General features: G+C 38.7%; 2 protein-coding genes across 3 annotated transcripts; one reads left to right on the forward strand and one right to left on the reverse strand.

Annotated features, from left to right (window-relative positions):
* The first annotated feature begins 50,145 nt into the window (after window positions 1–50,145).
* On the forward strand, window positions 50,146–56,914 carry LOC146004383 (uncharacterized). Of its 2 annotated transcripts, none has more exons than XM_083143187.1 (2): window positions 50,146–50,359; window positions 55,772–56,914. In XM_083143187.1, the coding sequence occupies exons 1-2, from the start codon at window positions 50,161–50,163 to the stop codon at window positions 55,864–55,866; spliced, it is 294 nt and encodes a 97-aa protein (XP_082999313.1). In that variant the 5' UTR covers window positions 50,146–50,160; the 3' UTR covers window positions 55,867–56,914. The 2 variants fall into 2 exon arrangements, with proteins under 2 accessions (XP_082999313.1, XP_082999312.1); XM_083143186.1 differs by lacking the exon at window positions 50,146–50,359 and adding an exon at window positions 53,402–53,638.
* Window positions 56,915–61,243: 4,329 nt separating this feature from the next.
* Window positions 61,244–61,609, reverse strand: LOC146004115 (uncharacterized). Its single transcript, XM_083142779.1, has one exon. It carries the CDS (start codon window positions 61,607–61,609, stop codon window positions 61,244–61,246), a length of 366 nt encoding a protein of 121 aa, XP_082998905.1.
* Window positions 61,610–72,089: the final 10,480 nt, after the last annotated feature.

Genomic DNA, 72,089 nt, shown 5'->3' on the forward strand with positions numbered 1-72,089 from the left:
TTGCACAATAAGAAATTTTCTGCACTAGCACAATCAGTTACAATGGCACAATACGAATTTCACTAGTTCAGATTAGTTACAATGTCTTTTTGCACTATAGCACGAGACAATCAGAAAATTTGCACAAAAAAAATTTGTTGTTGTTTTTTACACGTGAAAATTAACAATAAAATTTCTTTTTTTATCATTTCAGATGCTGTCGAAACGTCAAAAACACATACACACACACTAGAAAAAAGCATGCAACTTTATTTGTAACACGCACACATACATTCTCCATCTTCATCAAGAAAATATTATAATAAACATAATTATTTTTATCTATATCTCACAATAAAACTCTATATCCAAAAATATCACAACATCAAATAACACTAAAGTCGTTAGTACACGTTGCATGCATTACGGAGGTCCTCTGTAGGGTTTCATGGAAGTTTGGGGGAAAAAAAAAAAAAACACGTGAAACTCTACAGAGGTGCGGTAATCTATAACCGCAGCCATTAGAAAACTTTTACATTTTTGGTTGGGCACCACGCACCCTGGCGAGGTTATAGGGGCCAGGCATCCTAAAAAAACAACAATTATTATTTGTTTGTTTGTTTGTGTTACAATACATAAGCGCGCGCACGTATGTGTGTGGCACATCGTTCCCTCCCCGAGAGAGAGGTTTACGTAGGTCGCAATATATAAACATTTGGTCCCGGACTTGGAAAATTACGATAAAATACACTCATCTTTCAAAAATAAGAGGATGAGAGGAGAGGTTTACGAAGGTCACGATATATATAAACATTTGGCTCCGGACTTGGAAAATTACGATAAGGTGCACTCATTTTTCAAAAATGAGAAGATGAGAAGATGAGAGGAGAGGTTTACGTAGGTCGCAATATATAAACATTTGGTCCCGGACTTGGAAAATTACGATAAAATACACTCATCTTTCAAAAATAAGAGAATAAGAGAATAAGAAAATGAGGAGATGAGAGCGCGCGCGTGTGTATATGCCACATCGTTCCCCCGAGAGAGAGGTTTACGAAGATCACGATATATAAACATTTGGCCCCGTTGATTCCAGCACTCCAACTTCATCTCTAATGTTGACGACAATATTCTAAAGGTAGAGAGAATGAGAGAATGAGAGAATGAGAGATTGAGAGATTGAGAGATTGAGAGATTGAGAGAATAAGAGGATGAGAGAAGAGGTTTACGTAGGTCACAATATATAAACATTTGGTCCCGGACTTGGAAAATTACGATAAAATGCACTCATCCTTCAAAAATAAGAGAATGAGAGAATGAGAGAATGAGAGGAGAGGTTTACGTAGGTCACGATATATAAACATTTGGTCCCAGACTTGGAAAATTACGATAAGGTGCACTCATCTTTCAAAAAATAAGAAAATAAGAAAATAAAAAAATGAGAGAATAAAAAAAAAATGAGATGATGAGAGGAGAATAAAAAGAGAATGAGAGAACAATGAGAAAGATGAGAAAGATGAGAAGGATGAGGAGATGAGAGCTCATCTTTCACTCATCACTGCCTTTTTGCCCCCGTGAAACATCGTCAGCGCAATAAATGAGGCGCGGAGCGGGGAGAGAAAGTGAGTTTTTCAACTTTTTGTGGTCGTTTGGTCAAGAAATCAAAGTTGGCCTGGGAGTCACAAAAATACTCTACTAGCATATGTATTACTTAATGAAAATTCTCATTTATACTGTAACTCGATCCGACAATCCTTTAGTCTGAACACCTCAATCACGTCGTCGTAGAATCGTGAGTTTCTGGTCAGTCTTTGGCAGCTCCTTTTCAATGGATATCAGTCCCAAGTCAGATTTCCTTGCCTAAGTCTTGTGCTGCGTTGAAATGTATGAATCCTCTTCAGTGCAGAAAACGACCTTTCCACCGACGAGCTTGAGGCAGGAACAGTGAGGAACAATTCTGTTAGTTTGTACACTTGTTCAACAGCTTCATTCAAATGGGTAGTATGCAAGTACTCATGAAGTTCAAACACATTCTTTACTCGATATTCGGCTTCAGAATAAATTACCTGTAGCTCAACTTTCAACTGGTAGCAATTGACTAATTTTGCATACAGCTTAGTTAAGGACACAAACTCTTCTTCTGGAAAGGTCATGTCATATTTTTTTCTTTTTCTTTCACTAAAAGAGACATTTGTGGGAAATGCGTAGAATACAATTTGCAAATGCAAGCAAATGCATTCGAGAATATTACTTATTATCATGGTTACGATATTTGCGCAAATTTTGAAAAGCATATCGAGCAACTTAGTGAAAGGAAAAGGTAAAAAAAAAAAAACTGTAAATCATAAAGCTAAGTATTACGCGCATGCTTTAACATTACGGGCAACTGGGATGCACGCGCCAAACTTTGCGGGCGCTGCCTGATCTAGGATTGCCAGACATTCCTCCTTTATCGTTAACTTCGCTGCTTCTAATGGAGGTAATATCCAACATTAAACCATCTCGTTTGTGAACTTAATAGTTAGTTTACACATTAAAAATGACAACCGTTTTGTTACACCTCCCGTCAAGCATTGTTGAAACAACACGGGAGTCGTATTTCTTTGTTCTCTTCCGACCGTGGCAAGCATATGAGTCATACGCAGCGGCAACCATGCCAGCATAAGGTTCGCCTGCCTGGGGACAGAAATTCTCACCAGTTAGCACCCACTCGTAATGCGCCTTACATCTGTTCCAGAATCGGGGTGCCCTGTCATTGGTTGAGAAGATACTACGTAAGCAAACACACCCGCCATGGGCGAGTCCAAATCATTTCTTCCATTCACCCACACGTAAGTCCTCTCAAGAAGCCTTACAGAGAAACAACTCGAATCAAAACAAGTCCTCAATTGTTTCGTTAAAAGTTCTACTTGAAGTCTGATATTTCTGTGTGTTCAAGCGATAAATACGGGAATAAATTACGTTTTCTTCAATAATTTCAACTTGTAAGGTGGACTTACAAGCCTTACGTGGGCACTACGCCGCTGAACATCAGGGTTTCATTAGCAAAATGTGGCAGAAAGCGACGCTAAGTAATAAAAAATTAATCAAAGGTTGAGTTGTTGCACTTGGAAGTTGGAACAGACTTGATGTTGTGACGAATCTCCGGCTGTGTAACTTCGAGATTTGATAGAGACATACACAGTTCTGTCGTTATTATAGCTTTTAGTTGCTCTTTTTTAAACTAATTGCGAACATGGGTAAAAATACTGATTTGAGCAAAATTATGAAGAGACTCACACAAAGAAATGCCCTTCAGAACCAGGATTCGAACCCAAAACGTCGGTGGCGTGATCGTGAGCTGATCACTGAACGCGCTCTGCCACGCAAATAAAACACCCTAAAACGCGTTCTTTCCCTCCTCACCCTTAGAAACAAAAAATTCGAAGATAGGTTCGAATGTTCATCCCCTTTTGACACGCTCTTGTTTCAAAGTGTAATCGTGAAAAATATTCCATGCTTTGTTGTATTTAATAACTAGGGTGCGGGTTTATAGGCAGTCAAATAGGCACAAAAAATGATTGAAATAGGCACTTAAAAGGCACCCTAAATTTAAGAAAATGTATTAGAAGAGACATTGAACATGAACTTATTTCAATTTTCTTCTTGCAAGTCACAGTTATACTGTATTAACATTATATAAAAGTGCGCTAACGATTCACTATTTACTAATATTATTTTGATTGAAATTTACATTTGCGGGGAATAATCAGTAACTCTCACAAAAAGAACTTGTGCTCACGTCTGTTGAACGTGTTGAATAAAAAATTGCACCATCAAAAGAAAATATATATTTTGAAGGATGATCTAAGTAACATTTCTCTGAAGAAATAAAATTGTGTTACCATTGTACTAATTGCACAATAGTTTGAATCAAATTCTCATTTGCAGGAATGCTAGGATAACACAACCTGGTTAATTTAGATCACTTTTGCCTTGTAATCAAGTGGTTCCGAGTTCGAGACCCACTGGAGGCACATGGAACAGTGGTTCGGATCCCACTATAAACTTTAGGTCCAGTCCCGATTAGCCTTCTTTGTATAAACAGTTTAAACCACTTGCATATGTTTTTTCACGAGTACATAAGGTGTTTATCTGTTTATGCACATGAAAGTTTAGAATAAATAACATCCTTTGACTTAGTGTCAGTACTCAAAGTGAGGGGTGTAATGATCTTCAATTAGGCAAAACGTTAACGAACAAAACAACATTTATTTAACTTATAACTTCATGTTATAAAAAACTACATGAAAAACATTCAACAAAGACAAAAGACAATCTCTCTCCAACTCGAGTTGTTCACAGTATCTCTTCTACAATATTTTATCTTTTTCTTAACTTCTATCAATTCTCCCCCTCTAACAAAAAAAAAATAATTCATAGGTCTTGTTACCAAAGGTAAGTTGTAGTCTATCCGGCTCCTTCTTGGATCTAGAAGATCTTCGAAATTCTCTGTTTTATATGTTCCTCGCTTCTGTAGGTATAGCTGCCTCTGGTTCCCCATGTCCTGGTGCTGCCTCTGTATATCTTGGAAACGTCCAAAAATCATCCAACTCCTCTTCTTTCTTCTCAACCTTCAATCTCAGACCTTTATAGCTGTTCTTAAGCTTTCCAACTTGATGTCTGTGCACTCTTTTTGTAAATCCATTTCTAAGTTTCACTTCTAAAAGCCTTGCTCCTACTCTCTTAATCACCTGAGCTTTTATAAACTTAGGCACTAAGGATGGAAATTTTTTTACCCAAACTATCTCTCCTGATCTTGGCATCCAAGATTCTGCCTCATATTTATTATTTTCTACCTTTTCATCTATTTGGCAATTTGGTAAGTTGAATATACTTCTCGGCTGATAACTCATAATTCTTTCTGCTGGAGACATTCCTAATCGTTGCCACTTCGAAAATCTTAGATAGTATAAAATACTATCTATTCTTTTTGTCCAGTCAATTCTACGTCCCTCATTTCTACTTTGAAAATATTTCTTTCTTAATAAGCCTTTAACAGTCTGCACCCACCTTTCCGCTAAACCATTACTTTCCGGATTCCAAGGCGGTGAATGTACTAATCTTATTCCATGCTTTTCACAAAATTTCTCAAATTGATTACTCCTGAAAGGCGGTCCATTATCTGACACAATAACAGAAGGATAACCAAATATCTGGAAATTTCTGTTTAAACATTCTATAGTTTCTTCTCCATTTGTCGATCGCACCTGCCATATTTCTGTCCATCTAGAGCAACTATCAATGAATAGCAAAAATTTCCTTCCTCCGTATTCAAAAAAATCAACATGTATTCTTTCAAAAGGAATATCTGTTTGTTTCCATCCGACATATTTGTTTTTGGATGTACTTCCTTGAAAACTATTGCATTCTACACATTGATTTCCCAATCTGTCAAGATCCTCGTCTATTAAAGGCCACCAGTAGAATTCTCTAGCCATCATCTTCATTTTAGGTGTACCTACATGTTCTGCATGTAACAGCTTCAACACTGTTTCCCTGCATTCTTTAGGAATTATTATACGTCTTCCCCATATAAGGCATCCTTTGTTCATGGCTATTTCATTCTTCCTTCTATAATAATGTAAGATCACAGTATTTTGAAACTCTTTTGGAAGTGAATTAGGCCACCCAACATCAACCCATTGTACAACTTTTTGTAAAAGGTCATCTTCTTTCGTCTTCTTTACTATGTTATCTAACAATAGAGGTTCAATTTCAAAGGTGTCAATATAATTTAAAGATTCCTCAGCATCCCCTGTGTCTTCCTCTATTGGCAATCTAGATAAAAAATCTGCTACATCTACACGTTTTGTGTAAACAATTGTGTATGAGTATTGTGATAATAACAAGGCCCATCTCTGCAAACGTGAACATGCTAACGATGGAATTGCTGCTGCCTCTCCAAAAATATATTTTACAGGTAAAGAATCACTATAAACTATGAAATGTTTTCCATAAAGATATTTATGAAATTTCTTTATGCCCGTCACTAAAGCTAACGCTTCCCTTTCAAATTGGCTGTAATTTCTCTCTGAAGGCGCCAGTGTCGCCGAAGTGCAGGCAATTGTTTTCAATTCACTCTCAATCTTATTACACAACTGAGCCCCAACACCTACACCACTTCCATCTACAATCAATACAATATCTTGATCTGGATTGTATGGAGTTAATATCTCAGCTTTTCGCAATGCTTCTTTAGATTCAAGAAATTCCGCTTTATGTCGATCTGTCCACGACCACACTGCTCCTTTCTTTAGCAATTCATAAAGATGTGTTTTCTTCATAGCGAACTTTGGCATGCTCCTATGATAAAATGAAATCATTCCTAAATATGACTTCAATTCTTTAACGTTTGTTGGCTCTGGACAATTCAATATTGCTGTCTTATTCTTGATTAAAGGTTGAAAACCGTTACTATATATCCTGTAACCTAAATAGTCTACCTTAACCTAAATAGTCTACCTTTTTTTTTTTTTTTTTTTTTTTGAAGAACTGACATTTATCGAGATTAACTTTTATATTGTAATATGTCAATCTATCCAAAACTAGTTTTGTGTTATTGAAACATTCTTCTTCTCCACGGCCTGTTATAATTAAATCATCCAGGTAGCATTTGGCAAATGTATAATCTAACAGTACTTGATCCATTGTTCTTTGGAAAATCTGTGCACTGTAGCTTAAACCCATTGGTAATCTGTTATAAGTGAACAATCCCCATTTAGTATTGAGAACCAATAACTTTTTAGCACTCTCGTCGAGTAATAATTGAAGATATGCTTTAGTCAGGTCCAACACTACATATGTGTCTGCATTCACTAAAGAATTAAGTAAATCATCCACTCGTGGCGAAGGATAAGTTACTTTTTCTACCACTTTATTGACGGTTACCTTAAAATCAGAACACAACCGTAGATCACCATTATTTTTCTTTACCACCACTAAAGGTGTACCCCAATCAGAATACTGAATAGGTGACAAAACTCCCAATTGAACTAAATTATCCAATTCAGCCTTTACTTTCGGTTGTAAACTGTATGGAACCTCGTATGCTTTTTTGAATATCGGAACTGCTCCCTCCTTGATTGGTATTGTAGCTTTAAATTGCTTAATAGGTTCACAAATATTACCAGAAAAAACTTCTTTGTACCTATTTATTAAGTATTCAACTTTTTGATTAGTAAAAGTTGGTTGCTTAGATACTGTTAACAAACAACTGTCCCTAGAAATCGTTAACTGAAACCAAGATTTCCAATCTGGCCATAATTCATCCAACCAGGTCCTTCCTAAAATAGGTGTTTTCAATTTATTTCGGGAAATGTGCAAGGGCATTTTCAATCCTCCATTTTCTAACTTCACATCCAGCATAACTCTCCCTAGTATTGGTAGTGGTCTCCCATCTGCATTCCGTAAAGTGAGAACACTCTTTATAACTGGAATGTTCCTAAAATTCGTTGTATGGAATTCCTCATCCCAAACAGATACTGCTGCACCACTTCGAATTGGACCTGTTTGCCATTGCACATCAACCTAACTAAACAATTATCAGCTTCACTTCCAGAGCTGCTCATTTCAACATCCGATTTTTGTACATATAATTGATTCTTATGTACATTATTCTCATGTGAAGGGTCACTGGAATTATCATTAAGACTCATTAAATCTAACCTACTTTTCTGATTAATGTACTCTGGTTGATCAGCTTCCACATTTACAACGTTCAATAATAAACCTTTCATAGATGTATCAACATCTGATTTAACCCTAGTTGCAGATTCATTTCTAATAACGTTGCTATTTTTATTCTTACAGCACTGCTGAAAATGACCTTTTAATCCACATTTAAAACAACGTACATTCCAAGCCGGACATTTGTACTTTTCGTGTACATTATTACACCTTGAACATTTAAAAGCACCTTTCTTACTTTGCTGACTAACTGTTCTGTTTTTTTTGTACATGATGTACATTACTGAATACCATTTTATCTTTTTGATAAAACAACCTCACATCTTGCTCTACCATTTCCATGGTTGATGATAAAGATACAGCTTTTTCAAAATCAAGCTCTGGTTCAGATAATAATTTCTTTCTTGTTACTTCACTACGTATGCCAAAAACTAATTGATCTCTCATCATTTCATTAAGAAACGTACCAAATGAACAATCAGATGCTTGATGCTTCAAACATATTACAAATTCAGATAACGTTTGCCCTTCCTCTTGTCTCAACAAATGAAACTTATACCTTTCAGCTATGACATTTCTTTTAGGCTTAAAATGAGTTAGTAACAAAGTACATAATTCCAAAGTACATAATTCTTCATATGTCTTGTGTGGAACTTTTGCTGGTGCTACTAAATCACTTAGTATATCGTACACTCTTCCGCCAGCTACGGAAATTAATGTACAAACTCTTTTATCTGCTGCAATATTATTTGCCAAACAGAATTGGTCAAATCTTTCAATGTATGTTTGAATATTGCCACGTTCCACATCGAATTGTTCAAAAAACTGTACATGATTACTACCCTCCATTATTCATAGCTTCTTATTCATAATAAGACTAATCTTCTTATACACATTATTCTTGTTACCTTCGTTCCAAATCCCATCCTCGTCGCCAATTGTAATGATCTTCAATTAGGCAAAACGTTAACGAACAAAACAACATTTATTTAACTTATAACTTCATGTTATAAAAAACTACATGAAAAACATTCAACAAAGACAAAAGACAATCTCTCTCCAACTCGAGTTGTTCACAGTATCTCTTCTACAATATTTTATCTTTTTCTTAACTTCTATCAAGGGGGATGCTGGAGGATGTCATCTCCGTAGCTCTCTCATTGTCACTATGTTAAACCAGCTAACCCGAAGTCTCGACTAAACATCTCTCCAGCTAACGTATTCCACTTCCAATTGCCCCCCCTTCCCCCAAACATGGATGCCCGCAGATTTTTCTCCAAGGAAGGACAAGCAAGATATTTTTTCATGGGGCATATTACCTCGATAATAGTGTTGCCCCCTCAAAAAGCACTACCTGAATTTGAAAGTATCGCATTCCTGTATCCCGATTACAATAATTAATGTAAATTACTATGACTGAAATAAAATTATACGTGTGAAATATATACTTTTAGGTTGACATTCGTTTTCTAAGGGGGCGGGTTTGGCTATCCTTCCCGCCCCCCTTTCAGACGCCCATGCTCCTATATTATTATACTTTCACTTAGAAATTTAATGTCATATCACCGTTAGTATTTTCAAGCCGATAAAAGTTCAGAGCAACTACGGGGGAAAGGAGTGCAGTGGCGCGACCACAGAGTTTTACATTGCCCCCGCCCCCAAACCCTGGACGGAAATTAATTCCAGGGGGGAGCATTGGGGCAAACATTGAAGTAAAAGAAAGCAAGACTAGCAGGAAAAAAGAATACTCGAGATGGTATTAGTTTTCACGTCTTTCTTGCATTATTTCTTCCTGATGGTCAAGAGCACCTGCAGGGGGCACAGAGGAGCAATTGCCCCCTCGATTTCAAATTTTATCGGGAGTTGGCCCTGGCGCCGAACGATCTAAATGGAAAAAGAATGTAAAAGAGAATGACACCCCATGATTTTTTTTTTTTTTTTTTGCGCCCTATTATGGAGTTAGGTGGTAGAATAGTCACAGTCTGAACCTCGCCCTTTAATAAAGGAAAAATAGAAATTGAAATCAATATTGTTTTCAGTTTGCAAAAATTTGGATCTAAAAATTGTCTTGCTCGTCTCGCTCGCAATTTCATTGTTATCTATAATGCATTCAGGGAGAGGAGTAGGAAAAAGGAGGGCTCACATTTCAAATACAATTTATATAATTTTTGCTGTTGGTTTCTTATAACAATACTAATAATAATAATAACCTGTGGCTCTACAGCCCGTAAGGGCCTTGTCCTATCTCCCGACTGCCAGTCTCCCTCCCACAATCCTACGTAGAGGTGTGGAGATCTTCGTATGGTCAGCACGTCGAACCCCCAGCCGCTATAGGAGATATCGTAGCTCACCAATTTCGTCACGATGGTGGGTCGCCACCGGTCTTGTTCACAGGCAGAGAACCCAGAGACTGAATCCAGCCGGACTCAAACCCACGGCGTCCCGCAGTCGGAGCCCAAAGCACAGCGCCTTAGGCACAGCCACTGAGAGCCGATGAATTGATTATGTAATTTATTTAAATAATATGTATAAATATATATATATATATATATATATATATATATATATATATATATATATATATATATATAAATGCAATGCAATAAATCTAAAACAGTGAGATAAAATAAGGTTCTTCTTTCCCGACTAGATTTTCATCTGGGGTTTTGCCCCCTCCCTAATTAGAGGGGCTGCGCACGCCAATGATCCAGGGGGTCCGGATCTCCCGAAAGACTTACAGAGTTCTAAAATTAAATATGGAAAATTTATTTAGCATTTGTTGTATAATCGATAGTTATCACTTTATCACAAGTTTTTTTTTGTAGGGGTATTTGTTGCTATGTCGTTATTCTTTACACAGACTTTTTACCTATTCCTGTAATATTAACAATATTAGTTAATTTTTATATTTTAATTAGTATTTTTTAGTTTAATATAATTGTAATATAATTATTTTAATTAAAGAGTTTTTATTATTATTATTATTCCTGAGACAATTGGTTTGGACCCCTCCCGGTAGATACGTGCCTGCGCCAGAGGGAAGCCAGAAATTACTGTAAGTGCACTTTATACACAGAAAGGGTAACCGGGACTGGACCTACGGTTTAAAGTGGAATCCGAACCACTATGTGCCTCCACCGGTTATCGAACGAGTCGGAAATTACGTCAGCAGCTGAGAGTTTCGAAGAAGGCGATTATGTAAAACTGCTTCACGGAAAATTACTGATCTGTAAGTGCGACCAACCTCCGTGGCGGAGTGGTTAATACAGCATTCCTACGATGCCAGGAAGTAGCAGCGATGTGCTGAGGAAATTGGGAGGGTAGACAGAGCTTAGCGTTAAGAGGCCATAATGCGGGGGGCAAAAGTGGCAAAAAGTGGGAGCAACTGCCCCCTACGCCCCCCAAACGCCGCCGCTGATGCCCGGGATTCCGGGTTCGAAACCCGACCTTGGCATTGGTGTTCTTTGTAAGTGTAACCTTCATCAATTTCATCATCACTCATTTTCTTCGTTGCGATTAGCCAAACGTGGAGAAAAGCGACGTTGAATAACAAAAATAAAATTTCCCGTCAGTGGTAAAACAAGCTTCTGCATGAATCCATTATTTAATTGATGTACTTCTATTCGCCTTGTGTTTTGGGATTTTGAATCATCTCCACACCTACTTCCTTTCACACACACAATAAAGCTAATTAGTACTGATTGACTCCTACAAGCTTTCAGGTGGGTAAAAACGGGGGGGGGGGGGGGCTGTAGTGTTTTGTCTGAGTATGAGTCACCAACCTGTTCTCCAGTTTGCTTATCCTGATTCAACGACATTTGGTATTTCCAAAGATCTGACATCCCTTGAGACCCTCAAATCTTGGGAATAGCAGATTTCAGTCAGTTCATCATAAATAAAGGCTTACCTTCTCAATGTAGGGAAAGAAAAAGGCTCGTTTAAGAAACTGAAGTAAGCAAAAATGGCAGAATAGGTATTTTAGGCACGATTACGCAAAACAGACCCACAAACCCGCAAAATAGGCATTTATAGTCTGCATAAAAATGCGTTTTTGGACCAGAAACACCATGAAGCGAACTTTAAACATTGAAGCCTACGTTTTACTGAAAAGGAATTAAAGCGGAAAAAATCTGCACCCCTCGAAATTTGCAAAAGCAAATACCTCTGCTGATATTAGAATGTGTGATTGCTCATTAATGCCGTATTGGCCTGGCGAATGGCTTGACCTGCGAAACGGAAATATGCAGCCTGCCATATGCCTCCCTCCACTTCCATCTTTCGAAAGTTTGGAAATGTTGCCAGATCTCAGCTGGTCGATAGCCCCAGAGAATCTTTTCATCAGCGGCCGTTCAGGCATCTTCTGGCCATGTCCGAAAGGTGCAAGACCGTACTTGAAGCGAGCATCCTCCGAGTATGGTCTTGGAGTGCGGTCTTCAAGTCGGGGACTGGAAGTGTTGTCTTTCGAATTGCACTTTGACTGCAGTGCCAAATACGATCAGGAGATAAAACTGAGTACTCGTTGTTTTCCTCGCCATTTAAACATTTGTTTTTCACAATAGAAATCACATAGCATTTTCAAATGCTCGTACACATACATTTCTACACATTGGAAGAACTATAACCAAATGTAAACATAAACATTAGTGAGGTCTTGCCCGGTCCCCCCGGAACTTCCTGTTTAGGCCAGTCCCCGTTGTTGCCAATGCAGATTCACCGGTATACGAAGTAAGATATGGGCGCTTGTTTTCATCAGTTGTGCGACGATAGCAGGCGCGGCTCGTGCATTATTTACCCGGGGGTTCACTGAAGTGATGTGACATATATTCACTTTCCGCAAAATATACTTCCTTCGCCCAACAAAAGGATGGGGGAGGGTTTAAAAGCTTTGTCAGGAATTCTTTTTATCTGGGAGTATAAGGTTTTGTTGTAGGGGTGTGCGAATAAATTTAGGGCTGAAACTACAATAAATTGTGCCTTTATGAAAAAAGTTGAGTTTTGTTGGAATATCATGGACATCCTCAAGTAGGGGCAAGTAATATATTTTTTCCCCACGAGGAGCAAAAAACACTCCTTCAGTCTAAAGTTACTGCAACGCTTTTATAATAATTACCAAAAATTACTGTGACTGAAATTAAATTATATGCGTGTAATATATAATTTTTGGTTTACATTCAATTTCCATGGGTGGGCGGCCCCCTTTTCCCCTTCCGGACGTCCATGCTGACTAATCAGAACTGGTCCTACATTTGTTAAAGGGAAATGGCAACTAATGGCATGCGCATACTAGAAATCGAACCTGAGACCCTTTCATTTATACGCGACAGGTTTGTTCAAATTTGGGGCTGGTCGACCAGCACACGCTTTTTTTCAGTGGACAAGGAAGTTTGTTTACGTTAATTATGTGCATTTCTATCGGTCATTTCTTACCTGCGTGGACAGCAACGCCTACACTGCATCAAATGACATAACCTAGGTAAAGTCCATCCCTCGTTTCACTCGCAGCATCACTTAATACTTTCCAACAAGTATCCAAGCACTTCAAAAACTAAAAAACTTGAGACTTTGACACCGAGCGACAGCGAGTCACGTCTTCGCGCCATTCTTTCTCTTTCGCGAACCCGAAGTGTTTCCACCTTTAAGGAAAAACCTCTGAATGCATGCACAAGGTATTTTGGTAATGTATCTCCTTTATTTTAATTCATCGCATCTAATTCCAGCTTCTATTTGTTTCCACTCATCCATCTCTGACACAATCTTGCATTTATTCCAAGAAGTTCGGTGCAAAAATGATACAAGAGAAGATTGAATATGTAATGTGTGCGCTTCAAACTTGAACCGCACGCAGCAACACTGGAAGGGAGGAAGCAGCGAGAAAGGAGCCTTGTCCCGCGCCTTCTGCGAGAGAACGAACTGCGCATGACCGTTGGGTTGAACATAGGTTCTGCAAATCTCATCTCCCATGTATTTTGTCCTATACCCTCCTCGCGCTTCTGCTCCCGCACGAAGCTTTCACAATGGCACGAGCTGTCCTGTGGGGGTTCAACTGAGGGTCTGTATCAGGGCGGCCGATTCGCGGTTTCTTCTTCTCAGCAAGAGAGTTCGCCGTGTTACGGGCACAAATACATGACTTATTGTGTAGAATTTTTAGCGAAATAATGTGAAAATTTAAATTCATTGTTCATTGTTCATTCTCGAGGTGATTATCGTATATTACTGGGGGTTCACTGATCCTGTGCGCTATAGGGCCAACCGCGCCTGGACGATAGTCAAGAAAGGTATTTGCTAAAGTTCTACTATGAAGGAGTGGACAGGGGCGCCGACTTGTCAAAATTATTGGGGGGGCTCTGATCATTGAAACAAATGAATGAATGACTCCCTCCCTCCCTTTTTTAAAAATAAAAATTACGTCTTCGTATAGCAGTTTTTAAACAGCTATTATATTCCTCATGCAAATGAAATTTAACATGAAAAACGTTTAGAAAATGTTTCAAAGTCTCTTTATGTCTTTTGTGTCTGTTCATTTGTTTATTTTAGATAACAATTAACATTTTTATTGAAAAGTATGTATTTACATTAAGAGACCAATCTAACAGCATTATACCGGCCTCGGTAGCCGAGCGTGTTGGGTGGTCGACTCAACTCGCTTTGGTCCAGAGGTCTCGGCTCCGAGTCCCGGCGAGGGCATGGGTGTGTTTTAATGTCCGCAACAGACATGTGATGGGTTGCAAATAACCTTAGTATTGACGTACCCATAAAATAACGAATATTTACAATATTTAACAGTTTTATTTAATTATTTACATAAATGCTAACACAAATCGCAGGAAAATAGTTTTACTTTTTTGTTCTTGCTACAATATTTAACTTTTTAAATTTAATTTTGCAATAATAAAAAAATAGCATGTACACTAAGATATAAAGTAACATACACAACAACAACTTATGAATATGATTTAAAAATACAGCAAAAGTTGCTCTACGCAGTGGATTATTTTTTTATGAACTCATTAACGAGCGTTGGCAACTTCAGGCAGAAGCTCCTGGAGGGTGCTGTCTTCTAAAAGAAACTTCCTTATGTCACGAATGGTAGTTAGAACCACTTTCTTATGTTTAGCCATATCACTAAGCATGGACATGTGTAAGGAGAGCCTTATCCAAATCTTGGCGAAAGAATTCTCGCGTTTGCTGAAAGTTTGTTGTGCAACTGTTCACAGCTGAGATGCATTCTTTCTCTACGGCTGTTATTTTTTGTAGTCCTGTAGATTCATGTCCTTGTTTAACACATGATTTTGCTGTGTCACACACGTCAGTGTATCTTGATTTATAATACTATTTTGGAGTGTAGAACTTGTGATGTTTGGCAGCATCAGGATTTTCAAGGACGTCATGTTGCCGGGGCAATTCTGGCTCATCAACGAGGCTGGGTTTGCCCTCTGTGCATTTCAGCCAGAACTGCTCAAAACCCATTCGCTTTTCTTGAAAGATGTCAGTCAAGTATTTTAGTTTTGATTCCACTTCTGTAGCACCAATGCGTGGAGACTGAATCTTACAGTTTACCTCTTCTATTGGACCCATCACATGGCAGTAGAGGGAGAGAAAGAAAAATGTCTTGAAGTGAAGCATTGTCTCCAGGTATCCAGCACATTTTAATGCTGCGCCAGTAGAATCTTCTTCAGAAAATTTCTCAAGAAAATTGAGAAGGTTTTCATAGTTCCTTAAGATCTGTTGCACACTGGAGGCTCTCAACGTCCACCGAAGAGGGCGAAGTGGTCGCAGTCCAGTATGGCCAGCCTTCTCATTCACATCAATAATATTCCTAAATATTTGCATTCTTTTAAGGGATTCCCAAACAGTCTTTAACAAGTCGTTGGCTAAATTCATTATGTCTCTGATTAATATATGTATAATAGTAAATAATAATTATATACTTATTATATAGTAATATGTCATGTGTTTTGCTGTCGCCGGTCATAGCCCCCCAAAGTTGATGGTTTATCGGCCTCAGCCCCCTCAAAGTTGATGGTCTAGAACATTTCAAATGTATATTTAAAGTTAAGTTTATGTGGCACAATTCAGAGAACTTTAAAAGAGAAGAAAAATAATACATTAGATCCTCTTAAGCAAAATTATTTGGGGGGTTCTGCACCCACATCATTAATACTGGTGGGCTCGAGCCCCCCTAAGCCCCATTGAGTCGGCGCCTATGGGAGTGGACGTCTACAAAATCCGTCGGATGATCAACTGCAGAGCAGATTATTAAAATATGACGTGTCTTTGTGGCCGCCAGTTGTATAGCATACATACAAGTATCTCGTGTACACACACGACGAACTCAAAACGTACGAAAGTTTAGATATATTCAATTATTTTGTAAATGGAAAACTGAGGGAAAGATAATTCTATAAAACTAGTGATATTATTATATTATAAAGTATGCTTAAGTGAATCTTTGCCAACAAATCTGCAGAACTAATGAAATGACACATAACAAATGCTAGTAAATATATGTGCTTTCAACGTCGCCTTTCGCCTGAGGGATTTAGGGAAAACCTATGATATGGCATGCCACTTTCACTTGCACGAATTTACTTCAAACAACAAGGGGTTTTCAGATTGAAGCGACAAGCGATATCGAGATTTCGCACAGAAGCATTCGATCTAAAGCAAACCATTCACCAGTCACGCTTGCGCAAATAACAGGCCGGGGCAACACAATGCACGGTATTGATAAAACGGCCCAGTCCGAGCGACAAGCGACGCCTGCAATTTGTCGTGTCGCTTTAATTCGGAAGGTGTTGTTTATTTTTGAATGTTGGTTTCCAAGAGACACGTATCTTTGCAGTCTGAAAGCTTCCATTCAAACCAATTCATCGCGAGAAAATGCACGTGTCGCTTGGACTGGGCTGTTGTTTTCTCAGTACCATGCATCGTGTCGCCTCAGTCTGTTGTACTCGTATGCAAGGTGAATTGTTTCCTTTAGAGCAGTGGTTTCCAACTTCAAAAGGTCCGAGGGCCAAAATTATATCCAGCATTTGATTGGCGGGCCGCATATTATTATTTTTTTGGGGGGGGATTAAAAATTACAAAAATTGTAAGTACTGAACTGAAAATGTAGTACTTTCGCATGACCTAAATTTCTTAAATGAGGCAATAAATACAACGGATTCAGAAATCAAAATTGTATAATTACAATTTATTTCACAAAAACCCAATACTTATGGATGAATTGAAAGAAATTAAAGACACACCATACAAATAAGAATCCTTCATAATAAGTGTTCAATGTGAAAATTGAGCCCGATCTGCTTCTTTTATTAAAGTTGTATTTGAATTTCTGTATTTGAAAGTCTCGGAAGGTGAAGCAGTGAAGAATCTGCCAGTCTGCTTCTGTAGCGGTTCTTGACTAACTTCATTGAATAAAAAACACTTCCACACGTGTATGTGCTGCCGAACATCGATGTCATTGTTTGCCCAAAACTACGAAGGTTTGGAAAGCGTTCCTTTGAAAGTTATTGAAAAACTCTGGCCCCTTTTCTTGCCTAGTTTGAAGGAACACATCACCTTGCAGATCACACAATTCAAGTTGGAGAGAAGCTTCTTGTTCTTCGATGTTAACTCCAAGAGGATTGCTAAATAGCTGTATGCTGCTCATTTCATATGGCTCATTTCGATATTTGCACAAACTTTAACAATCAGTCACAGTACAATCCGAGTTGGAACACTGGAAATCTCTTGGTACTTCGTGCATAGTAAAACAGATATCTATAGCGCCGCTCTGCAGTTTGTTTCTAAAGACAGAGTTAAGCCAGAGGTGAAGCCTTCGCGGAAGCGGACGAATTCATTCCGCATAGCGAAGAGGTGGGAAGCGGGCGAGTTCATTCCACATAGCGAAGGGGTGGAATGCATGGTGTGAAGAGAAAGTTACGTCACTTTAGATTCATCTGATGATGATTATTGACTGCAAAATCAATTTTACCTGTGATAATGTCTTTCTTCACAGAGCTTGCGTTCCTTCAGTAGAAATAGAACGTGCAAACTGGCTTCGCGGGCCGCCAGTTGGAAACCCCTGCTTTAGAGTAATGGGGCTGTTGATTGTCGCTTCGGGGTGTAATCTCCATGCCACTTAAAAGTGAATCAATCCTCAGTGATCAATGAATTTTTTTAACCGAAGCGACACGACAAGCTGCACGTATCGCTCAGATTCCCAATGGCGTGTATTGTTCCGCCTGAGACTTGATTTCCCATGAGCTGTAAATGCTTATTTATAGAATAAATGGGCCTGTGTCCCTTGTCACTTCGGTACGAACCACTGCTGTCGCGTGTCGCTTCGGTTTGAAACCTCACTAAGAGGCGTGCTTTTCACCTCAACACAATACGCAGATAAACCATCAACATGCTTGTAACAAAATGCAAGTCGTACAAATCCTTCCGGGTACCAATCCTTTCTTCGTTCTGCTTGTATCAACAGGTTTCGTCTCTCTACGTCCTTCGGAAACCTACGAAGTGATACGTGACTCAATAAATTTGTTCCCGATCGAACTGTGCAACCATATGCTACATAGCTGACACCATATTTCCTTGTAAAAGATTCTCCACTTTGCCCTTTCATATTAACGTCCATAGCACCGTAAGCGTAACCGGATGTTCGAGGGGGACCAGACGAGTGCGCATGCTCCGCAGTAGCTCCGCCTTTAACACCGTCTATAACGTGTTATTGTGCTACCTGTGCTACTCGCTTTCTACTTCCGTGATTTTGAACAAATGAACAACGAGTGTGGAAACCACGTGACCTAGTCACCAACCATCTGTACTGCACGCTGTGTACTTGCGTCCTTCTGTTCTTGGCGCTTTCGAACTGTACTAAGTGACGTCACTTCCGCCAAGACCATACTTCAAGTTTGCACTTTGTACCTTTCGGACAGAGTCTCTGAGAAATTAAAAAATATATATTCCTTTGAACTATTCAACTGCTCTGTAATAACATTAAAGAAATTGTACAATGATGTAATTGTATTGTTGTGCTTAGTCTACAGCACGTTCCTAGATTCGTTTTCACGTTCAGAAGACACAACGGCGCTTATGGAGAAACCGCACAGTGTTGCCAATACAGCGCTAGCTCATGTCGCCGGGAAATCATGACCTTCTTCACAATGAAGGTGTTACATATTTTGTATATATAATGATAATTATATGTAATTATTAATATTAATATTATACTGTGAACGTTACAGTTATCCTTTTTACTATGATCCATTGCGATCACGAATATGACACTTCAGAAATCACTTAAAAAAGTGAAAATCACTGAGCGATCACACAACTGAAAACACTTTTTCGAGAGAGGGAAAAAGTCTAAACATACCAAAGCAGATCTCTCACTCAAGTAAGGGGAACCTGACACATGGGTTAGATTAAGTTGTAACCCAAACAAACAAATGAGTTATGGCCCACGTGAACTGATAAGACGTGAATGACTCAAGCAAGGCATGTCATATTTCTATCTTGAAGCCCCATATTTTGTCACGTGTTGGAAAGCCTTTCAAAGGTTAATATGGTGTCTATGAATTTATGTGTACGTTGGAAACTGAAAGGTGATCTTCATTTCAGTATTAATGTCGACAGTAATGTAAACAAAAACAACGTGTATTTGCGACAGCACTAATGTTGCTCACAACAGTAGCATTGGAAATAATTGTCAATTATTAAATTTAAGTAATATCAATTCTATTATAACAAACTGCATGAAGTTCATATTTTTACTTAATGGATATAAAATGACAACTCGAAAACTTGGTGGTGATTAGCCGGAATGCTGCGGTGAGCCAGCTCAAGATGGCCAAACAACGTCTCCTTACTTCGCGCGCGGGTCGGGTTAAAAAGAAACTCCAAATGTATGGAAGTAATATTTCTGGGAACCTTTGAGTGGTTATAAAAAATAATTTCATTATTTTCTCCACAACTTAGTTGCTGGAAGTTTTTACTTGGAATTACAGAACAAGAAATGGCCAGCGACGACATTTTCTACTGCACGAATATAAAATATCTCCACATACTTTATTTGAATATTTTTTAATGCAAATATGCTTTAAAGTATTGATAAATTCTGAGTACCACCATCACCTATGACAATTAAAAGACAGTGTCAATTTTTTTAATAATGAATGCTTCAATTTTACGGCATGTTCCAACGTTAGGAATGAAAACAATGAAAAAATTGTGTTTTCACAGAAAATTTGCGTTTTTAATTTATTTAAAATTATGTAAGCAAGTTACCAGTTTTTTGTGTTCACCATCGTATTCTCTACAAAATTTCCTGCAAAACTGCAGGAACCGATTTTACTTAAGCTAAATTTGTTAATCCAGAAATTTCGCAACAGCGCGCTCGTATTTCCCATAAGAGCCCATTGTGTCTTCTGAACGTGAAAACGACTCTAGGCGAGTTTCAATTTTTCAAACTGAAGTGATGCGAGTGTCATTTTTTTAAAACTCATATTTAGACATATTCGCCATTATAAGAATCATTGATGTTTGGAAAATAATAATTAATAAAGAAACTATACTCTCTCACGGCTCTCCCTGGAGCGAAGCAGTACACGCTGCTGCGAAGGCTGGTAACTGCAGTCGCTTCCCCTCCCCCCTCTCCAGGCAATTCCATTCCCTATCAAGTGTTCATTGGTGGAGCTGTCACTACTTGCGCAGAGATTTGTTTTCGTTCGCTTGCTCCAGAGAAAGTCGGGACAGAGTATAGAGGAACAGATAAAAACGTATTCCACTTTTTCAAGGAAGAGTTTTAACAAGTTCCTGTGATAACAAATTTATTTTCTCCTACATAACATATAATAAAGTTCCAAAATACAACAAGGGGTCCCGGGTTCGATACACGGGTGGAGGCACATAGTGGTTCGGATCCCACTTTAAACTGTAGGTCCAGTCCCAAATAGCCTCATTGTACATACAGTGGACTCAATCAACAAATCCAAAATACAACGTTAGTATATCACCATGAGTGCTAACAGACGTTTCTCGTCTCTCCTCAGCAAGTTGATTCAGTATCAAATTCGTAATATGAATAATTAAAAATTAGTATTGTTTTTTTCTGTTTAGGTCAGGTCATTAATCTTATTGTCTGTTTTTGTATGTCATACTGAATATAATAACTTGAGCTCACTATTTGGAGTTTTTCATTTAATATTATACAACTTCATATATTGTATCTTTCGTAGTCTTAAATGCAATTTCTAGTGTAAGATTAAAGAATTAACTGTTACCATCACTTAAATAAACATCTTTCTACACACACACACACACACACACACACACACACACACACACACACACACACACACACTTTAGAGCAATAGTTCATTGGTGATATCCCAGTAATGAACGCTTTAAATCCTCGTAGAAATATAAAAAATCTTTGTAGAAATATTAAAGATCTCCTGCTCCCTTATACAATTCTCTCTCGATATCATTGTAAACAAAAACGTGTACTGACCACTGATAACCTTATTCCAGTGCAATGTGAATTGTTAAAGTTTGATTTGATTTTGATTTCGTGTTTTAAGTCCACTTTATGCACAGTAAGGCTATCGGGACTGGACCTACAGTTTATAGTGGGATCCGAACTACTATTTGCCTCCACCGTGTATCGAACCCGGGATCCCTTGGTTACAAGGCGACGACGTTACCACTACGCCATCGAGGAGGCCCTAAAGTTCGGTGAAGTAATGAAGAAACAATACATCATTTATTCTTAGTGAAGAACTTAATAAAAAGGACGGAATGATTGTTGTGCACAAAAATTAATTAATAGCAGTGGCGTAGCGTTATAGTACGTCCGTACGCCCGGCGTTCCCAGATTCAAAATTTCAAAAATGCGTAAATGCTGTGAATATAAAGTAAAACTTGACTATTTCCATATATGTTTGACCTTCATGGCATTATAATAGCTATTTTTCGCGATCCGCTTGCAACACTCCATTCTCAACACTCCTTCTAGCATCTCTTTTCAATGCCTTTCCCGGCCGGACGCCGAGCAGGTTCGGCGTAAAAGCCTCTATATTCCTTGCTGCCTTTCTGGAGGGAAAGCTTCGATTTCTACAGCACGCGTGTAAATGCTCTCTCGTACGCCAGCGTACGGAGCTGCAGCAGAGGTCTACCGTGATTGGTTCATGTGACCCTTCCTGCCTTCCGAAGCAGACGACAGCGGTAGAATTCCTACCTGGTTCTTCGCGCTCATGCAACTCGTGTTATGTGATGCTACAATACGCAGTATTGACTGACGTAACTTTACCAATCTCAAATATACCGCTTCTTAATGATCACTGCATTGTATAATTTATCGCACGAACAGCGATGTGCATTTGAAACTAAAAGATCAACACAGTTTTTGTCAAATAAGTTGGTAAAGTCCTCGTGGTAGAAATTCAGCCTGTGGCTGCTCTACCACTTAACCCGCAAAACTATTATTTTTTTATTGTTATTATTTTTTCGTTATTATCTAACTGCTTAATATTGTGTCAATGGAAATGTTTACCATTCATTTGAAAACTCTTAACATCGAATTGTCTCTGGACAAAATTATTTTAAAATGTTTATCAGCATTCTCAAGATGTAATAAACAGTGGTCTGAATTACTAATCGGCACTGTTACGTCAGTAGAGTGTACGATATTTGGATCATCCACCCACCTCCGTGTCAGAGTGTTTTGCACAGTGCGCCAAGACGACAGAGGTCCCTGGTTCGAATCCCGGCGTGAGCACGGGTGTTCTTTGTCAGTGTCCCTTCATCAATATCATCACTCATATTCACATTCGCAATTAACCAAAAGTGGTAGAAAAGCGAAGTAAAATAAACCAAATCAATCAGTAGTTGGATCATCCACAACGATGACGTCTACTGTTGTGCAGAGGCGCTTGTGATTCAGGTAGGTTTTTAATGACTTGCGTCATGCAGAAAGGTATAAAAAAAAGGGTATAAAACACCAGAGTTCAAAACATTTGCGGCATAGTGAGGAATCTAATTTTCTAGTTAAAACATGCATGAATGATGTTTTATTGAAAACCCAGCTGACTTCAGGCAAATAAACAATACCCGTGGCGACTAATACCATAAGTAAATTATTAAGCAAGAAAGGGCCGACCCTTCCTTCGGACTTGGCGTTCCCACCCGAAATGTCCATGCTACGCCACTGATTAATAGTAACAACTTATAAATGATTCGCCCAAGTAGGCCACAAAGGCCCATGGTTCCATCAGTTTAAAACTACCAAGAGAGTTTTGATGGTCTTGAAAATGTGAATTCGAACGACACATGTTCGTTTGAATGCCCACTTGGCAAGGTTAGGAATAACTACTTTACCCACTGCAATTGTGAAGAACAATTCGCAGAGTCCTCTGTACTGATAGACACTCAGCAGAATTGATGTGCCGAGGGTTGATAAAAAGCAAAGTTCATTTCCCAATATCTATTTCTTACATTCCCATCCTACAAACAGTACCATATAACATATATACACGTATATTAGGTGCAGATCTCCGTGATGGAGAGGTTAGCACAGCGCTACAATACCTGGGATCTCGGGTTCGAATCCTGACATGGTCATGGGTTCTTTCAACCAATTTTTGCAATCAGCATATTCATCAATTGAAGCATTCCACCGAATAACGCTGTATGGCAAATTTCAGTGAATGCGAGAACAACGGATGAAACCTGTTGTATGTTACTGGACTACAGTAGAAACAACATAAAACCTTATGCAAACACCGTAGCAATCTTTGGGCAACATCCGACCTTATGACTGGCCAGCTTGTAGCCGGTAGAAACAGGGCCGCAGCATGATTTCACTGGTAACTCAGCACATTTTCAAAAGTGCCATACAGCGTTATTCGGTGGAATGCTTTAATTATCTTCATCTTCACGATTAGCTGAAAGTGTTAGAAAAGCGATGTAAAGTATATCAATCATTAATTGGATATGGCTTTGCTGGGTAAGGATATGAACAAAGGAATTTTTTTGAAAGGTGTAACAAAATGTTAGTGTGAAACTGAATATTAAATTATTTCAATTTTGAAGTAACAAGAGAAACTCTGAATGTGAAATATTGATAATTAGAAAACGTAATGGCTATAAACATCCAATTCAAGGAGCTGTGCACCATAGAATAAAATAAGTAACGCATGACGAGGATGTTCTGAATTCACTCGAGTGGGTTACAGGGAAGACGAACTATTTTCATGTGGCTGGCTCTTCGATGGTTATCGCTTCTCTATTTCTCTCACAATCTCTTTTACCCGCTCTTCTCTATCTATCTCATTCTACGTTTCCCCTTTCCTTCTTTCTCTGCTACCTCTTCTTCTTTCTTTCTTTCTTCTCTAACTTTTTCCTTTATCCTCCTCCATAGGCGCCGACTCCATGGGGCTTGGGGGGCTCGAGCCCCCCCAATGTTAACGATGTGATGGCAGAGCCCCTAAATAATTTTGCTTAAGAGGATCTAATGTATTATTTTGCTTCTCTTGTAAAGTTTACTCTGAATTGTGCCACATGAACTTAACTTTAAATACACGTTTGAAATGTTCTAGACCAGGCATGTCAAACACGCGGCCCGCGGGCCGCATGCGGCCCTCGATATATTTTTGTGCGGCCCCTTTGCTATTACCTGTTTTTAAGTAGTAGAGCCTTCAGATGTAGTAGTTGCCAAAATATCTGTGTTACTATGTAACACGATGTGAAATTTCACACGTTTTCCTCTTGGAGAGGATATGAAAAAAGGTGGTCGTGTTGCATTATTGGGGTGGTTGACGAATGTAGTGATTACCAGTTGTACAGAGTTCAAGGTTAAGTCGCCTGCCTGTGCAGTTTTCCCTCCGGAATGTAGAATGAGGGGAGGATTGAAGGGAAAGGGGAACAAGCTGCCTTCTCCCGAGAACCTACTAAAGTAGCTCAAGAAAGCGAAGCTGCGGTACTAGAGTGCGCGTCAAATCTCCTGCATATGGCCTTGAACTGCTGAACAGCACCAGCGAATCGCAGACGTGCGGCGTTGCCTAGTTCAGAACCTGTTTCACCTCGCTACTAAATCGTGTACCTGGCGCTCGGATATAAATATATTATTTCAAGTGTCAGTAGTTCAACAGATGGAAAGATAATGAATTTGCGAGTATGTACGAAAAACAAGCGTGATTGTAGCTTATACCGTTCCCTCTGTAGAAGCAATGTTATTATAAACGTATTTGCATTGTATCGTTTTTGTTCTCCCTTCGTTCCTGTTGCATTCCGAAACTTTCCGATTAGCGAAGGGAACAGGGCAGGTTCGTTTCCAGTGATGGTAGAAGAAGAAATTGACGAAGAGGATACCGTCACTGTTCAATTTTCCCACGTCTTTAGTGTGTGTGTGCAGCATGTCGTTGAGTAAACCAAGTGGTAGTGATAGCGAGAGAAGAGAGAACAATACAGTGTTGTACGAAGCCAGGCACGACAGGTGATTTTTCAGGTGTACAATTTTTTTAAAAAAAAATGTTCGAGTGAAGAAGAGATCAGTAAAATTGACTTTAAGAAGTGCCAGGCTCTAACAGCTCAAGCGTGTGGTGTGAATCAAGCTACCGTTTCTCGGATATGTTCGGGGGCAAAACAATGTGGATCGGGGCCTGCTCAATGTTTCAATCACCTAGAAAGCACATTGACGTACCAAAAAAGAACGACAAACTTACATAACTTTGAAAAAGACGTAGTTCGTAGAACCGTCTTTGAAATTTACGATTGTGGCGAATTTTTTTACTGCCAAAAAGATAACGTACTCTTTACGGGACAAAATATCTTACAAAGGCTATACAACTTCCACCTTGAGAATATTGAAACAATTATGCAGTCCCTCTGGCATAATCAGGTACGTTTTTTTCTCCCATTAAGTTTATTATATGTTATATTATCTAATGTTCCGTGCTCTCCGTGACAAGGCGTTTCGCTCAACCACGCTGTCTCTTTTCCGTGTGAGATTTCGACATGGCACCGCTGCAGTGCGCTGCTATTGGCTATCGCCATATGCAGGAGATTTGACGCGCACTATAGCAAGCTACGCATTGTCGGAGTTGATAGCTAAACACTCAAACCTTTTGCCGAAGGCGAGTTTATTAAACGGTGCTTGGTAAAAGCTGCTGAAATAGTTAATCCCGCAAGTGTAAAAGCTTTTCAAGGCATTTCACTATCCCGCAACACGGTTGCTGAAAGAGTAACCGAACTGGCCTGTGATTTGAGTGATCAAATTAAAACAAAAGTGTCAAATTTCATTGCTTATTCCATCGCTTGTGATGAGAGTACAGACATCGGTGGTGTAGCTCACTTAGCTGTGTTTCTTCGTGCTTGTGATGAGGAGCTATTGGACATTGTACCGTTGCATGACACTACTACCGGTGAGGATATATTTATTGCTGTTTGTGAACTTTTGTGGAAGTATGATTTGCCTCTGTCATAGTTATCCTGTGTAGCTACGGATGGTGCCCCTTCAATGACGGGTAAAAACAATGGTTTTGTGACAAAACTGCAAAACGAATTTAGTGAAACCTGTGATAAAGACATGTTCCATCATGTCCATTACATCATTCACCAAGAAGTCTTGTGTTCAAAAGTAATCAACATGGAAAGTGTGATGAAGCCTGTAAAAAAAAGCTATCAACTTCATAAGATCCCGTGGCTTAAACCAGCGACAATTTTCTGCTTTCTTAGCAGATTTAGAAAGCGAATATTCTGGAGTGCCCTACTACACAGAGGTGCGCTGGCAATCGTGTTCTTTGGTTCTTGAAAGATGAAATATGCCAATTTTTCGAAATGAAAGAACAAGTCACCAGCGTTTTTTCGCAACCAACGTGGTTACAAGATGTTTCCTTTCTGTTGATATAACGAAACACTTGTCAGATTTAAATTTGAAACTGCAAGGAAAAGATCAATTAATCACCAACATGAATGATCAAGTCAAAACATTCGAGCGTAAGTTATTGCTTTGGGAAAAACAGTTAAGAAACAAAGACTTGACGCACTTTCCAGCTTGTTCTAAATACAGATCAAGTTCAAAGGACACAGTTTTGTACAAAAGTACGCCGAAAAAAATCAGCATTTGAATACTGAATTCGGGAAAAGGTTCCACGATGTTCGTTCTTTCGAAGACAAGATCTTGTTTTCAGCCCTGTTTACGACTGACGTAGAAAAAGTGGCAGCACATTTGCAGATGGAAGTAATTTAAATTCAGTGCGACTCAACTTTGAAACAAAGTACAGCGAAGTGCGTATCCTTGACTTTTACAAGTACTTGTCTGCACGTTTTCCAGAAACCCGCAAATTTGCGTGTGAAATAATTTCCATGTTCGGTAGCACTTACCAGCGTGAAAAACTTTCCTCACTCGTGAAAGGAAACAAGTCATCAACGAGATCCAGATTTTCAGATTTTCATCTTAGCTTTGTTCTGAAAGTAACTGCTTTGAATAAGATGTCTCCTGATATTGATAAGTTGGTGGCACAAAAAAGAAGCAATGATCAAGTTTTAATGAATGTTCAATATACTTTATGATATGTTAGTCATTCTTTAAAATAAAGTATTAAAGATTTTTTTTCCTTGCGGCCCGCCCTATCTAACACTACTGACTATTTGGCCCAGTCCATATTTTGAGTTTGACATGCCTGTTCTAGACCATCAACTCTGAGGGGCTGAGACCGCTAAACCATCAACTTTGGAGGGGCTATGACCGGAGACAGCAAAACACATGACTTATTACTATATACTAAGTATATAATTATGAGTATTGTTAACATTTTTACTAAAAAGAGTTTCAAAATAACGAGTTGATTTGACAATTATACCAGTATGTTGTTTAGTGAATTCTGAACAATTTGAGGTCGTAAACACGACTTTCAGGCAATATTGATATGTATGATACCCGAGACCTCCGGATCAAGGCGCTCCCAACACGCTCGGCTACCAAGGCCGTCATAAAACTGTTAGGTTGGCCTCTTAATGTAAATACATACTTTTCAATAAAAATGTTAATTGTTATGTAAAAAACAAATGACCAGACACAAAAGACATAAAAAGACTTTGAAACATTTCCTAACGTTTTTCATGTTACATTTCTTTTGCATGAAGAATATAATAGCAGCTTAAAAACTGCTATACGAAGACGTAATTTATATTTTTAAAAAAGGGAGGGAGTGAGTCATTTATTCATTTATTTCAGTGATCAGAGACCCCCCCCCAAAAAATTTGACAAGTCGGCGCTGCTGTCCTCATCTAGTTTTGCTCTCTCTTTCTGTATTTTTGTATCTCCCGTTTCTCCAACCTTTTTCTTTCTATGTTAGCCTGCTTTGTATTTCTTCTAAATTCGAACAAATGATTTTCAATCGTTTGCAAAAAAGTCTAGATAAAATTTTTATGTATTATTGATTGATTGATTTAATTTATTTTACTTCGCGTTTTGTGCCTCTTGGCTAATTTGCGAAGATGGGGATGAGTGATGAAATTGATGAATGGACATTCACAAACAACCAAGCCCGACCGGGATTCGAACCCGGGACCCTTGGCGTCGCAGCGCGATGTGCTAACCACTCGGCCACAGGGTCGGACTTTTATGTATTAAAACACACCCTTAATATACACCTTTTATCACTTTCAGGAACAACAGGAGCCATGACGATAATCAGCCTCCTCCTTCCCCTATTATTAGCTATCTCATCATCAACGGTGACTATGCATGTGAGAATAACATCAGGTATATATCTAAAAGAACTTCCATATACCATTCCTTATGACTACATTATACCTATCCACTACAAAGTAGCACATGTATTATTTTGCCTTGGTAACTAAACCTAACAAGCCTAAGGGCCTCCCGATCGCGAAGTGGTAGCGTAATCAAGGGGTCTCGGGTTCGATTCCCGGTGGAGGCACATAGTGGTTTGGATCCCACTTGAAACTGTAGGTCCAGTCCCGATTGGCCTTACTGTGCATAAAATGGACTCAAAACACCAACTCAATCAAAAAACAACTAACAAGCCTAACCTAACAATTTAACCATTTAGCCCTAACAATGAAAGTATTCCCGGTGACATCAGAATGCAGGGTTGTCCTCGTGTTGTGCGATAAGGGAGATCCCGCAAAACCGGCCCGACTGCTCCATCCTAGCTACGCCCCTGCTTGTGTTTTAAATGTAGAACGTTTAAAACATTATGGTTTTAGAGTAGGTGGCTCTGGGTACAAATTTGTGATTATGCCCTACAAATCATGTGATTTTCTTTAATGCAATTATTCTAACTAAGGCATTCTTTACAAAATATAGGACTTGGGAGGAATCACGACGTAGAAAATTATCATATTGCACGACGTATGAAATGGGTAACATCTCACTCAAATAAAACACAATCGAAATCAAGTGGAGTGGACGGCAACAAACAAGTGATAGGTGTTAAACATTTGTTTTGGCCAAAAGCCATGGTTGATTTGTCAGGTGGACACGATGGACCAATTGAACATGGATTTAGTAATAAGGTCTTCATATTACCTGCGATTATCATCATAGGTTTAGCAGGTACGTACAAATTTCTCTCGTAATGTGACGTCTGTCTGCTGTTTGTTGACACGTTGGGCATAGTTGAGTGTCACCATATGTGACAGATGCATCCAAGTAGAAAGCAAATAAGCATTATTTCAACATACGTTCCATACATCTTCCCCCCCCCCCCCCCCCGGTTATGTGTTAACTGTACTGTATAACACTGTCGAATTTTGAACTTGGAGTAACACTACATTAATTTTTCAAACCCCGTATCGATACAGGGTGTTGTGAATATCTGTATAGTAATAGTATAATAACGTAAATTATAACAAAATTAGAGTAGAAGAAATATATTTCAATGCGTTATCTGACGTCAAAGTAGATATCTATCGGATGGGCTCTGTGCTCTTGATTGACCGCTAGATCGCCACCCTTGACTCCCATTGTATTTCTATCAGTGCTGGAAGTGAGCTAACATTTTCCACTTCATGCGCTAATTCCTATCATCTTTCTGTTATTAACCCCAGCAACTGTCCAATCTATTGATTATTACTTTGGATCACTGTATGTACTTACTAAGATGACCAGATTTTTAAAACAAAACGCACAGTTTTAATTTAAAGGAGTGTATTTTCACCAGGTGGTGAAGCTAGTTTTTGATCTATTTTCACCAGATTTTAAACTGCATGTGCATGATCTACACCCTGGCCTGGCCTGCTACGTGGATGTGTGTATTCTTTAGTAGTTCTTGATGTGTACGAAGCTTACGTTGGTGTGCATTTATTTTCGTGCAGGAGACGTGTACTTTTTTTCTGTATGTCATGGAGTTGGAAAAATACTGCATGGTGTTCTGATGTGGACTAGTGCTGATAAATGTCACATGACTATGAAGGTGTTTTACGTTCCTAAATGCTTTCGTTGTTAGGCTAGGCAGGTCAGGTTTAGCATTGAAATTACTTTGGTAAATACTTCCCAACACCAGGTCATGTAATTTCTGGTCTTCAGCACTTTCTGCTATTCTCACTACTGGTGACAGTAGTAGTCACACCCATTTATAATTTAAAATAACTTCTTAGCAGTAAACTCAACAACACTGCCGATAAATATAATAAAATAAGATAGAAGACAGTGTTATGGTATGATTCAGGTAATTATTTAGCTGGTTAAAATAGCCACATGCACTTTTCTCAGCACCTGGTGAAAATAGCCATAATGCTATTCTCACCACCTAGTGAAAATAGTCATGGCCTTAATTTAAATTGTTAGTCATAAATACTTATGTTTGAAACCTAATTAATCAACCTTCTATAGCCTATATATAAAAATGGATGTATGTGTGTATATATGTTTGTTTCCGGCATAACTCTCGAACGCCTGGAACCAAACTTGGTACACATGACTTACAATTTGGAAAGAAATACTGTGGGGTTAAGACACCCCTAGGGGTGGGTGTGGGAAGGGGATGACGTAAAAATAATCAAAAATGATCAATATTGGTGTGGAATCCATAGCTTTCGGGGTCGCTAAGATGAATAGTGACACTCCCAATGCTGTTCAATTTATTTATTCTTGTTCCTGGAGGTGCAACTAAAAATGTTGTTTATGGTAAAATTTCAGTATCCGCAAAACGTATTTCTTCAATTTTACAGGAGAAATTACTTACCGAACTGACTTTCCGTACACTTTTGAAAGGTCGTGGAAGTGTTTTTCCCAATCGCTTAATTTATATCGCAGGCAAATCATGTATTTTTGAAGATTAATGTCTCTCCGTTGCACAAAAGCTGTTGCCTCTATGTCCTTCTACTACGTGAACCAAATGCTGTGTGTGTTTGATGATGTAACCCCCAGTCAGTGTTTCCAACCACGCTGTTTTTATCGAAGGATATGACAATTTTAACTATGTTTGCCTAACCTAACTGAACCTAACCTTGCCGTGCATGGTTAGTGGGGCTATTTATAAATGGTTCGTGGGGCTGTCCGTGCATAAAAAATACAAAATCAATAACACGAAAGTAGGTCTTTTTTGGTAAAGAAGGTTGGAAACACTACACACCCAGTGATCATGGACAACGCTAGTCAAGATTTGCCCGCCATATTGTGTGATATTTGATATCACGCAACAGGAAAACGAACGAACAATAATTACTCGATATGTTGAAAATTGAAGTTATTGTCGTGAAAAAAACGAAATGCCACCTTCAAGAATCCTTAGCAATGCAGAAGTACCAATGTGAAAAAGAAGAAGAAAAACTAATTTCAGACGTTTGGCAGTTACTGAAATTTTAATGAAATAATTTCTACCCAACAATGCCATAGTTCATAATAATAGTAGAGCAGGTGTATTGTTACAGTAATTCTAGGCTGATAAGTCATTGTCATAAAAAAAAAAAAATAAGTAAATGATAAACAAAATAAGGGACTGTCCTGGCTAATGCAGGATATCTGGTCACGTTAGTATGTACCAATGCCCTTCTTTTCTGCACACAGTTTGAGGGCAAGTTTAGTAGGTGGGGAAAGAGAAATAAACAGATCCTGGTAATGGTTCCGAATGTTTAACGCTCTTTGTAAGTTTTAGAGGAGTATTAGGAAGAGTTTTAGAATACTGGAAACTATTTTGGAAGTGAAGCTTGGAGAAACTAATAAGCACTGAGTATGATTTACCAGAGACATTATGGCTTGAAAAGTAGTTTAGGTAAGCATCATTGCTTCCCAGTCAGCAGGCATTCTAGGTTGTCTTGGGCACGGAATCCTGCTCAATTTGACCACGAGGCATGAGCCACAAAGGGGGTTTTGTGCTCAAGACCAGATATTATGTGATCAGGTGTTTAAAGCTTTTAGGGACATTATTTTAATTCAGAGAGTTCTAACCTGACCTACCTAATCTAGGAACATAAGCATTAATGGGCATAATAACTCCTCGCATCTCACATCACGTGACGTATTTTTAGCAGCAGTCTCTATCCAAGATGTTCATAAATGAATGGCTGCCAGCAAACATGCACGTAAGAATGTATGGAAGGATAACATGTAGTAAGTAATCACTAAGCCAATGAAGTATTAAACAGACATTAAATAGAAATCGAAGCATGTAAGAAATTCAGAACTTGGCTTGGGATGAGATCCTTAACTTAATACAGCACAGAAAGGTTAAAATTAGTAAGATTAACTACTCTCTAAATAATCATAATAATGTAAGTTTCGCAGGTTGTGGCTCTGTAGGTATTTCTATTTCGAAGCTTGTCATCACTATGTTCAGTCACTCTGTTTTTTTTTTATGTGAGATTTAGAATTGAAACTACTTTACTTATTGTTATAGTGGTGTCCAGAATTTGCATGATCTGTCTTGATCCACTATCCTCTTCCTTTCTTTTCATTAGATGCTCATTCTGATCACAATGTCCTGCATTCCATTTTCTGGAAGGTCTTTCTCTTGTTTTCGCCAGATCTTGCCTTCTATGGGTGTTCTTTCTTCAGTCACTCTGCTTTGGCATTAAACCATCTGAATTTCACTTGTTCAGATTTTTCTAATTGTTTTGATTCCTAATTACAGTTGTCTTTTGATGCTTCTTCTTTTCTCGTTTCTTCATGAATTTCACCCCTCCCCTTCGCCACTTCAATTGTGGGGAATTCCACAGAAAGATGTTCCTACTCCATATACAGAATAAAATAAATCAGTGTGAAGTTTATTATTGGGCTTCAATACATTGAGGCTTGAAGTTTGTGAAAGTTATTAGCACCTATAGTAATGAATTTCATCCAATTTTCAAATGGTTGATACTTCTGTGAGAAGGTCAGTTATGTAATGTTGATTGTGTATTTGTGTATTTTCTCTCGTCCATCTGAATGAAAGCAGATATGTTTTTAAAATAAGGCGAGGCTTCAATTAACTCAGCATATGAGCAAGATAAGTTCTACAAGATACTTCTTTTGTGACCAGTTTTCTTCAAATTTACAGCTTCTGAAACTTAAATTATTTTCAGAGATCATTTAAAAATGCCACCTGAGTAGCTATGGTGTTTAATGACCTACTCACGATTGTTACCAAATTACGTTTCGGGTTCAAATCCCAACTTGTATTTCTGTGAGTTTCCCTTTGTCAGTGGCAACTGATCATCATCATCATAGTTAGCCAAAAGTGGCAGAAAATCATGCAAAATTGTTAATTAACATGGCAGTGGTCATGCAGAAAAAACTCCCGTCATTGTTTACGTGTCACTATTGTGATCCATAGAATATTATCGTTTTTACCCATTATTTGTCAAAATTTCTCTGTTTATAGCGAGAATGTCCTTGTTTAAGTAATCTGGTTCACTTAACAAAAAAATGATAAGTTATTTCACTCAACACATTACTGGAAAGAGGAAATTCTAAATCTACTGCATTACATTTCGATGTGATGAAACCAAACAAAAATACATGTCTTACTTTTGTTATTTTCTTTCCAAAAAATTTCAAAAATAGGTTTCTGGTGCTCTGGACACAACCATTTACAACAGATTTTAGAAACACATACTTATATATTAAAAAATGCTAAAATATGAGCTCTAATAAAAAGTTAACAATGGATTTATTTCAAATAAGGGCTGAACGAACATGGTTCCCAGACTGTTCCAGAATGGTACACTGGAAACCAAGGCCAAGAGTGTTGCCAAACTGCAGTAGCATGTGAAAATATATGAGTGGATCACTATTATGATCCACATGCCCACTGCAGTGTTAAATACCAACATCATTTCATACAATTTGAAAAAAACAAAACAAAAAAACAAAAAAAACAACTAGCATACAGGAGTCAGGCCCTGGTTTGGGCAGAAAGTACCTCAATGCAAGAGGTCTAATTTTTTTTAAAAAAGGTACCTGTAACCAGGGGTAGACAAAACTAAAAGTAATTCATGTGCCTGTCCCATTTTTCTCATGAATAACTATGCAATACATTCTAATATATGGCACCCTGTGTTTTTCTACCAGTACCTCTATCAATACCAATTTTTATAGAGTTCCGCACCATCAAGTACGAGGGTCATCCAGAAAATAAAGGCTGTTTGGTTATACAAAATGAAAAACACAATATTTATTGGAAAAAACAATTCTGTTCATTACCTGAAGCTTCCTTCACTTCTCTAAATAATCACCTCCTACATTTAAACATTTGTCATATCTGGGCACAAGTTTCAGAATTCCCATGTTATACTCTTCTGCCACCAGTTCATTAAGCCAGGTGGTCACTGCATTCAAACAAAAGACCGCTCGCGCATTTCCGCCAAAAGGCACTACGATCAAGGCAAATCGTTATTGTGAGACTCATAAGAAAACTACGGCGAGCCATCCAAAATAGGAGACGAGGAATGCTTTCTGGAGGAATTGTGCTTCTGCACGACAATGCCTGCCCTCACACTGCTGGTGCAACTCAAGAATTGTTGGATCAATTCGGATGGGAAATTTTTGATCATCCACCCTATTGTCCGGACCTTGCTCCTAGAAATTTCCACCTTTTCCCTAAGCGGAAAGAGTTTCTGGACGGTAAATGTTTTGGAAGTGATGAAGAGTTGGTGAATGCAGCTAGTGCCCAGATACGACAAATGTTTAAATGTAGGAGGTGATTATGTAGAGAAATGAAAGAAGCTTCAGGTATGTAACACAATTGTTTTTTTATTCAATAAATATTGTGTTTTTCATTTTGTATAACCAAATGGTCTTTATTTTCTGGATGACCCTCGTAGCATCAAGGAGGGAAATAATAAGTGAAAGATTCCAAGGAAGTCTAGATTGCTCAGATATGATGAAGTGAACTGTTATATTTTCAGACTTTCCATTTTTACTTTGTTAATTTTTTTGGACTCCAGTACTGATTGGCTTGGTTGTGTAAATGTGTTTTTCATTTGTGGTCGTACAATGTCGTCGGACGTAATTTTATTTTCTCTTCTCCCTCTTAGTTTCTCCTTGTTTGGTGTTATTTCCTGGGGCCAAGATGTAAACTGGACCTAAGCTGTTAGTATTATATTTTGATTAGAACTTCTATTAGCATGCAATGTTTTATTTATTCTGTGTATATTTTCTGCTCTGTCTAACTTTGTGCACCACTTGTGCCTGATGTGAACTTTGAACTCGTTATTTTATGCATGCATTTTAGTGATTTTAGTGTGTAGATGCTGCAATGCCTGTTCATTTCGTAATATCTTGAATGCTTGTACCAGGTGGTGAGAATTAAAGTTACCCAACTCAGAGCCCTCTGTAGCCTGTTTGAGGCATCATAGAACTCTGAAATTTGGTGAATCCACTATGCAGACCATGGGTAAGATGATGGCGATAAAAAAAAAATAGTTCCATTTTCCGCCACCAGGTTGAAATGTGGCGCTGTACTTCCATGATGGGTTGTAATAATGACGTAAACTGCTCCAATTGGTATGGATTTGCCTTTACCTTGCAATCTTGCAATAAACGAGAGAGTATTTTCTCACAACTTCTAGCCACTAACAAATGTCTTTCTAATTAATAACTCAGCTAAATAACGTGACGTGATTATTTGTAGTTTGCTCAGTGAGCTACAATGCCAGGGGCCCCATGTTCAATTCCCTGTCTGGGTGTTCTTTGTGAGTGTCCCGTCATCAGTTTTATCACATCACTCATCATTGTGATAAGCTAAAAGTGGCAGAAAAGAGACATAAAATAAACCAGTTCAATCAATCAATTAGTATAATAATAATATTAACCTGTGGTGTAGCAGCCCGTGAGGGCCAGTGCCTACCTAACTACCGACTGCCAGTCTCACTCCCATTGGAGGTGGAAGATCATGCAGGAAGTTACGGTGTGACGTGTGCCCTGCATGACGAACCTCTCAGTTGTTGTAGGTTTCTTGACAAGGTTACGTTACTTATTCGTAGCTCCCCATTTTCTCATGGTACTGGGTGGCCACCACTGTCATACAGGCTGAAACGTTTTCCCCCTGGAGACTCGAACCTGCACACATTTCGTAGCCAGATTCTAAAGCTTGCACCTTAGATTGCACAGCGCCACTGTGCTGGGCTTGCAATCAATCAATTATGAATAGAAAATGCAAAGGGAGTTGTGATGAAATTTAAGTATATGATTAGGCATTCAGCTTCTGTTACTATCTCATATATAGATGTCATTCCCAGTGACAGCCGAACCTCGCCCAGTCAATTCAGTTACTTTACATGCATTGCTTCCTAACCCCTATGTGTCTGATTCATTTTACACCTGTAGTTTCTTCGCTTTTGCTAATGACTACTCCTGTTGTAAATACTACTAGTGCATGTATGAAAACTGGTAAAAACAGTTAGGAATTGCAACTGAGGTGTGGAAATGCTTGAATTTACTAAAAGCTTCATGTATTTTTGTAAAACACAGAATCAAGTACCTGCATCTTTTTCTTTCATTTTGTGTTTGAATATTACTTTATTGTGTATTATAACCAGTGGCGTGCCCAAGGGGGGGTTGGTGGGGGTTATAACCCCCCCCCCCTTTGGTCCAGTATTTAAAAAAAGAACGTCAAGGGCAGGAAAATATGGCCAAATGAGGACTGAATACTTAAAAAATGTGCACATAACCCCTCCCTTTCGGAAATCCTGGGCACGCCACTGATTATAACAGGGCATTGCACTTCTAGGTTCAATCTAGGAATAGAAGTAATTTAATCCACACACCATTTTCCTTCGGAGCAATGTAACAACCTAACCACCAGGCTCGTAGCCAGGCAGGGGCCAGGGGGGGGATGAGCCACACCTGGAACTACCGTCAGCCCCCTTGACATTAGGTAAAACTATTTTGTGTAATTTGTTTGCAGTGAAAAGTGAAAATGTAGACAGCAGATATTATTTTGCTCACAACTTTGCTGAAGGATAAATTAAGGGAGCATGAACAGGAGCTATTACATTCGTTCATCTTATTTATAAGAAGTGTAAGTAGCAGCAAGCATTTCGGAGATTCTCTTCTCTAGACTTCAGAAAGTTTCTTCACAGGGGAGCTTCTTTATCTGTACCTTCGTTGCCCCTGTTGTGACCTCCCATTTATACAGAAATCTGTGAATTTGATGTCATTATGCAAATTCCCTCCGCATCTGCATCAAATGTTAACAGCTCCCAAGTTTTGGGAACGAAGGGGAGTGTTATTGTTTCAACCGGGGAGTGGAATGTACAGTAGGCACTATGATTGAAAATTCTCCATCCTTTCTTGTGTAATATAAATATCTGTATCATCAAAAGTAGTATGGAGTGTGTAGTAAGGGATGATTTCAGTAGCAGCCAATTAACACTTCAAGTGATATTTTAAAAGATATAGGAAAATGTAGTATTTGTGTGATATTTCTAAACTTTATGTAACACACATAATTTACCTATTTAACATTGTTAACCTTTTGAAAAATGGACTTGATTTACAAAGCTCCCTCCGATAACCCGTGAGCCCCCCCCCTGGAGATCAATTCTGGCTACGGGTCTGCTAACCACTTAGCTGTCATGAAATGGTGCTCTCATTAAGGCAAAGAGTGGCAGTCTCGCACCAAGCATGCATTTATTTCAATATCGTCGGAATGGGCACTGCTATTAAAGTTAATGATTAAGGTAGATACGATCTGGCTTAATCATTTGATGAATAATTTTTTATGGACTCCTATGTACTCCTTATGGACAAACAACGTGAACTTACAGCTGATCAAATTGATGTTTCGACTATTCTTAACACAAATATCATCTTCAACCTGTCCTGTTCCCATTCATGTGTTTTTCTACACCATCAGAAGTTTGATATTCCAAAGAGAACAAGTAAAATAATACTCCCATGACCATAATGCTAAGTTTTCTCCCCCCTTTTTCCTCTGCAACCATCCAGCGCACCGTCCTCTCCTCCGGATCACCATAGGGAAAGGTTGTTAGGGGAGGAGCAGTTTAGGGTCCTTGCCTTTGGCTGTATGTGGAAACTGTTCCTCGTGCCCTTAAGGTAATACATGTAAGTTCACAGTTCTCTTTGTGTGTCAAAATATAATTTTGAAAATCATCAACCTTTTACATTGTTGCATTTTTAATTCTTCTTTTTTTATATATTCATCCTGGTGGTAAATTATTATTTTTTGCTCAATTGTGTGGAGAAGAAGAAGAATTTTGTGCAGCTCTGTTAGTGTAGCATAGTAAAGTTTGCCAAATGTGCACATTGGCCCACTAAAATGATTTAAAATGTGCTTATAGTCTAGCGTTTCTTTCTCCAGCATCTGAAAAACTGTTTTCTTTCTGATGGCCAGCTGGTCATATAATAAAGAAAACATTTGCATGTAGTTGTCAAATGTTTTGTTGGTGTATCCCATGTTGAAAAAAAGAGTTAAAGTTACTTCAAAATCCTGACGTCTCTCCATGGGAAGTAGGTGTCAGATTCCGCTGGACAATTCGTGAATGCTGTTTGAGGTTTCTTCCTGAGAATAAATGGGTCAATAAGAATGAAGGGGTTAATAAAAATTAGCAAATGCTCATGACCTGGAGATGCATATATACGTGTGTGTGTGTGTGTGTGTGTGTGTGTGTGTGTGTGTGTGTGTGTGTGTGTGTGTGTGTGTGTGTGTGTGTGTGTGTGTGTGTGTGTGTGTGTGTGTGTGTGTGTGTGTGTACACAATCACCTGACCATGTGTATATTTAAGCATCTGCTTTTTTTTTTACTAGCAACCATGCATGTAGATATGTTGGTACTGTATTAACAATTTACTCCAACAATGCATCACATTTATTACTGTGCATCCACAAGGAAAATGGATTGATATAGTGTAGTTGTGTGACGAATTCACAGATGATGATACAAATTACATCCGCTTTGTCTGCAAGAAAACTTACCACCTATTCATTCTTTCATTGTGAAAGTCTTTAAGATCATATTTGATTTTCTCATTGTATGTACGTATATGAATTTCATATGTCCACAATAGCATGCCAAGAATTTCTCCAAAAAAGGGGACAGCACCCTATCTGTTGTATTGCTACATTATTGAATCATACAAGTATCACTCCATTGATCGCCAAGACTCAATTAAACTTGCCCCCCCCCCCCCCCCCACAAAAATTACCACAAAATTGCCATTCGAGTTTCGAGAGTTGGGGACAGCCATGATCTGAGGCGAAGCAATGAGGAACATTTCGTGAAGGGGAGCATGTAAAATGATTAATTAGGGATGAACGTTCATTTAATAATGCAATTTTTCTAAGGAATGGGGACTTACTGACTGGGGGAGACAGTGGCGTTCCCAGGATTTTCAAAGGGGGTGAGTACGTATACTTTTTTAGTATTCGGCCTTCATTTTGTCACCTTTTCCTGTTTATGGTGAACTTTTTTTTTTAAGGATATTTGGCCAAAGGGGGCTTGTGGCTCCCACCACCCACCCCATTGACAGGGGGGGCACGAGGGGATGCGCACCCCTTAATTTTCTTCCGCACCCCTTTCAGCACCCCCTACGTTCAACTGAAAACACTAACCCTTAGAGTGTCATATTATGTCATGTCATATTGAGCACCGAATGTTAGGTACTGAAGTAAGACCGTTATTATTGTATGCAACAGGCAAGCACTGAAAGAGGTGGCGATCGATATACATACTTTCCTGTACGGACGGCAGCCTCTATAAAGATCAGCGGCCGTTCTTTTCCTTTCGTCAGCATTGTTGTTATGAATTTTTTCTTCCTTTGTTTCTTCAATTGGTCTTTTTTTTTTTTTTTTGTTTTCGATAATTGCCTACAGATTAATGTGAGTTATGTTTTTCTTCCTTTTTCTCTTGCATTGAAACTGTTTATTTTCCGCCTATTTGTTCTTCCTCACACTGGAGCAGGGGTGTAAGGGGTACCTTCCACGTAGGCGCCCAAAAGTCAACCTCACTTCCACGTAGTGCACCCTGGACTAAAGACTAACGAGGCTCTGGCGACTGGCCCCATGGCCAGTATAATTTTGTTTGTGTTGTCCTGTGGTTTGTCCTTATTTGTGCTGAGTGTTCTTTACAGCCTCGGCTTTTAACAACAGTCAGAACATTTTAATCTTTTATGATTTTAATTAAGCAACGTTAGAGTTGTTACGTGTAACGGTAAGGGGCTGGACCCCGTATAGTGTGACGGGTGCTAAATAGCCTTAGTGCTGACGCACCCAAAAATTTTAAAATCAAAATCAAATCAAAATCACACTGGAGCAAAAATTTCAGCTGCTTTCAAGGTATCACCAAGTCACTGACCAAGTCATGCTCGAGAAATTTTTAACGCGACGCGAGTTGTAACGTGAAGCGTAGTTTTCTTGTTAATACGATTTGTGTATTTGTTCCACGCAGTGGCGGCGATTGGGTTCCAAAACCAAGGGGGGGGGGGAAAGGTGCGAAAACTAGGGGGGCAAATACATTATAATTCCCTTTGTAGATAAGGTTTAGCATAGTGCGAGGGCAAAAGTGGCGAAAAGTGGGGTCCAACTGCCCCCCTCGCTCCCTCTAATCGCCGCCACTGGTTCCACGTAACATGTCTATAAACGTACCATTTCAGGCTTTTTGAAAACCCGGTAGAAAGAGGCTCAATGTGTACGAAGTAATTTTACAGTTCGTTGTTAGAGATAGTGCGGCAGACGGGATTTTTGCTGTGCACTTCGCGTTTTTCGTCCTGAAGTGGCAGACGGAATGTACTATGTATTTGGTACCTCCATTGGTTACATTGAAAAGGTTCAAAGATAGTGTTTTTAAAGTAAAGTAAAAGTAAAAAGTGAAGTGTTCCCCTGTGCTTAGCACCACGCCATGAAGGCGTATAGGGGTTGTGGGGGTAACGCCCCACACTTTCTTGATCCGGTCGTGAGTGGGAGTGATGTGATCAGCACCACGCCCCTGACCGCCTTTACCCCCCAGGTTTCCCCAGGTACCCATGTTATTCGACGCAGGGTGGGCGCCGGGGCCGCTTCCATCCTTAGAAAAGTTCCCGGATTTGAACCGGCCGGGGATTGAACCCGGGACCTTTAGCATGGTAGTCAGACGCGTTACCGACTGAGCCACCGCGGCCACTGTTTTTAAAGACAAGGATAATTTCATTTTTTATTTCACTACATAGTTCAATAAGACTGTAACGTGTATCTGAATGTTTACACTGTACGACCACTTTCTTGGAGTATAAGACTTAATACATGTCATCATGAAGTCCATACATCCTGCCTGGAAAATGAATGTGTTACGAACAGTATTTGTTTTTGTTTATTTTTTGTGTTTGTGTATAATTCTGTATGCTTGGGGTTCTTCCATGGTTCAGTGTAGTTTAAAAGAGCCAATAAGATTTGAACTTTCAGTCCTCCCCCATGCGACGAGGGAGGAAGTATAAATATGGCCTCTCTGACAGAGTCAGAAACAGTGTGTGTGTGCGTGTGTGTGTGTGTGAAACTGATAGCAGAAGGGTGAGTGATCTTCGGTCTCCAGTGGCCTCCCATGAGAAAGAACATCCCAAGGGCGGTTCCGCCGATGCTTAACTTCCACGCTGCAGTTCTGCCGTGGGGCTCCAATTAGAGAATTATTGGAAGAATCCGAGCCTTGGTTTGTTGAATTGTAAATAAATGTATAAAGCCCATTTCTGCGAGTTTTCAGCAATCACCCTGCAACATTAATTCAGTAAGTTCTTGCCTGTGATTGATTCTTTGGTTCCGAGCGCTCTGGTGAGGAGCGGGATGGGAACCCAGGACTAACGAGCCTATTTAGTTGTTTATTTGGGTTTTCCTGCCAGAAGTGACCCGATAAGGGTGCGAAACAAATGTCAATCTAAAGTTATTATATTTCACACATACAATTTCATTTCATTTCAGTCAGTAAATTTTGCCACCTTGCTCCCCAGTTTTGAAAAGTTGCATGCGTGTTTCATGGTTTTCCTTAGTTTCAGCATAGCACCCCCTAAATTTCTTTCCGCAACCCCTCAGCACCCCTTGATGGTTAATCCTGCCACCGCCGCTGCCCATTGGGCATGCCACTGGGGGAGACTTCCACCCCCTCCCTCTGGAGTCCTCACATATGCATAATCAGGTCTCAGGAGGGTAATATTCCCATTGGCCCAGCTTTCCTAGAAGGAATATGGGATGTGTCAGAATAGAGTAAAACTATAGTATTGACATGTAAAAAAATATATCCATAACCCAGGACGCAAAATTCCTGAGCATGCCCTGGATACAACTGTGCTGTTCTTTTTAACCATTTTGTGCTATATTTCTTCATCCTGTCACATGTTCGGTTGTCTTTTTTAATGAAATTTGGGTAATGAGGCGAATATACTCCATCAAACTAATTTGGCCACTTCTGGTGTCAGCACTATGCTTCCAATGTATCAATTATATACACACAAACTAGAGCACAAGAGAACTTCATTAGATGAAATATGTCATTATTGGGCTGACAAATGACTACCATAGAAATGCCACATGGTGTTTGCTTTGGGAGGTGCACCTGTTCAAATGAACAAGTGCTGGGAAGCAATAGACGGAAGAGGATGGAAAGTTTTGTTTTCGGAAAGCGAAATCCGGCCACATTATTCAGTCAGAATGAAAAAAAATATTTGGATGTAGGAGGTTGTGTTGGAATACCCGCGAGAGAGATTAAGCTCGAAACGGACTAAACACGAAAGGAAAAAGAGTGAAACGAAACAAAAGCGAAACGAAATAAACACGAAGGAATTACAACGAAACGGATTAATCGCGAAAGCAAACCTCAACGCCGGAGTAAGCGTGAAATGAAGTAACTATACAGTGGCGTCGCATGCGGTTCACATACGAGTGTTCACAATAATGTTTTTTGTACTGAAAGCAGATTTACTCCTCTCCCTTGTAACTTTATCTTCAATTGAAAAAGTGAAATTAACAGTTCAACTTATTTTCAACAATTTTCCCCCAAAATCACACTATATTTGAAGTAATAAAAGGAGCTAGGGGAAATTGTCCCTTTTCCCCTTAAAATCCGCCAGTTTTAGGGAATTCCAGCTAAAGTTTGCAACTATGCAGCACATATATGCTGCACTCTGGTGCCAAATGGAAGAAGTATTACCGCTTGCATCAGTGTTCGCACAGCGAAGTGAACAGCCCCTTAGCTGTCAGCTCTATGCAACGCCCTCCGTGGAACACCGTGAGAGTCGGTGTTTCCAACTTTCTAGAAAAGTAATCAGACGTGAAAGAAGTCTTGTCAGAGTAAATTGTTTGTATATACTCGTACATCAAACAAAGTATTTTTTCGAATAAATATACGTATGTGTGTATCTGCATTTAATATGTACGTAATTTAAGACATATACATGAGTGTTCACGTGCTCATGCGAACATTATCAGGCGACGCGCCTTGAACTATGTACGAGCGGGAAAAGAGCGAAAAGATTAAAGGCAAAACTGATTGAACGCAAACAGACAATAAAATGTCACTTTCGCGCTTAATCCCTCTGACGGTTGTTCTGGGGACCCGTGTAGGAGAAAGGACCATCCCATTTCGAATCACGTGTGCATTACCAGCGACAAACATGTACCAGAAGAGATCAATTTGGCTACTTGAGCAAGTTTAAAACGCACAAATTACAAGATTAAATTTAACTAGTGATGTGACGAAGCTGAAAATTTACCGATGCCGATGTACTCACCGATAATTTTTGGAACCGATAGCGATGCCGATATTTAACCGATTCCGATACATAAGATTGTTAAACAGAAATGGGATGTTATTTTCAGCATGACAAAAATAAATTTGTTATGTACATTTCTATTGCATATCATATGTAATATATATATATATTCTCAAGAGATGCGAATGTACATTTGCATCTACAAAATGTTATGTGAACCTTTAAGAAGAACATGGATTCTCAAGAGATTAAACATTAGTACACAAGCAGTTCTTTGAAATGCAAATTGAATTCCTGTTCTGCCAGATTCTACTTCAGAAATACGAGATTTGGAAGCACTTCAGGAAGTAACCTACTTCTTCTCTTATCGCAAATCTGTTCAGCAACACTGAACACTCAATCACTGAATACTGATGCAGCAGGTATGCCCAAGTATTTTCTCAGCACTTGCTTCAGGTTTGAATACTCATTTTTGAATTTCCAATACAACAGCAGATCCTGGTTCAGCAATGTACTGTTTTATTTCCGATTTATAGTTAGGTTGATCCTCTGAATGAGTTTGCAATAATTTTATTACAAAAACTCTAGAATGATGACCAATCATAACCAAATTTTCAATAAATCTTACAAAACTAAAATTTAAAACTTATTAGAAGATAAAACTCTAGTATAATCTGTACCGGTTTAAATATCGGATTTTTGCCGATTCCGATACCGATGCCGATGTGTCAATTTCGGCCGATTTTCATACATCTGTAATCGGCTTCGGCACATCCCTAAATTTAACCAATGTATTTCGATAGAAACACGAAAATCGTAATCAAATATTTATTTGGGTGCCGCAGGGGCGGATTACGTCGCTTTCTAAAATTCCTCTCCTTTAGAAAAAACGCTGTGTTATTCCAAATTGTAGAAATTACATTTGTTTAGAATTCCTTGTAGAGCATCTAAGTAAATTTTAGTATGGTTTGCTTTTGACGTCAAAATATCTGTGGTAGAAAATAGGCTTACGCTGCCACGAAACTATTGCAAATGTGTACGCTGAAATAAACTAGCTACTGTGTTTCAAAGGCAACAGATCTACCTAGGTAGTACTGACACAGGAAATCCAGCTAGAGCGAAATATCAGCGGTAGAGAAATAGCACCGTATACCAGAGAACCGGGTTTGAGTCTAGTCAAACTTGCATTTTTCGCTGAAATTTCTAGATAGTACATCTCCTGGGTGTTGTTGATTTGCTTTATTTTACTTCGCTTTTTGTACCACTTTTGGCTAATTTGCGAAGATGGGGATGAGTGATGTGATGAAATTGATGAATGGACACTCACAAACATCCATGCCCAGGCCGGGATTCGAACCTGGGACCCCTGGCATCGTAGCGCAACCACTCCGTCACGGGGGCCGGCATGTCCTGGGTGTGCCAGATCGGAAGGTAATTTCAGATTTCCAAACAACAGCGAAACCAAACCAAGATTCAGTTCAGTGAATGCTCTGGAAGGAATTGTAGGTAGGTAGATTTCTTTTCTCACAATTTGGAATATCATATCCGTTTTTCCAAGTAGAGGTATTTTCGAAAACAACTTTGCTGGCGCAGGTGAAAGGCCCAGGGCGGCCTTAATGACCACCTTTCGCCACTAGATTCCTTTTAGCTTTAGATACCATGTCCGGGACGATTGCTGTACGTTATACGTTAAGTTATGGCTGCTTTATTGTCATATTCTTTTGTTGATGGATGACTTTCTGTTAGTTTCAGACGTCTCTGGTGCCCACGTTAATGTTTTCATTTTCAAACTTTGCGACTAAAATTCTCCCCTGACGTTCAACGGCTGTGTTCCTTGTCTCCTGCCCCTGATATATGAAGTAGAAATAGTCTCCCTGAGGGTATACTATGCTACTAATTTTTATTTATTAGTTCACAATTATTATTTTTGATTATGCCACGACTTCATTTTATATTATTGAGTCGACCTTTCCTCTGAAAATTTCTGGCGACGCCCCTGATAGGATGTAGTCTAAAGTGTTAGGAAAGTTACTTTTAAAATGGTAACTAGTTACATTACGTGCTTAAAAATGTAACACTTACAGTTATTCATTTTAAAAAGTAAGTCAGTTACAGTTACCTGTACTTCAAAAGTAACTGTAAGTTACTTTTACAGTAACTTTCTGCTGAAAATTTTCTTGCAACCAAATTACACAAATCGATCATTAATTGTATTAAGACTAACATGTATTTTACTTATTTTACTGGTACATAATATAAGTCTTTGTATATTTATATTTATTACAAAGTAAAGTGCTCTCCTATGCTTTGCGCAACGCCATTAAGTTGTAGGGGGGTTTGGAGTTAGGACCTCACACTTTCTTGATCATGGCCGAAAGTGGGGGTGATGTGATCAGTATTACGCCCCTGGCCGCCATTTCCCACCAGTTTCCGTCAGGTACCCACTTTATACGACGCTGGGTGGGTGCCGGAGCCACTTCAACAGATGGAAAAAATCGCGTTACTCCCCCTCCAGGGATCGAATACGGGTCTCACGCATGGTAGTCAGGTACCCTAACGACTTTTTTTTTTTTTTTAAGAATGCCTCTATGCGGTAGTATCCCCCGTTATTCACATTTTCTCAATTTTCTGTTTTCTGTATTCTTATTTGAACAAAACCCAACATCCATGTCCGAACCGAACTAGAATCCGGGACCCCTGACATATAGTGCGTTGTGCTAACCACTCCGCCTCGGAGGTCGACGGATCTACCGTGACTCATACATTTATATTTAAATAACATTTATATTTATTATCGTTGTTGTACTTAAGGAATGTCCATTGGAGAGGGGGGGGATTCTAGAAACTGTATAGAAATAGCATGATTTTATACCATCTGACATACCGGTTCCTCTAATTCGCTGCTCACGTATGTGTGTGTCTCTCTTTATGTCGGCTAAAGGGATGCAGGGTGCTATCTCGACAATTTATGGAGGTCGAACAATCCGTTTTACTAGTCATTTAACTTCAAAATAAGCTTTGTACAAAACTTTTTTTTTTAATATGGGACATAATTTTTTGAATAGTTGAAAAATTTTGATTTAAGTTTGTATCCTAACAAAAAAAAATCAAGAAAACTTTACGATCAGAACAGCTGGTGTGATTAGGCCTACATGTTAAAGTGAGATTTCACACTCCCACCAGAAAACCTATTGAATATACAAGGCCATAACAATAAACACAACAATATCTCTGAGGCCCATTTACTGTGTACATAATTCATTTTTGTTTTGGAACTGATCAAGAGAATGAATTCAATATAGATTCTTCTGTATTTTAATAATGATATTTGTTTGCTAATGCTACTTGAGAATGTATGCTGGAACCGAAAAATATTTCTAACATAAAATACCACCTTCCAACTGGCCTCCTGTTTTAATTCAGGAGTGTGGAAAGATTATATATGAGCTTCAAAACATTATCCACTTACAAAGTTCCACTGTATAGGCTGGTATAGGGTGTGTTGTGTGTGTGAGAGAGAGATAGATATCACTCACGTAGAATATATTCTAACAAGGAAGGTCTGTTGCGCATAAAGGGTGTGTCAGAGAGAAATGAATTTGTTGTACAATTTTAAGTGTTTATGAACAAGAAAATGATAAAAATGATCATGTAGTAGCCTCTAATTGTGCTTTATCAAGGAAGGTGAAAATGACATTTTAAACTTACACCTTTAGTTCTCTCTAAGACGATTGCATAAAGAAGCGAGAATGATAGCTAGGGTCTTCCTGATTCGTTCGTTTGCCACTTGAGTGTTGTAATTCACTGTTGTATCAATAATAATGGTGAGATCTGTCATTTCAAGAAGATGGGTTCTCATTTACATTTTAATCGAATAGCACTTACCAAAATAAGTATATAAGTTTTTTCAAAATTTCCAGAAATGCTGAATAATCGTAAATAAGCGAATTCTAACCGGAAATATTTTTACTTTTATTTTTAAATTATCAGGAACTGAGATAAATGAAATCACGTGGAAACAATTACATTGATTGATTGATTTAGTTTATTTTACTTCGCGTTTTGTGCCTCTTGGCTAATTTGCGAAGATGGGGATGAGTGATGAAATTTATGAATGAACATTCACAAACAACCAAGCCCGAGCGGGATTCGAACCCGGGACCCTTGGCGTCGCAGCGCGATGTGCTAACCACTCGGCCACAGGGTCCGGCGAAACAATTACATTGTTTTCCATTTATATGCGCACTTGCTAGCTCTCGTCTTTTTCAGTTTCATTCATAGTACCAGTATCGTTGAATTCTTTCGTAAAAACCCTCAAATATTGCAGTACGTCCCTTTTCAGTTTAATCCAATATTATAGCAAAGGGAAAAAAAAAAACTATCGGATGCTGCTTACAGAAGGGGTTAGTTATAAGGTCACAGAGAAACAAAAGTGCAAAAACAAGAGACACTTCACATCACAAAACTGACAATGGTAAACTGTCAGCAATAGGAAGGAATTCTCCTCCTAGAAGCTTATCTTCCTGTTTCTGAGAAATCCACCCCTCTTCCGAGGTGCGTATATCGCTTTGGAATTCAGATCTACCAAACATTTATGATAAACCTTGAAATTCCTGGAACCTGGCTGGAGTCTACCAACTGCCCACCGACAGGAGACAAATTTAGTACAACAACTTTCTCTTTTCCTCTTCATCTATTGTTTGCAAGAATCATAGGATGGGCTTTTATATCGCAGCAGATACTGAATTCCGGCTCACTTGAAGTCTTAAATAGCCAATAATTTACGACACTTACGTACATAGCAATTTAAGTGTCGCAAAGTAACTGTTGAAACGTTCCTTCTATCGTAAAAAAGTAACTCTGTTACAGTTACTCACTTTTAAAAGTAACTATTTACAGTTACATTTTCTCAAAAAAAGTAACTCTTACTTGTAACTAGTCTATTACACATTAACACACACGCACACACACAGACTACTGCTGACATCAGTTTGGTCGGCATTTTCCAGAATCCGTCGTAGAGAACATTTGCTTCCTACATTTTACAACGTTGTAAGCAGTGGCGTCTCGTCCCTTGGGGCTTCCGGAGCTTAGCCCCTAAAGAAAAACGGACGTATTGACGTAATTATCAATCACCATAACGCATAACTATCACAAAGTCTTTTAAAAGGCGATTTTTACCCACGTAAATTCATCGTCTGTTGCAATGGATACGACAGCGCTCCTAGCGACATTGATGTCAATTATCGGTTTCCGGGGCACGTCGCAAAGGAAGGCGACTCCACCGACGGTGTCAGGTTCGCGTCCAGATTAGGGCATAAGTGTTTGCGTCACTTGCATCGAGTCGTCATTCATCATTTTCGTCGCGATTATTCTGTAGATGCAGAAAAGCGACAAAGTAAGAAATGTAATAATTTTCTCGCCCGTTAAATATCAAAGACGAGCCTTCTTATTTTCTCCTCTAGATCAGTGTTTCTCAACCGCGGGACCGCGGGTCGGTATCAAATATACCGGAATTAGAGATTCATTAGATCCAGTGAGTGGCAACTAATTTAAACCTAACTTTATATTTGTCAACAAGCCGAGACATAGTCACACTGTTACTCTTTGTCATCATGCCGACCTGCAGGCTGTTTCGGCTTATTACTTACGTAACTTGACAATTCGAAAATAGTTTTTACAAATAAGCTTAGATCGAGAATATGTAGGGTCCTACCCTCACATTCCCTGAATGTGCCTTCATCGCGGTGCTATATTCATTTTCCATATATTTCTTTATATGCTATATTTCCAGTCATTATGCTTTGTGTTAATAAAATGCTTTTATGGTTTTGATTTATTTCACTCCGCTTTTCTTCCACTTTTGGCTAATCGCGAAGTTGATATAACGAAATTGATAAACGGATACTCACGAAGAACACCCATGCCCCTGCCGTCGCAGCGCGCTGTGCTAACCCCTCTGCCACACAGGGCCCGATATCAATAAGATCTAATAACCGTGACCAATCATCACTCTGCCTCACGGGTCCTGGGTATGAAAAGTTTAAGTGTCCTGGTTTGCACTATCTGCGTAGACTAGGTTGACTAGAGACAATGTGAACTCCTTGTAGATGAGACGCATAGATGTACATGTAATGTGTACGACGGCGCATCACTAGTTGCACCTCGTAAACAAGGTTATTCGGGACAATCATCTTGAGAATAGTTTCTTTCAGTCCCCACTTAAGTAGCTTATCGGTGCAAGATTAGATAATGTTGGAAATACCAGAAAAGCTTGGAGCCGGCGGATGGGGCAGTTTTACCTTTGCGTGCGAGGGATTCGGTCGTCACCATGGCGGAATCGGACGGGTACGGCATTCCCACGAAGGAGGACCTCCTCCGGGCTCTGGACTCCATGGATCTGAGCGACGAGGACAAGGAGTCGATCCGAAGGAGCATCCTGCCTCCAGAACCACCGCCGAAACCTGCTTTCAATATCACTAGCCACACTGTCTTCGTTGCTTGTGCTCTGTTGCTGTTTTTATTATTAGGTAAGAGCAAGACAACACTGACCTTCATTTCTTTGTTGGAGAATTTCCAGACTACCAAGATGGATTTGTAAAAATCGAGAGGAGAATGAGACCTCATCTTTCGAGATGAGTCCGAAAATCACATTCTCGTTCGAGACTGGGTTATGGTATTTGAAAATGCAACGTTTTCAGGCATACCAAGCAAATATATTTATTGATAGCCTGTGCCGTATATTTTGTTTAGAGTAATTACAATGTCAATCCATTAGTGACAATGGCATGCTGCGTTGTTGCATATATATAAAGGATAAAGTTCCGTTTATTGTAGCATCGACACGAGGCATCAAACAAGGTCACCGAGAAATGTTGTTTATATTATATTATATATACAGGGCTAACATAAATAATGTGATCGATTTGAAACCTATATTAGTCGCATTTAATGGAATTCATGTGTACACAATCGGTACGGATGGAAAGATAAACTCAAGAAGTTTATTGAGGTCTATCTTGCAACCACGTGATTTGCAGTGTTTGCCACCCAGAGGAACATAAGGGGAATTTGCTTCCATCCAGGTAAGCTTGTGCCCTCTACTGTCCTTTCCTGTCGACTTTTTCTTACAGCTGAAGCCCCTTCCCTTTAACTCCGAGTGCTATTTACGAATTGCATGCCCACTGCATGGATATTCAGCCACTAGATACAGAAATGTCATTGCACGTGAAAAAAGCTCTCCTGTATTCGTTGAAAGCCTGAAGCCTATATTGTCGCAAACGGTGCAGGTAAACGTGACTGAAAGGTTGACCAGAATAAACTGAGATTTTTCTTTCTATCAGTACGAATTTTATGTAGAGTCGAATTACTTTCGGAACATCTCCAGCGGACTGCGCGAGTCTGTCTAGCGAGCCTAGTGGGCGTGTAGAACCTGAGTAAGGGGCTTAGCGATAGGTTCTGGGTGGAGATGACGTCAGCGGCTCGTTTGCTAATTGGCTGCTTCGAGAGTTGTGACTCGTTCCGAAGCTTCAAATGCATAACTGCCAAAGATGTTACGGAAATAATCTCCCTCTACCTGGACTCCATTAAACGTGAGTAATGTGTGTTTCAAATCCATCACATAATTTCTGCTAGCCCTGTATATTTCGAGACCGAGACTTACTTACTCTTCGAGTCCAAGGCAAGAACTAGAAAGGCGATTAAAATTTGAGACAAAGATACGCCGACAAACGTATTACACTCCGGAAAACGCACATTTCTTCCTTGATGAATTCACTATATTTTTTTATATTTACGGCTTAAATTCAGAAATTCATTTAAAAGTAGACCGTTTAAGAAACTCGTTGCTATTCTTGACTTCTCTCCCAATGTCCTCGTCCTCGTCCTCGAGGAAAGGTTAATGTAAAATTAAGGAACGTATTATCTGACCAACCATATCGTAAATGTATGCTGCTTATTCGTGAGTGAGGGTCAATACAATACATACCAAACGCCCCCCCCCCCCAAAAAAGGATTTTTTGCTCGACCAAATAGTTTTTTATTTCTTTTTGGAACCCCTATGCAAGGGCACGCATTTTTTTTTTTTCTAAAACTTGATTTCGTTTGAAAATGGCGGCATTTTTTGCCTTTGCAAATAGTTGCGATATTTATAACTCAGTTAAGGAAAACGATACAAAGCTGGGGTAAAAACATTATTTTCAGTAAATTTCAAGCTACAGTTTATGTTATGTATAATTTTTCGCCATCTCTAATGCAAACGCATAAAATTTAGGGCCAGAACTGGCATTCAATTTTGAAGAAAAATCAAAGTTAGGTTGTTTTTTTAGTAGGGAAGCAATGTAATAATATCAGAGCTTGTATATATATTTTTAGAGGAAACATATATCCAAACTTTTGCCAGAAAATATTTGAGCTTTGTTACTGGTTTCCTCTTTGGAGTTATAGTTCCTTGAAAATGCTCGTTTATTTTTCATTTTTTTTCCCAAGTTCTGGGTCCCAGGAGTATACTCTATGAGAGGTGCCAAATTTCGAGATTGATATTCCATGGATAACAAAATTACAACAGGGAGAAGTTTGACAACAATAGGCAAATGTACGTTATTAATTACAAATAAATATTTACTTTTGTGCACTGGAAGTTCGTATGATGACATATTGCATATGCTCCGTGTACTGTATGTTTGGAAACTCGAGAAGAAAACGAAACCCCTACCTCCGTGGCAGAGTGGTTAGCAGCGCGCTACGACGTCAGGGGTTCCAGTCGAATCCTGGCCTGGCCATGGCTGTTCTTTGGCAGTTTTCCTTTATCAATTTCACCATATCATCACTCTTCATGTTCGCGATTAGCCAAAAGTCCGAGATCGAAGTAAAATAAACCAAATCAATCAATCAAAGAAAATTAAATGGGCACTTAGATGGCAACACTATCCCCGGTGGAGGCACGTGGTGTTTAGGTCCAGTCCCGATTAGCCTATCTGTGCATGAAGTGGACTCAAATCAAACGCCCTCGATAATATCCCATACTGCTACGACTGATCTAAATGTGTGTATTTAAGTTACACGATCTCGTGTGCATATGTGTACACACACACTTATCTTCGCTTTATGGTGCCGGCCTCCGTGAAGGAGTGGTTATCACAGCGCGCTACGACGCCAGGGGTCCCGGGTTCGAATCCTGGCCTTGGCACGGGTGTCCCTGCAGCATATTATCACTCATTCTCATCTTCGCGTTTAGCTAAAAGTGGCAGAAGTAAAAAAAAATGAATCGTTTTATGCTGTAAAACGTCTTAAAAATAGACTGGTTGAAAGAACAGGTAAGAAGAGCTAATCTTAGTTACAAGTCAGTTCTGGCTATGAGGTTTTCTTGTTATAGCTGGGCAAAGGTTGAGATGCGCGACCTTAGAATGAAGTGTGCACCCGGCGCCGAACGAGATAAAACTTGAATAGGGCCATTTGTAGTGATTTTTATGTTTCCGACGCAACGTGGTTCCATCGGAACAAGTACCCAGGCTCCTCCCCCATCGGCACCTGATAGTGTGAGCACTCGAGTGCTTCTCAGTGATTACGCAGACACCGCGCGTGCAACATGGAGGATGAACTAGATCTTACGGCAGACGGGCCTTCCCCCGAGGAGATCATGAAGAACGTGTCGGATACTTTGATGGCGATGAGTGATGAGGAGAAGCTGGAACTCAAGAAAAAGATAATGGAGAAGATTGGCCCACTCATACAGAACCAGTTGAGCTCCAAGTTCGCCATGATAAAATACACGGCTTTCGCTGCCGTGGTTATCATCATCCTCCTGCTTTGTAAGTCCGCTTGTTTTTTTTCCCTCTAGTTTCCACGTGAGCGGTTCATAATGAACCGTTCATGTGAATGACCAGTTCACTTTTTTGATCCCGACTCATTTCAAACATTATTTTTTTAAAAAAATATTTTTCTTATTCATGAAATTGGTAAATTGACACTCATAAAGCAAGGCTGTATTCAAAGGTGGGGGGGGGGGGAGGATCCGGACCACCGAAAGACTAACCAAGTCCAAAATTAAATAAGGAAATACTTGTTGCTGTTGTATAATAGGAAGTTAATTTATTTCTGCAAAACGTACACAAAGGCAAGGACTAAGTTTTGAATATATAGTTCTGTGTTAACAATACCTGTAAAAATTTATGCCTGCCACTACTATTAATAGTACTACATATAAAAATAATGATCAGGGACTTTTTCATCAGCTGATGGACTTTACTTTTCATCATCTAGACCAACAACCTTTTTTGTTATTCAATATAATCCATTTTAAAAAAAATTAACATTAATTTCTTTCGTAGATCAGCCGTTTTTATATGGATGTTAGTGATCTTAACTATACATAAGCCAGATAATGAATACATGTTTGTTTTTATCTCTTCATGTAATAATAAAAATTAATTTATCAATTTTAATTATTATTATTTATTTAATATTATTTTAAACTTATTAACCCCTATTGATTATAAATGGTATTATTATACTTCTTGCCCCGCACCATGGCCATCCTGTCTAGGTGTCAGGCTTTGGGCTTAAACTACAGGACGTGTGTTGGGAGGAAGCGTAACAACTTTTCTCCTGACAGTTTGGCCAGTGTGTGTGGCCAGTGGCTACCCACCATCGTGAGGAAATTGGGGAGCTATGAGTGACTAGCGTAACCCGGTCATGGAAACTTACAACAACAACTGGAGTTCGTCGTGCTGACCACACCTGTAACTGCTTGGATTATCTCCCACCTCTGCTCAGGTATGTGGGAGTGAAGCTGGCAGTCTGTAGGTATGCTCTGACCTGCAGGGGTTGATGCACCATGGGTTATTTATTATTACATCTCTTCTGTATATATAAAAATGGATGTACATGTGTGTGGGTGTGTATATTTGTTTGTTCCGGCATAACTCTTGAATGCCTGGAGCAATTTCAACCCAACTTGGTACACGTAAACTCTGGTTCCTTTTCTATGGTACACTATGGTACAGTCATCTGCACATGGGATGGTGATGATGATCATGATACACAGTGTTCATTCATTTAGTTTCATGCAATGCCATATTGAATTTAAACAAGAAAGCAAGGACAGCGCTGTGTTTTTGCCCTCTCATGGGTTTATCTTGCACAGATTTGAGAGAAGATATCTGCTATCATACAGATAATTATAGATTTGCTTCATTGAACTTTGTTCATGAGAGAAAGGTGACATGTATGTATGTATGTGTGTGTCCGTGGGTGAGAGAGAGAGAGATAAAGAAACAAAATGAGTACTAAATGAAAATATTACTATTGGAGGATTGACACTCACATGCTAACAACAGAAAAGTAAGTGCAATGAACTTACTTTTAAAATAATTTATCAGAAAGAATAACCACTTTGTTTCCTTTTTTAATTTTTTTTTTTAGAGTAAATTGTCTGCCTCCTGTAGAAAGGTTACAAACGTGTAACCTTTTCTCTATCTACCTGGAGGATCACTCCAGTTCCTGAGGTGAAGAGGGCACTAAACAAAGAAAGAGAAAAAATTCAAAACTAATAAATTTTGGGCACTCCAGGCTCTGGTAAATTAATAAAGAAACACTATAAATTTTTTTTCACTTTGCTTACAATACTACCATTTCAAGTTTATTCTATATTTATTGTATAATAATAGAAATAAAAATATACAAGGAACTGAGCAATGACTATCAATTGGATAGTTTTTCTTCTGATTAATTTCGAAGGCTCACTGCCTTCATTCTCTAAATTAATCAGAAATAAAAGTATCCAATTCTGCAACGCAGAAACATGAAACTTCACATATGTAATACTTAAACCGTGTTTTCTGCATCTACTATGAAGAAAGTACTTCATCCTCCACATTCCATACCTATGATCTTATGTATTTATTCGTTCAACTAAAATCTTTTTTTTCTTTCTTTTTTTTCAGTTTTCTTTGGCTACAAGCTGATCAGGAGCCTTAAGGAAAAGGAGAAAAAGAGGGAAGAGAAGAAGAAGTTGAAGCAGCAGAAGAAGAAGAAATAAAGAAATGACAGCTCTCTGAAAGAACCAAAGCACAAGAGAAAAATCATCAGGGTAATTTTCGCAATTAAAGTGATGGGCGAGGTGGAAAGGATCTTGGTGCACTCAAGCAAGTGTTTTCGTCAGCAGCTGTGTTTAACATTCCATCTACAGGTGGTCGGACACCAATTCTTGATGCGGTGCACCAACTTCTCTTGAAAACTTGTGGCACGTGGTGGTGGTTGTGTTTTATGCAGGTTTTTTCTTTGTGGCCAATTTTAAAATATTTTATTATTGTAAAAAAGTATACGTGAAAACTACAGATACATGTATGTATTGTTTGTTCATGTGTTTCCTCATTTTGTCACTGCAGTTGTCGCACTTTCATTTCCTCGTATAATAATTTAGAATTGGGTTAACACATGCTTCCATTCAACTGGATGAACTGGTTGTATTACTGAATATGATATTGGAATGTGCAATAATTTGATTTAATACATAATTGAAATATTTATATATAATATGGAACAGTAATACTAGATACATTTTAGAATGAAAACGTGAACGTATCTTTCCGTGAGATCTGTTGAGCCAGGAAAGATGTGCTTGATGTAATATTTTAGTGTAAAATGTGATTTCGGAAAGTTTTACTTGACTGATATGAAAATGCTTCCTTATCTTCAACTTCTCTTAGCCAATTCCAAAACATGTGATACTAAAATTATCTTTTTAAAATCTAATTTCTTCCATTCTTTACCTCCTATGTACAAATCCCAAGTACACAGTGCTAGATTACATAGTCCATTTGCAAATTAAATTGAAAAGGTGTCAAGGTACAGATTTTTCAAAATAATTAATATATTATACATTAAATAAGAATGGTACAAATATACAAATATTGCCTACAGTTTAAAGGCAAGGAACATTTCGCACAACTTCTGTAAACCTTGAGTCTCCTTTCTTTAGGGGGGAAAGCAGTGTCAATAATATTATGTTAACTTAGAAATTAATAAACAAGTTCTTTTATGTTGTTAATTACAAATCATATTAAAAATAATTATGACGTACAGTATTATCACTATGGAAATTGTCACTTATTTTGTTACTTGAATGTGAAAAATGTTTATCTTTCCTTAGTTTGGCTACATAACATACCCATTTATAGCAATGGCGTAACAAATATATAGTATTGGTAATTTTGTAGATTTGAAGAATAATGTTTAATAATGTATTGTTGGTAAGCACAAAGTTGCATACTGCATTTTGTGCCATAGAAAGTTGGAGGAGGGAGATGGTTCATTTGTATGACAAAGTGGACTTTTCCACTTCTGCGCGAGACAATGCTTCTTGAAACTGTCAATTTATTGTGCATTTATACATACATATATATATATATACCGGGTGTCCCATATGTCTTTCCCAGATTACAAACTTTATTCATATCCGCTATATGTAAGGTAGAGATGTGAAAGTGGTGCCAAAATGTTGGAAAACTAACCAAGTTTTTTTTTGTTGCAGGTTTGAGTAACGTGGCTGTAGTGTAGCAGTGTCAGTGCCCAGAAAACTGGAAATGTTCACAAATCAGGAAAATGCTCAGCATGTCCTCTGGTATCACGAGACCCGGTCACCAATAACAGTGCAGAGGAACTTTCAAACATACAGAATTCTTTCGTCTAGAATATCTGCCATCAATAAGTTGGTATTTAAAAAATGGAATTTATCTTCATTCCCAAATCCTGTCAAGTCCAAGAAACATTGTATGGAAAGATGCCACCCGATGTCAAGAGCATTAATTCCGGATTCCTTGGCACTGACACTGCTACACTACAGCCACATTACTGAAACCTGCAAGAAATAAACTTGGTTAGTTTTCCAACATTTTGGCACCACTTTCACATCTCTACATTGCATATAGCGGATATGAATAAAGTTTGTAATCAGGGAAAGACTTCTGGGACACCCGGTGTATTCAATATTTATGACTGCAGATCGTGGCATATCTAGTGAAGAGTATTTGGGTGTGTGTGTGTTAGTTGGCAGTGGTGTTAGTATTCTAGGTAGCATGGTGGTTGTGAACGTGCATCTCACGACATCTGTCTTCATTCCTTTCATCTTTTTTTGTAACCTTGGACAGTTCAAGTAATAAAGCTGTACGAGCAAACATTTTTGCATATGCATAACAATATTTTTATAAGCAGTTTTACAATTTATGATGTACTGATGCTGGTCTGAAAAATAATTTCAAATGCGACAGTTCTTGCTTTGCAGTAAATTTAGCACATTATTCCTGTGTCTGCCTTAGTTGTTTAAATCCATGTTAAGTAGGAAACAACAGGGCACTGAATGAATGCACTGTGGGAAAGAGGTTGAGGTTACGAAGCCCCACACAAAAGGTGCAAAACTAAAGAAATGAATAACTATAATAATCCATGCCATCCTTAGTCTCTAAAATCGTTTTGGATTTGCTTGTCAGTTCACCATACCGAGATCTGAGTTATTTTTGATTCAACATTGAAGAAGAAGAAAATACACAGTACAGTAAAACTTCAAATCAATGTGAAATTTGCAAATTGTCCAACAGCATTTTCCTATGTTGCGCTGCTGTTTTTATCTGCCTTCCATTTTAACCTAGTTAAGGCAAATATGTTTTCTGTATGTGTAGCAAGGCATAGATGTCATTATTTGCTTAGAACTTGGGAGTCAAGCTTTAATCTGAATTCATTATACTCTCATTTAACAATTGCTGTAAGCATTATTGAATGTTTAAAGGCACAGAAAATTTGTGATTTTTATGTGCAGAATACATTCTGTGATGTTGCAAAGCTTCGTAAGCCAAAGTTATTTTACTAAACATTCCACCCTCTTGTATTGAAACATGGAGGCATCACTTTAATCTAGTTTTAAGTGGGGGAGTAACGTAAACACAAGTAATTCATTACATATTTTAACAGTAACATATTAGCTTTTAAAATTGCATAAATAAATGTATGAACATTTTCTTGCAAAACTTCAGCCGATTAGTAATATACAGCTACAGTGTAATATTTTGCATTCCACATCTGCTCATCCATTAGGAGTGAATGTGTAGAAATGTCCGCATGAATCATTTAGGTGGAATGTGAGAAAACGTGTGTTTAAGCTATTCCTCAGCTGCTACTTTTCTACATTGAGTCATGTTGTTTAAACATAATGTCTTCATCTATGACTATTCTTTTTTGGATTGGGAATGAACGTTGCTGTTGAACCCCTTCTGTATATACAAGGGCTCACTGAAGCATGGTAGATTGCAAAATGAAAGAGTTAAGTAATTTGAGGGCCTTTATTGGTAGATCTGCAAGTAAAAATTACTATTTCATAATCCAAAACGTGAGTAAATAAATGTAAGTTTTTCAGGTGTAGAGAATTGTCATGCTGACTATGTATGAGTCCAAAAACTATTATAAACAATATTTAGGTTTGTAAAAAAATGGCTTTCTTTCCCATATTTTTCAGTTAAATTGTTGTACGTGCTTGATCTCAGTTTTACTTCCATACCTATTTTATATATATATATATATATATATATATATATATATTATTTTTTATTTCCGTCATTTGTATCGTCCTAGATAGATTGTTTATGGTGAGCGTAAATGGAATGAATGTGTGTGTGTGTACATTGGTGTCGTACTTTTTTTAAATTGCTGAAATGCATCGATTTATATTGAAATGTAGTTCAAATCTTTGCAAATGTATTGTAAGTTTTTTCTTCAGTTTTTGTGTTATTCATAGACACTAAAATCCTCAAGTGCTGTGCTTCACATTTTTGTATCGTTTAATTAATATTTGTCTGCTGCGAAGTTAAAGTGAAGGGTGAAATATGTTCAAACGTACTTAAAGCGCACACAAACTTCAAGCCAAACTCAACTTACAAAATCATGACCATTCCAAAACTTGAAATAAGTTTGTAGCCCATGAGTATAATTTGAAAATTGTGTATATTTTAGTACTGATGCAGACAAGAATATTAATTCAATATCTTTGTTTATGATATGGTTCTGAAAATGGCACAATACATTGATTGATTTTGTGTTTTAAGTCCACTTTATGCATAGTAAGGCTAATCGGGACTAGACCTGGAGTTTAAAGTGGGATCGGAACCACTATGTGCCTCCACTGGATGTGTGGCTATTTCTTTTTAAAAAGGGTTGGATTTATTGTTGTCAAGAATTAATTGAAGTTACTGCTGAATAACTTAATAAGCATATTGCAAACTCGTGTAGGAATTTAATCTAAGAGATTACTGTTATTTTGATGTCATTATGTAGATATTAAATAAACACATTCTCACATAGCTACAAACATCTTTAACAGTAACACTCAAAGGATTTTTAAAATAACGCTATTATTTTTCGTCATAAAAAGCGTAATTATATAACATGGCCATGATTTACATTGGAGCAAGGTGGAAAGTAGGAGTACCAGGGTGGAAAAGATTGTGCAACACCTCACCCGGTGAAAATTTTAACTGAAGCTGCTACTGCAAACAAGGTAGCCGATCCAAAGACAACATGCAGATAATCAGTTGTAATCTATCTAGCCGTTGTTTATTTCCAATGATCGACTGACCAAATAAAATCAAGCGAATAATAAATATTAAAGAAAATAACAGTACTTCCTCAGTCCACACTTCCCTGCTTCGTGTATCAGATGTTTTCTCCTTCCGCTGTCTGTATTATTACTGCAGTCGCTTTGCGCTAACTTCCCTCCAAATATTCAACAATGTTAAATACACTGAAGTGCCAAAAGTCATGGGATACCTACCTAATAACGAGTGGGACCCCCTCGACCACGGCGAAGTGCAGCAATTCGACGTGGCAAGGATGCAATAAGTCACTGGTAGTCCGCTGAGGGATGTGGTGCAGCCATGCAGTCTCGATTTCCGTCCACAATTCGGTCATTGTTGCAGGTGAAGGATCCTGGGCACGAATAGTCCGTTCGATGAGATCCCACATGTGATCGATAGGGTTCATGTCCGGTGATCTCTGAGGCCAATTCATGCGTTGGAAGTTGCCAGAATGTTCCTCAAAGCAGTCACGCACCATTGCGGTCCGGTGACATGGTGCATTGTCATCCTGGAAAATCCCATTGTTGGCAGGGTACATGAAGTCCATAAATGGTTGGAGATGGTCACCAAGCAGCTGAACATAGTGATGAGCGTTCATTGTCTGGTTCACGAGGACCAAGGGACCCAAACCGTGCCAAGTAGACATGCCCCACACCATGATGGAGCCACCACCAGCTTGCACAGTGCCTTGTTGACAACTTGGGTCCATGGCCTCATGGGGTCTGCACCGCCGATGGACAGTGGTTAGTAGTGGCACACGTGTCGGTCTTCGGCTGCGATACCCCATGGCGGTCTTCAGCTGCGATACCCCATGGAGACCAAATTGTGTTGCACTGACCTCTGAGACACGTTCCTGGGACGTCGTGCATTGATTCCTGCTGTCAGATCACGCACTGTTTCTTCTCTGTTTGCCCGGACGAGTATGACCAGACATTGCCGGTCATGGTCATTCATCACTTGTGGGCAGCCACTGTGTTGTCGCTGATGGGTCGTAATGCCTCCAATGCTGTACTCATGGTCCACCCTTGACACTGTGCGAGAAAAGTTCAGTGTCCGGACGACTTCCGAAATCGCATGCCCCATTCGTCTAGCACCAACTATCATCCCGTGCTCAAATGCTGATAATTCCTGTCGGGTTGCCATCACCACGGTGCACGACATTTCCCTGCACTCGCAGAAGTCTACCTGACAACACTCCAACTGCTTCGCGACTTTCGACTTGTTTGCCGCGATGTTACAGCTCCATCAACTTGTTCCCTCCCGCTATCCCATGACTTTTCGCACTTCAGTGTATTACGAATGTGCTTCCGCTGTGTAGAGTTTTCCCTTTCATCATGAAATGAAACACTTTGCACTGAAACAGGAATAAGCTTTTGACAGTGTAACAATTTTTGCAACACACGAACTGGCACGCAATGAAAACAGCTGACTGATCAACGACCCCCCGTTAATCGACTACAGCGCAGTTAATTTTGACCAAGCTGCTGCACTAAGCAAAGGCAATGCAAGACATTGTTTAAAACATGTCTCTTGCTCTCAGTTGCCCCCCACCTTCTTCTTTGCGCCCGCCATGCTCTGAACAACAGTGTGGTATAAGATACCATAGAAATGTCCCTTTTCCAAAACAAAAATCCCTCGATTTACGATGATATGTAGACTGCCTCCACTCCACCACACAATATCGAATGGAATGGGATTGCAACACTGCATGAACATAGCACAGGTGGTGCTCATCAAGCCCATAATACTGCAAGCTACAGGCGCCAATTGCTTCTCCATCCTTGCGTGCTGCAAACAGCGGCATCTGAGCGCACTGAGAATTGTGCAAAATGAACGCGCCTCAGTCTGCAGGCACTCTTAATACGAAGATATGGTCGCCGATCGAGTGTGGGATCATTTGATGTTTTGAAGGAGATAGTGTTCAGTGAATAAGTATAATAAAAAGTAATTGCATTACATATTTATTTGGGTGTGCACGTGCGGATAGGCAGAAACTGCTTCTGACATAACATCGAAACGATAATCACTGAATTGGATATTTGTGATTCCACTTTACCGCTAAAGAGAAGAGTTGGAGATATGTTGACGTGATTCCAAGTAGAGCTCTTCAAAGCAAGTAGATATGTTAAGAAAACAACTTAACACTGCATTTTTGGAGTTCCACTTGACAGAATGATATTAGGGGCAAATGAAGTGTGACTCTCTCCAGAATATATACACCCCCTGCCAACCCTTTTTTTTTTTATCTTGCTGACAACAATATTTATACAAGATGGACACCCAGGTCATACGGGGGATACATTTCTGCCACTTGAGCTGATATGGGATTGAATAAGATGCTCTTCCATAGTGATTAGAGTTGTTTCAACTGTTATAAACTAGCGTGTTCTTCAGAAACACTTAAGAACGTATGTAAAACTCATAGGAGAGAGGTGAACATTTTTGTTTGTTTTCACTTCTCTAATTGTCCACACAATTTTTTCCAATCTTTATGCGAGTTTTAAGTGTTTCTGAACAAGATTAGTTTACAAGGGTTGAAATGACATCTTTTAATAAAGGTACTGTGTTTAATTAAGTACTGTAACAGTTACCTCTATTTGCAATTTCTTTACACTACCATGATTTTAATACTGCACCTTGTCCCAGCTAACTGTAGAGCAGGACCGTGCATATCGGCAGAGAAGGAAGAGGAAAATCGAGTGCTGAAAGTGCTACATTGCCAAGCATACGGTCCTGACCGTACATGTATGAACGTACGGTCCAAACCTTAGTCCGTACGCTAAATGCACGGCTTGTCAAAATTTGCTCTTGCAGTTTTATCCCTAATATTTCCCTAAGAAATTCTTAAACCAATCGTACGGACCTGGAGATAAAAATATGGTTCATTTGCCATGTGCGTTCAGTATTATCGTTTTCAAAAGTTTGCAACGCTTACAGTGTGAAGGAGGAAATCGGGTGGGTAACTCCCGTCACCCATTACACAATCCAGTTTCTCTCACTGCTCATTGGTGGAGCCGTCTCGCGTCACTGCTTGCACAAAGACTTGTTCTCATTCGCCTGGTCTACAGTTAGCTGGTACGGAGTTTAGTTGTGGTTTTTATGTTTTGTTCCATTCTCTGATTTAATTGGCACACATTTAATTTCATTTCTGTGTGGAACAGGTATTGTGGACTAATAATATGCATTTCACAATTTCAAATATGTGTTTGAAATACAAGTATGTAAAAGAAATTATGACATAACTTGTGTATTATTTGGATATATGGAGGATGTAACTTAGTATTGATCTGTTGGCTATGGAATTTTTGAGTTTTGTGAGATTGTTCTACTGAATGTAGGGTGTTGTCTGTTGATGGGAAATAATTTCTTATAATAAAAAATGGAAAATTTTGATTTGATTTATTTGCTACTCAGGGGTACCAAATTGGACAATTGTAAAATTCCTGCTATTCTCTAATGTTACTGTACTATTAAGATGCAAATTCACATGTTCAGACACAATTTTTCTCATTAGCATGCAATGTTAAGTGGAAATCATCCATTGTCTAGCATATGTCCGAATTGGCAGAAAAATGGGGACCATATTTACTTGATTTCTACACTGGGATGATTTCTAGGGTTTTCTCCCCTTGCATTAAAATTAAGCCATCATCCCAGGGACATGCAAAACTTATAATATATCTTCAATTAACATAAGAATGGAAGAAAGGAAATCAATCTACTTCTCACATCTACAAATTATGATTACCCTCTGGAGATGGCATCTAAAATTAAGGATAAGGCTTCAGTGAACATAGCTGTCGACTGTTAATAAAAAGTCACCCCCACGAGAGACCATTATTTCGCCACTGATTGGGCGAGAAGAGACTATTACGATTTCTAACACGCAAAAATGTATTTAAAGTGATACAGATACCTGTGCTTTTTCAAAACTTAGACGTTGCTGGTGGTTGGGTGAATAAGGAAAATATTTTCTCTACTTTCCCACTCTTATGGCATATCTGCAGTACAAATAAAAACGCAGAGAACTAGCAAATGGAGTGATAATAGGTTATAACTTGTGGTGAAGCTCTTCCAAATGACAATAAATAAATAAATAAGAATTACCTCGTCTATCGCGATCATCATAGTAAATTCCATTGTACACCCAACGGCGAAAGTAGCAGTAGGCGAATTGTTCACCACCATTTTAATTCTGTCTGTATTACACAATGTGATGACAATGAATTGAAATAATGACGTCAATAAGCAGAGAACAATCCCTGCTTCGAACCAACATCGTTTCATTCCTTAAAACAACACAGGATGTAGAATAAAAATGTAATGAAAATAGTGGTGGACAATTTGCCTACCATTATCTTTGCCGTTGACTGTACGTAGAAGACAACACAACCCACATTAATACGTTCAATTTTAACAAGTTTATGTCACTTGAATAAGCAGTATATTCAATAAATTATCAAATAATTTCCACTAACAATCAAATAAAGAGATAAATAAACCTACCTCTGCACGATTTTGTCATCCCGCTTGTCGCCACATTGTAATTGACTGCCAGAGGGGGCCACTCCGCGACTTGCACGTTATTGGCAAGAGCTTGTGACGTCACCAAGCGGACACTAGCGGAAGAAAGCTATGCGTAGAATGTAGCAGATGGCCCATGAAACGCTGTGTTTTCATGCATCTTTTGATATTATACACCAAAGCTGTTAATTTAATTTGACAACAAGAGATCAAATACGCGATAGAAGAATACACTTATTCCGAAACAATGCATAGTTTATTTTTCATACATTATTATGCGTGATATCTTGTCCCTGTAGGCTGTAGTCCACTGCCAGCTTTTCTTTCCAGCTAACCTATTGCATTTATTTTATATGTCTAATTCTAAGGAAAGTTCTTGGCATATTCTGATATGAATTTTTACTGAATGTCCTGGAATTTCCCTTTAATATTTTTACGCTACTTTTCAGATTCTCCAGTTGATCGCCACGATGAGGATAAAATTGTTTTTGTTATTTAGAGTCTTCTTCCACTTTTGGCTAATCGCGACGAACAGGATGAGTGATGATTAGTTTAAATTGATGAAGGGATACTCGCAGCAGGCACGTATCCAAGGGGGAGCTTAGGGGGCTCGGGTCCCCCCTTCCCGAAAGTTTGCGGTTTACAATAGATAAAATGAGGATTTTGGTTCCTTGTGGTGTGAAATAAGATATGACGATAATTTAAGGAGAGAAATAATTATCGAGTCAAGCACGTATCCAAGGTGGGAATCAGGGGGTTCCAGCACCACCTTCAGGAAATTACGCTACATAAAATTAGGTTCATGGCTTCTTGAATAATGTGATGATAATTTAAGAGAAATAATTATCGAGGCAAGACACAGAATGTTCTATAACACTGTTATTAATAGCGCGTATCCAAAGTGAGATCAGGGGGCTGGAGTCCCCCTTAAAATTTTTCAGTTTACACTACATAAAATTAGGTTTTTGTTCTCTTGAATGGTGTGCCGATAATATAAGGAGAGAAATACTTACCAAGGCAACACGGAGAATGTTCTATAACCCTGTTGTTCATAATATTGCATTAAAACTTTTCTTGCGCTTTCGGTGTTGTCGCAGCACTATGCAAAGACTTGTCAGCATTTGGAAGCTGCAAACGTAGCGCCACACGTAGGGCGATTCATTGTAATTTTTGAATCTGTGGAAAGCATGAGAGGGAACGTTCTTGAATAAGAGATGGAGTCGAACTACTGGAAACATTAACGAATCGTTTTTATCTGCGGAACCAGGGTTGGCATGTTTAAAACAAAAGTGTTTAAAACACTTTGTTTTAAACGTTTAAAACACAGGGCTTTGTTTTTTTTACAATTGTTTTAAACGTTTAAAACAATGTGTTTTAAACATGTTTTTTTAGAAGTGTTTAAAACACATTTTGGTACTTGATATTTCATAGTCTGTGTTAATTTTTTTGTTTGGCAACCCTGTATTTTCATTGAATCTGTGTCAATTAAACCGTGCTTTACGGGTTTCACTTATCGCACAACACTTGAGCAACCTTATGTTCTGACGTCGCAGGAGATCGCTATAAGGGAAATGTAGGACATGCTGTCCCAAAATGTAGGACACAAAATATTTTCAATAAATAATACATATGTCTATAGAACATGTTAGAAAATAATTGAAAAATGACACTTCAGTTTTAAAAAATGAATTCTTAAAAGCAAATTTTCAAAACTTGCAATCATACTAAACAATGCACCTCTTACTACAAGATTTAAATAATACTTCTCAGAGGAGCCAATTTTTCTCAAAATTTCAGGTTTAGTCAAAATCATGGTCAAAATATATTTAGGTTAGAGTGGACAGTCAAACTCTTGAAATTATAGAGACCAGTACCAAACATTTTACAGACTTTATGAAAGAAAGCATTTCTCTTGTGAGTCTGTTGTGCTGATGGTAATGAAAGCACACTCTCAACATTTGCACTATGACCTGTAATGGCAAAAAAAATATTCATCCAATTACCGTAATTTGAAATGGTTCCAAAAGTTTCATCTTGGATAGTTTTTAGTTCAATAACAGGGTGTCTACCAAAATAACACATCCAGAATTCTTGACATTTTCTGGACTTTTCTAGACTTTTCCCGTTTTTCTTAACATTTATTTATTCGACCCCTACTTAGGTAAAGTTGGAAATTCGTAATTAAGAAAATAAATATTTATTTAATGAAACCCCCTAGATGAAAACTGAAGCTGTAACTATTTAAAAAGAGAATTAGATCTGCTTTATCTATAAATGCATCCTGGACTGTTTTTGGCAGACTAGCGATGCTTTGGCATCTGGATTGATTGATCGAGTTGGTGTTTTAAGTCCACTTTGTGCACAGTAAGGCTAATCGGGACTGGACCTACAGTTTCAAGTGGGATCCGAACCATTATGATTCTCCACCGGGTATAATCTTATGTGGGGTTTGTGTCTGTTGTCCCTATATGTTTGTGACTGTCCCTTCATCCATCTTATCTTAACACCGTTCATCCTCATCTTCGCGATTAACCAAAGGGGTAGAAAAAGTGAAGTAAAATAAACTAAATCAGTCATTGTGATAAAATTCTTCACCACAAGAATAATTTATTGCCGTTTTATTGATTTCTTTACTTTTTCTTGACTTCCATTACTCTCTTGACTGGCAGGCACCCTGAATAACTTTGTTCTCTATACCCCGGCTTTACAATCAAAATATTGAATAAGAATGGGAAGCACCTTATTTCATCAGTATATACCCAAAGACAAGAAATTCCGCTTAGGCATTTTATAGTAACATCATCAGAAAGTGGTCCGAAAACTTTGTTCATTAATTGCTTCCATTTTATCGTTTGTTTTCTAGCAGGACAAACTTTTCTTTTCTTTTTGGGCAATGACTGAATCAAAATAAATTTCACTAATGAGTTTGGAAGCGCAGTCCATAGACTTGTAACTTGCATGATTTTTTTTTGTTATGTATTTCCCTAATTTAATTAATATTATATGATGCTCAAAATGTAGGACATTTATGATATTTTTCAAATTCCTCCCGGACACCGGACATAAGGCTACAATGTAGGACATGTCCGGGAAAAACCGGAAGTCTGGTAACCCTAGGTTAGGCAGGCTAGCTATGTATGCACAAGGTAGCAAAACTGTTGCGCGACAAGAAAGACCCGTGCTTTACTGTAGAATTCGAAACTTCTCAGTTCTTTGTTTCGTACCGTCCTATAAATTTGAGACTGGTGGAAGCTGGAAACTAATATCTGAATACACAATGCGTGATTTTGATCATGACGTGAATTTTTTTCTCTTGGGATACGATTCATTGGTTTGTATAACTGAATGAAGCGCAGATGCTTACTTTTGGTAACATAATTTTGTACTTGGAAATATAAATTGATCTGGAGAATCTATTATCACATTGCAGGTTGTTTTCTCCTATATAAACTGTTCAGGCAGAGAGAAATATTTCACTCTGATTTTTCCAGGACGAGGATAGTAATTCTATAATATTTAGTTTCTTGAAATTTAGATGAATATGAATCCTAACCAAGTTCAGCAGTGGCGGAAAAAAGGGGGGCTATTACCCACAACTTTTGTCCCTGCAGTAGAGGTGTGCGGGATCTCTAAAAGTCGGGATCGGAAAAAAAAATGACTTCCCGATTTTTCGGGATCCCAAGCAGTCGGAGAAATGCGAATGGTCATTTTAAAAAGTCGTCAATTCTCGATGTTTTCTGGATTGTAAATGTCTGGAACTTATCGGAAATTGTTAGTATTTGTACCAGAAGTGCAAAAACAAGCACTTAAGATGGAAATTACGTGTAGAATTCGAGATTTCAAGAGCGTTGGGAAATTTCGAACATATCCCGTTCCGAGAATTTCCCGACTTTGTCGTGAAATTGAGAATTTTCCCCGTCCCGAATGTCGGGATTTAAAGTATTTCCCGCCCCGACCCAAAAAATTCTGCCCCGCAGTATGGTAAACCTTATCTCCAAAGGGAAATAAACTGTCCTTGCCGCCACTGTACTCATAAAAATGAGTATTTTATCTTTAACGACTTTAACTATAATTTACTGGGAAAAGGTTGACTTTCTTTTGTTTAAAACGTGTTTAAAACATGTTTAAAACATGTTTTTTTAAACTCCTGTTTAAAACTATGTTTAAAACAAAAAAACATGTTTTAAACAAAAAAAAACAGTTTGTTTTGTTCTTTTTAAAAAAAACACAAATTTTGCCAACCCTGTGCGGAACGTTCTAGAATATAATGAGGTTAAAATACGCGGCTTGAATTTCCAAGTTGATCTGTACAGTGGGATCCATGAGTATTACCTTGCAAATTGTCCATCACCATGTTCACGCACTTTATTTGACCTAATAAGAGCTTCAAGAATTAAAAGAAAACTCAAAACAAGCTGTTGACAACTTCTGCAACATCATACATAAAAATCCATCGCTTAAAAACATCTAGGATGTAAGAGAAATTTTAATGAAAATAGTCATGGACAATTTGCACGATAATACTCATGGATCCCACTGTACAACAGAATCGGTTAATGAGAATTCCAAGGTACGTGTGACAGTTCATACAGTCGATTAGTGATCAGTCAGTGTCCATTGGTGGCTTTATAAGATCTAGTGATTCGAAAATGTAAAGGACTAAATACCCTAAAGTAACGATGTCTACTAGTAGTTCCACTTCGGGTTCAAAGCTGAAGACATTAACGACAGCGGAATTTCCGGAGCCTCAGTGTAGTGCTAGTTCGGGTCGAGGGCCGAAGAGATCAAAGGTCTCTCTCTAAAGTAAATATTTGCCGGACCCTGTGGCCGAGTGGTTAGCACATCGCGCTGCGACGCCAAGGGTCCCGGGTTCGAATCCCGCTCGGGCTTGGTTGTTTGTGAATGTTCATTCATCAATTTCATCACTCATCCCCATCTTCGCAAATTAGCCAAGAGGCACAAAACGCGAAGTAAAATAAACTAAATCAATCAATCTAAAGTGAATATTTAAGCAGTAACGGGTATTGGAGCGGTTAATTAAAAAAGAAATAAGCTGCACAGATCAACTGAAAATCAAAGTTTTGAGTGATGAGTTAGTCGTGCCCGGAACAATTTTTTCTAGGATTTTAGAAGAGGAGGGTTATGCATACTATATTTGGCGGTCAGTCCTCATTTTGCCATCTTTTCCTCTCTTTGACGTTCTTTCTTTTAAGGAATACTTGGTGAAATTGCGTTATGACCTCACCAACCCTCCCTTGGGCACGTCACTGGAGATAAATGAGTAAGCATTTAATCATATTGGCAGAAGAAACACTAGATGTGTTGGGATCGGAAGGGTTTTTTCATTGTGAATTAATTATTTCGAACTGTATTCGAGAAGACTTACTTTGTTTCGTGCCAATATATGACAAGACTGCGGAAGCTGTGACAGACATTTGTGAACACTTGCGAGTGCTTACGCCTCAATATGAATAATTTGGTGGGTTTCGGCTTTTATAATAACTGCAAACATGGGAGGATAAGACACAGTTGTGGTGTTCACGCTCGAATCAGAGAGAAACAGCGAGTGTAACAGCTTCGTAAAAACACTCAAAGACGCCATAGATGTTTTGATGCCTGATAAGAAACGGACAAACACACATACTGAGATGGTTCCGGCACACAATTTTAATGCATGGAAACAGAGGAGTTGAGTGGTAAAAAATGTTCCGATTTCACGTTCTGAATAATTTGGCAGCCTTGAACAGTGGCGACGATTTTGGAGATAGTTGCTCCCCATTTTTTTGCCTTCACACTATGACCTCTTTATGCTAACCCTTGTATACCAAGAGAAGAGAAAGTAAACTTTTCTTGCACCCCCCACTCCCGTTTTGAATCCAATTGCCACCACTGGCCTTAAACATACAATTGTGAGGTTCTATCTATACCCCTTAAAATTTTGGTGTTTAGCCCCCCACGAAAGGAATTCCTGAATACGTGCCTGACTCGCGGAGAACACCTATGCCCATGCTGGGACTTGAACCGGGAACTTCGGAGGCGAAATCGAAAGTCGACCACTCAACGCCCACCGAGCCGGTGAATGAATTAGATGAGGGCTATTGTATAAAGGGTGTCTTTTCGGGATACTTTCAAATAGCAATATTTCTTCCAGGTAATATATCCAAGGAACTTCATTCTTGTGGGCTTACTAGGCTCTGGCATGTGGGCCAACAATCTGTGTATTACTCTGTACTGTTTGTGATCCACATCGATTTGTGTTCATCCCTTCATCCATTTCATCTACTCACCATTCATTTTCATCTTTGCGATTAGCCAAGGGGTAAATTATACTTGAAATAAAACAAAAGCAATACAAATACAAAACAAAAATAATGGAACGATTATGCTGTTACGTTTTCCTAATTTTAGGCACGTCGCATTTATCAGCCAACAGTCAGAGATTGCTTTTCGATCGAATGATACTTCTAATACAGAAAATCGTAGGTAAATGCAAGGTGAAAATTGTAATTAGGTCTCTTATCCACCTGGGTTGAGGATCTAAATTTTTAGATTTTTTATTTGTAACAACATTTACTACTGCGAGGAATTAAAAATAAACTTACCGCTAATTTCGACACTGGCTTCCTATTCTGTAATAGTTAGTTACGTTTGTTGTAAGAACATAATACATTAATTTACTTTGTATAAATATTACATTATCCATCGCTTTTCCTAATAAAATCTCATACCATATCCAACACACATATAAAATATGTTTTACTAATGCGAAATTAGAAAATAAGTCTTGTGAAGCAACACAAATATGGCCTCCCCGATGGCCTAGTTAGTCTCGCGCCTAGCGCGGAACAGGTAGGTCGTGCTGTACGTACGAGCTCTGTGCTTTGAGGAAAAGTGAAAGTTCAGCGCGATATCGGTACGTACGTGTGGGAGAGGGTGTGCTGTTGAACTGTGCTAGTGAAGAATTGGACAAAAGTAAAATATAGAATGGATCGCGAAAATACGATACAAATTAGTTTTGAAACGGGAACTTTGAAACCTAGTCCTTTGGAAGTACATGAATTTATTCATGATAAATTCAAACTGAGTGTGGATGAAATTGCAGCCATACAAATTCCCA

The sequence above is a fragment of the Lepisma saccharinum genome, chromosome 21, assembly GCF_977018435.1.
Source record: "Lepisma saccharinum chromosome 21, izLepSacc3.1, whole genome shotgun sequence".
NCBI lineage: Eukaryota > Metazoa > Arthropoda > Insecta > Zygentoma > Lepismatidae > Lepisma > Lepisma saccharinum.

Excerpts from the sequence above, each read along its gene's own strand:
- LOC146004383 (XM_083143186.1), top strand. The coding sequence starts at position 53,416 with ATGGAGGATGAACTAGATCTTACGGCAGACGGGCCTTCCCCCGAGGAG. Across the intron at positions 53,639-55,771 it reads TATCATCATCCTCCTGCTTT|TTTTCTTTGGCTACAAGCTG; the intron begins GTAAGTCCGCTT and ends CTTTTTTTTCAG.
- LOC146004115 (XM_083142779.1), bottom strand. The coding sequence starts at position 61,609 with ATGTCGTGCACCGTGGTGATGGCAACCCGACAGGAATTATCAGCATTT.